General features: G+C 43.8%; 1 long non-coding RNA gene across 1 annotated transcript; it reads right to left on the bottom strand.

Moving 5' to 3' along the window:
• Window positions 1-19967: 19967 nt before the first annotated feature.
• Window positions 19968-56400, bottom strand: LOC112635826. The gene is made up of 3 exons (XR_003122098.1): window positions 56305-56400; window positions 42404-42503; window positions 19968-20097 (listed from the first exon to the last, which is right to left on the bottom strand). It is a non-coding gene; the product is annotated as an uncharacterized LOC112635826 (long non-coding RNA).
• Between the last annotated feature and the right edge of the window lie 15689 nt (window positions 56401-72089).

The following is a 72089-nucleotide window of genomic DNA, read 5'->3' as shown; positions in this document are numbered from 1 at the left end:
GGCTCTGAGCATCAGGAAGAAGGGGGTCATCTTTTCTGATATAGGAGGAACTTCTTGGGGGAGGTCCCCACCTGAATGTAAGACCTGTTTAGTTTGAAGTTTGAGTAGAAATGCAGAGAAAATATTCCTCGAGACCCTTGTCCACACTCAGGGACACGGTTCTGGGTTCTGGCTGGTTTTGCTCAGCCTGCCTTTTGCGCTTCCTTATCTCTCCCCTCCACTCTGACCACCCTCCTTTTGGCTCCAGAGACCAGCATGGCTGCAAGAGAATAAAGGAAGAAAGTTCAGGTGTGTGTAGAGTTAGGAAACATAGAATACTGTCAAAGTGGATAAAGAGAAGTGGGACTGTAGTCCATACTGTTTTATAACCTGCTTTAAAAACAAAAAACACTACATTGTGAGATTTTTTCTCTTCATTATTGGTATTTTAGATCCCACTGGAAATTTTTTATGGCCACTTGGGAAAATCTGGTACATCTTTGTGACTGATATTTCCCCTCTCTCCAACTCTAACCAGCGACTGTGTTTTGTGCTCTCTTGGTGGGCTTCGGAACATAGGTGGTGTTCAGATTGGCCAAGAGAAGAGTACAGGGTGCCTGGGAGCTGGACAGCTATTGTCTACCAGGTGGATGAGCACGGAATGTGAGGAAATTTGACCTAGGAGTTGGCAACAGAGCCCCAGAGCTTGGTAATAGGCTGTGGGAGTATTCTTAGCAAGTGGGGATTGCTCCCAGGCTGTATGGGGTTCCAATGCAGCTGCTCTGATAGGACAGGTCAAGTAACCTCAGATTAGCACCATAGGGCACCTAACTGTGGACAAAGACTGTTATCTGTGTGTACAAATGTGTGTGCACGCATGTGTGTGCATGCACAAGGCCCGCCCCCACACCTGAGCTCATGTCACTTCTGGTTTAGGCCAGGAGGGCTCCTCGTCAGAGTTCAGGGAAATCCCAAGGGCAGCCTGTCCCATTCCCTCAGACTCTCATACACACTCAGGGACATGGTTCTGGGTTCTAGATGGTTTCACTCAGCCTGCTGTTTGCCTTTTGTTATCTCTCCCCTCCACTCCTACCACCCTCTCTTTGGCTCCGGAGACCATCATGGGCTGAAGGGAGGTTGGACTCTAGTCCATGGAAGAGAATAAAAGAAAAAATATATATAGGTTCTTAATTATGGGGAGACTAGTGTGCCTTGGAGTTCCTGTCTTCAGAGCAAAGCAGAGGGTCCACTTGCAGGATGTCAGCCCAAGCAAATTGTGAGCCTGGTGGATAGCTTGATGGCAGATTCTTTGTGCCTCCTAAAATGGGAATTAATCAGGGTAGGGTGGCTGCCTTAACTGGCAGGGCTGGGCCTGGAGTAGGGGCAGGGGACAGGGAGACTGAGACATAATCTTCTCACTCTGACTCTGACTCTGTCCCTGCAAGCTGTGGCTACAACAGGATAGGTCAGCTGGCAGAGAGTATTTAGGAAAATGGAAAGTTGTTTTCAGAAAATGAGCTAGAGAAGAACAGATGCCCGTGTTTTGCTGTTGCCATCACTATGTCTTTTCTGCATAACATATTCCCGAAAGATGTTTAAAAGGCCTCAAGAAATAATGTTGCATCAACATCTCTTGATGGCAGGTGGGAGGTAAGGAGGCGACAAGACAGCTTGTTCTGTAGAGAAGTTTTCTTTCCAAGTGGAGGTTGAAATCTGAACTGCAGGGGTGGCGGGTTGTAGGCACAGGAGTTGTTCAAGTGGGTTTGGCATGTGCAGACACCAAGATGAGGGTCACTGTGATTCATTCATTCTGTCAGTAAGTATTTATTGGGGGCATCTCTCATGCCAGTCCCTCCATTAGGTGCCAGGAGAACAACACTGAGCAAAGTAAACTCAAGTTTAAAAAAACAAAGAACGTCCTTTTGAACATAAAGGTTTGAGATAAAATGAAGGACATTCTGAAGGAAAAAGAAGCAGGTAAAAGAATGAAGGTAAATGGTACTGTGAACATAAATAATAATGGAAACATGAAAGGTACAAATCTGAAAAATGATCTTTGATTATCAAATGGGAGAGCAGATTAAATTTTTTTTTATTTAACTTTTTGGATAGGTAGTATGTTTATGTGGTTTAAACATCTAAATAATACAAAAAGTCATACTCTGAAAAGTCTTGCTCTCTTTCTCCCCTTCTTACCTAAATGACAGCAGATTTCATAAAACAGGTGTATGGGTTTTCTAGGCTGTGTGACAAACGACCACAAATTTAGTGGCTTAAAACAATGCGTGTTTATTATCTCACCATTTCTCTGGGCCAGGAATCTGGGTGTGTCTTGGCTGGGTCCTCTGCACAGGTCTCACGGGGCTGCAGTTAACACATCAACTGGGTCGTGTTTTCATCAGAGACTCGAATGGGGAAGGATGTGTTTGCAATCTCCCTTTAGTTGCTGGCAGACTTTATTTCCTTGCGGCTATAAAACCCATAGTAGTCTGCTTCTTCAAAGCTAGCAGAAGAGAGAGTCTCTAACCTAAAGAGGAGCCTATTTTAGGAGTTCCATCTAATTAGGTTAGGGCCTCCCAAGTTAGACTATCATTTGATTAACTCAAAACCACCTGATTTGGGATCTTAATTATATTTGCAAAATCCCTTCATTTTGGCCATATCTTATTAGCTAAGAAGCAAGTCAGGCTTTATGTGAACTCAAGGGCAGTAGATGATCTAAGGCTTCACTGCACTGGGGATCACCTTAGGGTGTGCCTCCTGCACCAGGGGCTGGCAAACAATAACCCATGGGCCAAATCCAGCCTCTACCTGTTGTTGTAGATACAAGTGTTTTTATTGTTGTTTAGTTTTCTTTTATTATTATTATTTGTAGAGACGGGATCTCACTGTGTCACCCAGGCTAGAGTGCAGTGGCATGATCATAGCTCACTACAGACTTGACCTTACAGGCTCAAATGATCCTTCCTCGCACCTCCGCCTCCTGAGTAGCTGGGACCACAGGTGCATGCCACTATGCTTGGATATTTATTTTTATTTTTTGTAGAGACAGGATCTCCCTATGTTGCTTAGGCGAGTCTTGCAGTCCTGGGCTCAGGTAATTTTTCTGCCTTGGCCTCCCAAAGTGATATTACACTCATGAGCCACTGTGCCTGGCAATAAATATAGTTTTACTGGAACTCAGCTACACTCATGAGTTTATGTATTGCCTATATCTGCTTTCTTGCTAACATGGCAGAGTTGAGCAGTGCAACAGAGAGCACGTGTGGCCAGCAAGCCTAAAATAGTTGCTACCTGACCCTTCACAGGAAAAGTTTGCAGAGCCCTAGACACTCTTCTACACCATGCTTTTCCCCTTACCATTAAAACCAGGTGGTCTCTCCACATCAGTGCACACAGATTTTCACCCTTTTTTATAGCTTCATAGTCATGGTATTCCATTTAAGATACCATAGTTTACTCAACTGTCCATGGCTACTGGACACAAGTGGTTTCCACTCTTTTGCTAAACACCATCTTAGAAGTAAGAAATGTTGGGTCTCAGAAACTGATACCCCAAAATATGACACTTTGACATGCTGAAGTGAAGAAGAGGCCTCGAGGTCTCTCTGACGTCCTCTTAGCCCTTCCCCTGTCTCTCAATCCTATGTCTCTCCCAAAGCGCAGGGGGACTTATTCTCTGAAGTTTCCTTATCTGTCTGAAGTCCAGACCTGCCAAAGAAGGAAACAGTAACCTTTGGTCCCTCCCTGAGTTTTCGTCAACTGAACTCATATTGCAGGAAGAAAGGCTGAAGTCTGTGTAGGCAGCTAGGCACAAATGATCGTTCCAAACCTTTGTCTGCTCTGTGGGCCCAACAGACTTTGTCCCAGGCCAGTGTATTGTCTTCAAGCCCATTGAATTTCCCTAAAAATCATTTACTATCCTCCTAAAATCGTCTGCCCCTTCCCACCTCCCTCTCCCCTAAGAAGAAGGGTATATAAGCATCAGATGTACCATTGCAAGTGGGACAGTCACTCTGTGATTCTTCCCCATGTACGCTAATAAAGCTGTATGTACTTCCTCCTATTAACCTACCTTTGTCATTTGATTCCTCAGCATACCATCCAGGGGAAAAGGGACGTTTTCCCTTCCCTCAAACAGAAATTATAAAATCCTGATCTAATGAAGTCAAATACATTCATTTCTCTTTTTATTATGCTTTAAGCAAAGCTCTTTTTGATGTTAAAAATATTTATTTTAGGCCAGGCGTGATGGCTCACATATGTAATCCCAGCATTTGGGAGGCCAAGGCAGGAGAACTGCTTGAGCCCAGGAGTTCAAGACCAGCCTGAGCAACGTAGTGAAACCCCCATCGCAAGAAAAAATAAAAGATTAGCTGAGCATGGTGGCACATGCCTGTAGTCTCAGTTACTCAGGAGGCTGAGGTGGGAGGATTGCTTGAGACCAGGAGGTCAAGGCTGCAGTGAGCTGTGATCACACCACTGCACTCCAGCCTGGGTGACAGAGTGAGAACCTGTCTTGAAAAAAGAAAAATTATTTTTTGATTAAAAATGTAATACAAAATTATACAAAGTTTAAAACTTCAGAAATAAAAGGTGTCAAAAGTACAAGGCCTGGGCATTTGTGGGAAAATGGTAGGGAAGAAAGATTGCCCATGGTGTCTTTTTTTCACAGTCTCTGAAATGCACCATCAAAGCCTTTGCTGAGCTCAGCCAAAGCTGGGCTACAAGGCATGAGAAAGCCGAAGGGTGTAAGAGGCTGAAGTTTGGTCTTCTCCGGGCTAGGGAGGGCCTGGGTGCCTGAGGCAGAGCCCTGGGTTGAGTCTTGGACTTCACAGTGCCTACAGGGAGCTCGTGGAGACCTAGGGACCAGTTTGGAAGGGTGGAACCAGCCAGTGTGCTCTGTCCTGGAGGACTCACTGGTCTCCCTCAGAGGAGCCTCAGGGAAGTTGATCAGGTGATCCTAGTGGCCCACCTCGGAGAGATGAGAGAGCAACAGCCTTGCAATGGGAAAAGCTCGGACCTGGGTGCTGCTTGCCAGATGTAGGCAGGGAACTGAGCAACCCAAACTACACATCAGGGTCCACGGAAGCAGTGACTGCTGGGCCCCCACCACCTGAGGGCTGCCACACACAAGGTAGCCCAGCCAAGCATGGCTCCAAGGGTGAAGAGAGCTGCAAGGAGGCAAGGCAGGAAAACGAGGCATCTAAGGCATCCCAACAGGCAGGGAGAGGAAGAATACGCAGTCCGCTCGCACAGAAACAGGCCTGCTGCTGGGAGCAGATGTGGCTTGAACCAAAAATCAGTAAGAGTGCTTCAGAATCCAATTACAGCATGGACTGGAACTGAAGAATTATTTTTGAATTAAAAAAATTAAGCATATATCTTCCAAGGGATGACATCCTCTACTTAAACACAAATTAGTGGCCTGGAAGATTAAGTAGAAGACATGAATCTCGAAGCCCAGAGAAACATTTGCAGATGAAAATTGTCTGAGGGAACAAAATAAGAACCATAAAAGCTGATAGGCTGGTCGCGGTGGCTCACGCCTGTAATCCTAGCACTTTGGGAGAGCAAGGTGGACGGATCATGTAAGGTCAGGTGTTTGAGACCAGCCTGGCCAACATGGTGAAACCCCATCTCTACTAAAAATACAAAAATTAGCCAGGTGTGGTGGTGGGCACCTATAATCCCAGCTACTAGGGAGGCTGAGGCAAGAGAATCACTTGAACCCGGGAGGCAGAGGTTGCAGTGAGCCAAGATCGTGCCATTGCACTCTAGCTTGGGTGACAAGAACAAAACTCTGTCTCAAAACAAAACAAAACAAAACGAAAAACTGATAGAAAAATGATAGGGTAACAGTGTAGGAGAGGAATTCACTAAGCAGATGCTTGAAATAACTCTTCAAGTTGTAAATCACTTGAGTATATAGGTAAAACCAGTCACCCAAGTTCCACTGAGGACTCATGAAAGAGATACCCAGTGAACCTAGGCTGGCCATGTCACTGCCCAGCAAGAATCAGTAGAAAATCTTACAAGCTTCCAAAGGGAAAGAAATAATACCTAAAAGAAAATGCAACTGTTCTCAGGTTTTCCACTGGCAGCACTGTAAGATACAAGACAGCAGAGCAATCAATACCTACACTGAAAGGATAGGGCTGTCAATCAAGCCTCTGGACTAGCACCGGGTCCTCTGCCCATCATTTGGAAATATGCTAGCATCGCATTCAGCTGGAGTGGCGGGAAGTGGCCCCGCTACCTCAGAAGAGCAAGTCAATGGGGGTTCAGTCATGTACAAGAAGTCTCTGAATGGGTACCCCAGGCACTTGGGGGCTGATGTGTGACTCCATGGTGGAGTTTGAGAAAATGGTGTATTTGGGATATACTTATAATACTAAAAAATTATTCTCTAGGGGCCAGGCATGGTGGTTCATGCCTGTAATCCCAACCCTTTGGGAGGCTGAGGTGGGCAGATCACTTGAGGCCAGGAGTTTGAGACTAACCTGGCCAACATGGTGAAACCCCATTTCTACTAAAAATACAAAAATTGGCCAGGCACAGCGGTGTACTTGTAGTCCCAGCTACTTAGGAGGCTGAGGCAGAAGAATAGCTGGAACCCAGGAGGTAGAGATTGCAGTGAGCCAAGATCACACCACTGCACTCCAGCCTGGGGAACAGAGCGAGACTCTGTCTTAAAAAAAACAAAAACAAAAAGCAAACAACAAAAAAAAAAACCTCTGTTTATCTCCAGTTTAAAGGTATTTGAATGTCTGGCATTTCTTTCAGTTAATCGTTATTTATTCATTTATTCTTTTGTGCTAAATCTGGCAACTGTCTTCTGTGATACTGTAAGGGAATCTTTCAGGTTTGCCTTAGAAATAGCTGTGGCACCTCCGGGCATCACAGGCAGTTAGGAAGAGAGAAGAGAGGTGTCACTAGCAGATGTCTGCCTATATCTAACTGACCAGAGCAGTATCCTATGGCCAGTCACACCCAGCGTCCAGGGAAGCTGGGACATCAGTGAAGCATATGTAGCTTCTATAGAAAAGGTAAACAAGGGAGAGAGGCTGGAAGTGGGGTTGGCCAGTGGACACACCCACAGCACTTTCCAGGGCCACTGCGTCCGGTGTATGCAGGTTGCACTACAAACCACAGGGGCTCCATTTTTATTATACTTTATGCGAAAGGCGCCCGAGGTTGTTTAGTCAGTTAACTATTTCCGAGTATCAAACTATTCCACTAAGCAGTTTAGAATAGCAACCGTGAATTTCTGCTTATGCGTCTACAGGTCGGCTGTGTGGTTCTGGTCCTGCCTGGGCTCCCTCGCCTGTCTGCAGTGACCTCAGGCCAGTCAAGGGGCTGTGCTTCTGGGCTTGGCCGGCTCTCTGATGGGGTACTTCAGTCCCCTGCCACGTGGCCTCTTGTTCCCCAACAGGATAGCTGGGTTTGTTCACTGAGCAGCCACAACATCAGAGAGGAAGCGTGCAAGGCCTCTGGGGGCACACGTCCAGAGTAAGCACAGCATTGCTTCTGCCGTTTCAGCTGCCCCAAGCAGGTCACAGGACCAGCCAGATTCAAGAGATGGAAAATACATCCTGGTCCCCACAGACAGCCATTGAAAAGAGAATCTCAGTGGAGAAGAAAAACATTTTTGCTTCTCATTCACCAAAGATGTACTGACTCCCCAGTCACCACAGGTCAGTCACTGCTCTGAGATCTGTGAATAACACAAGGCTGAACAAAATGGCTATCCTGTCTGCCCACAAGAGGAAAATGTTTATTTGTTTCCTCAGAAGGAGGGAGATAGAGACTGTACGTAGGCTCTTTAGAACATTGTCCTGCTGGCCGAGAGTGGTGATTCATGCCTGTAATCCCAGCACTTTGGGAGGCAGAGGTGGACGGATCACTTGAGGCCAGGAGTTTGAGACCAGCTGGTCAACATGGTGAAACCCCGTCTCTACTAAAAATTAGCCAGGCATGGTGGTGCATGTCTGTAGTCCCAGCTACTCGAGAGGCTGAGGCAAAAGGATTGCTTGAACCCAGGAGGCGGAGGTTGCAGTGAGCCAAGATCAAGCCACTGCACTCCAGCCTGGGCAACAGAGCAAGACATCATCTAAAAAAAAAAAAAAAAGAAAAAAAAAAAAGAAGAAGAACATTCTCCTGCTCCTCTGCCTCCAGGTAAAGGTGATCCCCACACCTGTCCTCCCTAAAGTTGTTCATTAAAGCAAGCTTTTTCATTGAAATCGAATACACCTACAGAAAAGTGCACACGTCGTAAGAGTCTAGCCTGATCAACTTTTACAAAGTGGCCACACCAGGGCAACCAGCACACAGATCAAGCTAACCAACAATACCCACCCCCAGGTCCCCCACACCGTGTCACCTCTCAGGCCTCTACCTCTCCACACCAGCCACTGCTCCTGCTTCCATTACCACAGATTGGTTCTACCCATGCTAGAATTTTAGATAAGTGGGATCACACAGTGTGTACTTTTTAATGTCTGATTCCTGTCTCTTTTTTCCTTTTCCTTTTCCTTCTCCTTTTCCTTTCTTTCTTTTCTTTCTTTCTTTCCTTCTTTCCTTCTTTCTTTCTGACATCTCACTCTGTCACCCAGGCTGGAGTGCAGTGGCACAAACTCCGCTCACTGCAACCTCTGCCTCTCGGGTTCAAGCGATTCTCCTGCCTCAGCCTCCCAAGTAGCTGGGATTACAGGCACACACCACTATGCCCAGTTAATTTTTCTATTTTTAGCAGAGACAGGGTTTCACCAGGTTGGCCAGAATGGTCTTGATCTCCCGAACTTGTGATCTGCCCACCTCAGCCTCCCAAAGTGTTGGGATTACAGGCGTGAGCCACCACACCCGGCTGACTTCTTTCTTTTGATAGTATATGTGTGAGCTTCATTCATATAGTTGCAGTTCATTTGTATTGGTTATTATAGAGAATTTCTTCCTATGAACAGGCCCATAGTTTATATACCCATTCTCCTATGGCTGGATATTGAGATTGTTTCCGATGTGGGGCTCTAATGAATAATATTGCCGTGAGTAGATTTGTTTATTGTTTGACACATATTGGTATAAAATCTGTTGGTTGTATATCTAAAAGAAGAAATACTGAACCACTGTGTAAGCATCTATTTAACATTCATAGATACTTTAAACTCCTGAAGAGGATGTGCCACTGTGTACTCCCAACAGCAGAACGTGAGAGCTCCAGTTGCTTCACGTTCTTGCTACCAGCTGCTCTTCCCTGGATGCTGGGAGTGGACAGTGGCTTGACCTCTTTGGAGATTTCTTTAGGGCTCTCTATTAAAGTTGAATAGATGCATACACCGTGATCCAGCATTTCTTCCTTTAGGTATACAACCAGCAGATTTTGTACAAATATGCACTGGAAGATATGTACAAATATATTCATAGCAGTATTATTCATAATAGCTCCACATCGGAACCATTTTTGTCATTGTGATGGGGTGTGCTGCTATCGCATTGCTTTCATTTGCATTTTGTCTGACAATTGAGGATATTAAGCATCTTTTTATGTGTTTACTGAACACTTTGTATCTTCTGTGAAGTTAAATTTAGTCTTGCGTCCAGTTTTCTATTAGTTGTCTGCTTTTTCTTTCTTAAAATTGATTTGAAGACTTCCCTATGGATAGTAGGTTTGAATTCTCTATCAGATACATTTATTACATATGTTTTCTCTATTCTGTGGTTTCCTTTACACTCTTTTAATTTTGTCTTTGTGGAACACAAGTTCTTAATTTTAATATAGTCTAATTTATATTATTTTCCTGTTATGTTTAGGATTCATTGTTCCTTAAAAAAGGAACTTTGGCTACCCAAGATCATGAAGACATTCTCTTAAATTCTCTTCTAGAAACTTATTATTTTTTACCTTTCACATTTATGCCTATAATCCAAATGGAATTGATTTTTGTTTAAAATATAAGAAAGGAGTCAAGATTCATTTTTAAAAATAAATATGCCCAGTTGACTTTAGTGAAAAGATCAACTTTTCCCCACTGCTATAATATGTAACCTTTTCCATAAGTAAAGTGACCTTTTGTGGACTGTTGTGATCTTGTTTTGTTTTATTCATCTATTTGTCTCTAGTTGTGTCTTAGTTTCCGCGACTTCATAATAAGTCTTGATATGTAGTCATTTGAAACTTCCAACTTTGTTCTTTGAGATTGTCTTTGCTGCACTTGTACCATTGCATTTCATAAAAATTATAGAATCAGTTTTTCAGTTTTCATAGAAAAAAACTTTCCGAAGTTTTTAATCAGAATTGTACTGAGTAAATTTGGAAAGAATGAACATCTTTCAATTTTGAGTCTTGCAATCTACGAACATTGTATATTCTTTCATTTATTTATATCTTATTTACTTTCTCTCAATGATGTTTTGTGATTTTGTAGGTAGAGGACTTGCAATCTTTTGCTTGATTTATTTTTTGGTTTATAATGCTTTTTGATATTGTCACAAATGGTATTGTTATTATAATAATAATTTATACCTTTTGTAATTATTCCATAGTTCTTGACTATTCTGTTCCATCTTTCTCATTCTTCTTTCTCTCCACATTTCAGTTGTGGAAGCTCCTATTGACATACCTTCAGGCTCATCGATTCTCTCCTTGAACGTGTCCAGTCTGTGATGAGCCCATCAAGAGGATTCTTCATTTCTGTTATAGTGCTTTTGATATCTAGCATTTCCTTTTAACTCTTTTCCCTTTTTGAGTTTCCATCTCTCTGCCTATATGAACCATTGGCTCTATTTCCTGTTGTTCACTTTGTCCATTAAAATTCTTAGTATATTAACTGTAGTCTTTTCTTTTATTCATTTTTTGAGACAGGGTCTTACTCTGTCACCTAGGCTGGAGTGCAGTGATGCAATCTCAGCTCACTGCAACATCTGTTCCCCAGGCTCTAGCTATCCTCCTACCTCAGCCTTCTGAGGTAGGAGGAATTACAGGGGCATACCACTACACCTGGTTAAGTTTTTTGTTTGTTTTTTTTTTTTAAGATGGAGTCTCACTCTGTCGCCCAGGCTGGAGTGTAGTGGCGCAATCTCTGCAACCTCTGCTTCCCGGGTTCAAGCAATTCTCCTGCCTCAACCTCCTGAGTAGCTGGGATTACAGGCATGCGCCACCATGCCTGGCTAATTTTTGTATTTTTAGTAGAGTCAGGGTTTTACCATGTTGGTCAGGCTGGCTTCAAATACACCTGGTTAAATGTAGAGATGGGTTTTCTCCATGTTGCCCAGGCTGATCTTGAACTCCTGGGCTCAAGTGATCCACCCACCCTGGCCTCACAGAGCGCTGGGATTACAGCCATGAGCCACCAAACCTGGCCTACTATAGTTACTTTAATTACCTTTCTGATAATTTCAAAATCTCTGCCATATCTGAGTTTGGTTCTGTAACCATCCCATGAGTTCTTACTCACTGTCCAGATAGAGAAAATTTATCGAGACAGGGAAATTGCAGTAGAGAAAGAATTTAATACATACACAGCTAGCTAAATTAGAGAATAGAATTTTATTATTACTAAAATCAGCCTTCCTGAAAACTCAGAGTCTAGGATTTTTAAAGATTGTTTGGTGGGCAGGGACTAGGGAATGGGGAATGCTGACTGATTGGATCAGGAATGAAATCACAGGGGACAAAGCTGTCCTCTTGCACTAAGTCAGTTCCTGGGTGGGGTTCACAAGACCAGATGAGCCAGTGTATTGGTCTGGGTGGTGCCAGCTGGTCGACCAGAATGCAGGGTCTGAAGAATACCTTTCACAATAGTAGTGTTACCTATAGGAACAATTGTGGACTCTGGATGTTTGACTCCTGTGCCATAATTTCTAACCTTGTGGCTAATTCGTTAGTTTTACAAAGACAGTTTGGTCCCTAGACAAAAAGAGGTATTTCTTTTTTTCAGGGAGGGGCTGTTATTATCTTTGTTTCAAAGTTAATCTATAAACTAAATTTCTCCCTAAGTTACTTTGACCTACGCCCAGGAATGAACAAGGGCAGTTTGGAGATTAAAGGCAAGATGGAGCCAGCTCAGTCAGATCTCTTTCACTGTCATAATTTCCCTGATTCTCATGATTTCTCATGATTTTTGCAAAAGTTGGTTCTGATCTTGCTTTGTCTCTTCAGACTGTGTGTTTCGGCTTTTAGCCACTTTGTAATATTTTTGTCAAAAGCCCAACACGATGTATTGAGTGGAACTGAGGTATGCAGGATGTGAGTGTGAAGTTTATGTTTATCTGATTAGGTGTTGGGCTGTGTTTACTGTTGAGGACTAAGCTCTGCTTTTTTTTGTCTTGCCTAAATTCCTATCTAAGGGGTCTGGGGAGTCATGCCCTACAAACCATAAATTCTCATCAGATGGGTTTGATTTAACCCTGTATGTCATCACTTACCTTCCAATCTGATTCTGGCATAACAGGAAGAAAATAAAAATATTTCACCCCAAAACATATTTCTCTGTCATACCTTGAAATGGTCCTACAAAGTCGTCCCTTGTGGGGGAAAATCCATATTCTATAGAGAATCTCCTTTCCTCTTTTTTTCCCTTCTTTCCTTTCCAGATCCAGGAGATAATCAACTAAGAGCCCAGCACCCTTTTAGGTCTGATAATAAGCATTTTACAACACGCTTGCTCTGAGGTCGGCTATCTGAAAGCTTCCTCTGCACAGTAAAACTTATCTCCACAATCCTTTATCTTAACCTGAACATTTCCTTTCTGTTGATTCCAGGTCTTCAGATAAACTCAATGTTTAAATTTACCTATAGCCTGGAATCTCCCCTCCGCCGGCTTTGAGTTGTCCCACCTTTCTGAACTAGACCAGTATATTTCTTAAATGCATTTGATTGATGTCTCATGCCTCCCTAAAATATATAAAACCAAGCTGCTTCCAACCACCTTGGGCACATATTCTCAGGACCTCCTGAGGGCTGTGTCACAGGCCATGATCACTCATATTTATCTTAGAATAAATCTCTTAAAATATTTTACAGTTTGACTCTTTTTGTCAACACTGTTTACTGTGGCTGCGGTGTCAGAGGCTAACATTTCCTCTAGTGCTCTTGAGTTTGTCTCCCCTGTTGTCTTTGGGTTTTCCTAGAGACTTTAAAAAATTTTAAATAGGGTATAAGGCTTGCAGTTCTTGATCCTCCATTATTACACAGGAGCTCTATTGAGAAGGCAATGAGGTGTGTGGGAGGGAAGCGTACTGTAGCCCTCTGATCAGGGCTCAGTCTTTAGAGCCCGAATTAAGAATTTCCGTTCTCTCAGGCCAATTAGGCCCAGATAAAATCCCAAGTTAGGCTCTAGCAAAATGCTGTCCCTTGAGGGCAGTAGTTAAGGAGAGCAAAATGCCCTGGCCATATCTTAAAATGGTTGCTATCTCCCTCCCCGGGTGAGGAGTATGAGGGACCTTCACAGTGAGTAGTTGGCAGTGTCAGAGGCATGTTTGAACCAGAGTAACTCCATCTTGAATAGGGGCTGGGTAAAATAATGCTGAGGCCTACTGGGCTGCATTCCCAGACAGACATTCTAAGTCACAGAATGAGATAGGAGGTAGGCACAAAATACAGGTCATCACAATCTTGCCGATAAGACAGGTTGCAGTAAAGAAGCCAGCCCAAACCCATCGAAACCAAGATTGCGATGAGAGTGACCTGGTCATCCTCACTGCTACACTCCCACCAGCGCCACGACAGTTTACAAATGCCGTGGCTATGTCAGGAAGTTACCCTATATGGTCTAAAAAGGAAAGGCATGAATAATCCACCACTTGTTTAGCATATAATCAATAAATAACCATAAAAATGGGCAACCAGCAGCCTTTGGGTCTGCTCTGCCTATGGAGTAGCCATTCTTTTGTTTCTTTACTTTTCTAACAAACTTGTTTTCACTTTATGGACTTGCCTGGAATTCTTTGTTGCACAAGATCTAAGAACCCTCTCTGGGGGTCTGCTTGGGACCCCTTTCGTGTAACAGTAGGGCTTCTGGAGGTGAAATTCCCAGCTGTGTGGCGTCTCCAAGACTGGCCCCTCCTGGAGTTTTAAACTTGAACTTGTCCAGCTAAGACCTTCTGCTCCTTTTAAGCTGAAATTCTCTATATCTGTCTGTCTGCTTCTTTCATTTTCAAGGCAGCAGATTGCCCTGGGACCTCAATTCTCTGATGGATGAAAAACCACTGATTTTCAGTTTGTTCAGTTTTTTTTTTTTAATATGAAGATTTCCAAGCTCTTCACATGTTGGACTGGAATCACGAGTTTCTTAACATTTAGTCTCTCTACATATGTATTCATATTTCATTGATTTTTGAATAGCAAACCAATCTTGCATTGTTCAATAAACGTGATTTTGTCATAATGTTTTATCCAATTTACATAAAATGGAATTCAATGTGCTCACATGTTGTTTAGAATTCTTCGTCTACGTTGATAGGAGAAATTGGTTGGTAATTTTTCTTCCTTGTAAAGTTCTTGTCAAGTTTCTTCATCAAAGCTTTTCTTCCTCATCAAATGAAGAGATGTTTATATTCTATGAAAATGAAAATGTTTAAGATTAATGTCATTTCCTCTTAAAATATTTGAATGAATTCAAGTCTGGAGTTTTCCTTATAGGGAGATTTTGACTTAGAGATTCAATTTCTTTAATAGGTATAGAACTATTCGTGTTTTCTATTTCTATCAGTTTTGGTAAGTTATGATTTTCTAAACTTTATACTTTTCTCATATCATCTTAAAATTTATTTAATGACACCTTTTATTTTTGATTTTGATAATTTATGCCTTCTCCAATTTTCTTGATGAGTGATTTAAGTATTTATTAACTTTTTAGATTTTTTCAAAGAAGAATGAACTTTTATGCTGATTCTCCATTGAATATTTGTGTTTTAAGCCATTATTTCTGACCTTATTATTCCCCCTCCTGCTTTCTTGGACTTAATTTGCTTGTGTTGTTCTTACTTCTTCTAAATAGATATTTAGATCACTTATTTTCAAGTTCTCTTCTAATATACACATTTAATGCTATAAGTTTTTCTCTAAGTACACCTTTATTTAGATACTATGAATTTTGACATGTCATTTTTAATTGTAATTTACTTGAAAATATTTTCTAAATTCTATTGGAATATCTTCTTGACATAGAATATTGAAAAGTGAATGGATTAATTTCTAAATATTGGGTATTTCTAAAGTATTTTTATTGGTGTCAAACTTAATTACACTGTGATGAGAGAACACATTCTGAATAATTTCAAAACTGAGATTTGTCATGACTTGCCTTAAGGCCTGGCATATGGCCAATTTTGACAATTGTTTCAGATAAGTAATTTTGAAACCTTTTGGTCTCAGGATTCCTTTATACTCTTAAAAATTACTGGGATACCCAAAGAGCTTCTGTTAACATGGGTTACATATATTAATATTTGCCATATGAAACACTGAGCAAGTTTTACATTTGCTTATTATTTACTGAAAATAATCAATAATTATTTACTCAAAATATTACTCAAATATTATTACTCAAAATATTATTACTCAAATATTACTCAAAGTATTATTACTCATTATTTACTCAGAATAATCAATAATTATAAATAGTAGTCAAAATAATCAATAATCATAAACCTATTCCATGTTAGTCTAAATAATATATTTCACGAAAAATATCTCTGTCTTCAAAAACAAAAAAAATTTAGTCATAAGAGTAACATTGTTTTGCATTTTTTCAAATCTCTCTGATTTCTGGTTTAATGAGAGACAGATTCTCATATCTGCTTCTGTGTTCAATCTGTTTCAATCTGTTGTTCTGATTAAGGCATGTAAGGAAGATCCAGCTCCACACAATATGTAATTGGAAAAGGGTGGAGTATTTCAGTATCCTTTTCAGAGGACTGTGGTTATTCTTTAATACTACAACAAAAGTCCACAAGTGGTCGTTTCTTAAAGATTGGTCGCAACGTGAAATCTGAAACGATATTAAGAAATTTTTCGTACTCTATTACTTGGAAAGCCATTATTCTATCTTGCTCTTTGAATGAAACTTTTATGGATGCATGATTTTATAACATCATTCATTGGTCATTCAAAAAATATTTGTCGTTGACTTATACAAATCTTGTAAGTGTTGACCCATCTTATTATACAAAATCAAAACAGCGTATTCATCAATATCATCATCAGTCCTATCAGGGAAGCCTTTTGCTGCTGGGATGCTACCAAGTTCCTGGTGACAGATTCAATTTTTCCAAAATTCTAATTTTCACTTAAATTCAAATTTTATATGCTATACTTCAGTATTTTTTTCCTTCAAGAGACAGGTTCACTTTGTACATTTTTTAGAATGTCTTTCAAATAAAGCCTAACCATAATTTATCTTTCAGTTGGTAGATAGATCTATCTACCTATGGGTATCATCTATAGGTAGATAAATAGACAGTATATAGATAGATCTATTTATCTATTACTTGTTCCTTCAAGGAATATTGTCATTCCATGAAAAGAGGCTAACGCAGCTAACAACTCAAAAAACAAAACAAAACAAAAAAAAACCCACACGATTCCTTTTCCCAGAGGCGACCATCACATTTCATTTTTCATCAGAGGTACTTCATTTTATCACAGAGCATATTAGAACAATGTTTGCTGAAAGGTCAAGATTTAATAAAATTAATCATTTTTACTGCAACATCAAGGGTATTCTTAGGGGAAACTAACTTTGCTTGTTTGTTCATTTTCTGTGAGTGCCTGGTGGTGGTGAATACAGTGACTCCTATGACTTTGGAGACATTGCCTTAATTTGGGGTGAGGCATCTACTATCACTTTTGCATCATTAGGGCAAATGTCAATTCAGTGAGAAAGGCAAGGGATATTATGGAAATAGTCTGAGCTCTTGAATGTCCTGGAAGAGTGTCTGGAACCCCCAGGGATCCATGGATCTCACTTTGAGAAGCACTGCATTAGGACGAGGTTCTTCAGGGCCCCCATCTAAATGCCTGGCTGTTATCAGGACAGCTCTTCCTTGTCAGACCCTGAATTTCATTTTTAAGAATTTCTCCAGTGCTGTGATGCTGCCAGAAGCCCTGTGTGGCTCCTCAGGCTTTTTATAGCTAATTTTTTTCTGCTTCTCTAGGTTCATGCCTTTTACAAATAGGCTGAGGTACCTGCGGGGAAGGGGCTGAGACTGTTAGACTAGCTCCTTTCTGCTTGACATTTTCTTTCTTTCTTTCTTTCTTTTTTTTTTTTTTTTTTTTTGAGATGGAGTTTCTCTCTGTGACCCAGGCTGGAGTGCTATGGCCTGATCTCAGCTCACTGCAACCTTCACCTCCCGGGTTCAAGCCATTCTCCTGCCTCAGCCTCCCGAGTAGCTGGGACTACAGGTGCCCACCACCATGCCTGGCTAATTGTTTATATTTTTAGTAGAGATGGCCATTTCACTATGTTAGCCAGGATGGTCTCGATCTCCTGACCTCGTGATCCGCCCGCCTTGGCCTCCAAAAGTGCTGGGATTACAGGCATGAGCTACCGCGCCCGGCCTCTGCTTGACTTTTCTCTGGGCTCTTGACCTCTCCAGTCTTGGTTAACTAGATGGCCCTGAACTACAACTTCTGACTCCTTAGATGCATGAAATGGAAAACTGCTCAGACTGATCTAGGAAGATCCTTCTAAGGAGGCGGAGGCAAGGATTATTGGGATGAGCATTCCAGACAGAGGACACTGCCCCAGGAAAGGCCCCATGGCAGGACCAGCTGCCTCTCCTTAAAGCAGGGCAGGGCTTATGTGGCTGAAGAGCTGTGAGAGGTGAAGGAGGCAGCAGGAGAAGAGCTGGAGGCCCAGGCTGTGGTCAGATTCTGTGGGCTCTTAGAGGCCACAGCAAACCTTTGCACTTCATTGGCATGGGCAGCTCTTGGAGAGATTTAAGCAGGGCACCCTGTAGTTTGCATTTGGAAATATTTTCTTAAGTGTCCTTGGATGCCTTGTTTTATAACTGAGACAGAGCCCAGCAGGTAAGAAGGCTGGAGGGCTTCTTTTAGGTCACAAGCTTTTAGGGGCAGGCCTTGACTAAAATAGACATCTCTAAATCCTCCTGTCAGCCAGATGCAGAGACCTGCCTTCCTCCTCTCTGGGATACTGGGAGGGGAAGCTGATGAAATACACAAAGTCCTTTGTGCTTTCCATATACAGAGAAGCAAGACTGTCCTGTCTAAATTTGTTTCCCATTGAAAGCTTTCTGAGTGAAAGGCAATGAATTTTCCAACTCAGACCTTTATTCCCTTTACCACACTAAATTGGCTTTTTGCAGAAAAACGGGTCACACTAGAAAATAAGCTAGCATCAAATAGGAAAGCTGTTCAGATTCATGAGACTGCTAGGGCATGGAGAGAGGCTGCAGACTGGAGGTAGCTGCGTCTAGGATCTGGACTCCTTGTGACACAATGACATTGACAAAGTGCACATTTTACCCTGAATCACTCTTCAGCCTGCTCCACCTGCTTCATGGGATGACGGGAAGACTGGATAGCTTATGGATTTATGTATGGCTTTGGTACCCAGACAAAGATTTATAACTGTGTGCGTCGGTTATTGCTTGCTGCCTCCTGAAAGAACTGGATGATGATCTTTGATAGAAATCTCTTAAGGGCATGGCTGGGAGATACCAAAGCAGGGACTCTGGCAAGTACAAAGAAAAAATGTTGATGTCATCTAACCAGACACACTGAGCACCCTAATCACATGCTGTGTAAAAATGGAAGTTAATTCCATCCTACTTTCCTTTTCATATAGCTAGTGCTTGCTAGATGCACTTGGCTCAATTGGGTAAGGCAGGACCCAAGGCCTTTGTGACCCCCAATTTCTAAAGCAGCCATCCCCAAAGAAATAGAATGCAAGTCACCTAATGTAATAACTGTAATAACTGATGTAATTATAAAAGTTCTAACAGCCACATTAAAGAAGTAAAAATTTTGAATAATATATCTTATTTAATGTGATAGATCCAAAATATTATTTCAATATGTAATTAATATAAACCATTACTCATGAGATTTTTTTTTGGTTTTTGATGGAGTCTCACCGTGTCACCCAGGCTGGAATGTGGTGGCACGATCTTGGCTCACTGCAACCTCTGCCTCCAGGTTTCAAGGGATTATCCTGCCTCTGCCTCCTGAGGAGCTGGGATTACAGGTGCATACCACCATATCCAACTAATTTTTGTGTTTTTTAGTAGAGTCGAGGTTTCACCATGTTGACACTCTTTTTTTCTTTTTTTAGTATGTCTTCAAAATTCAGGGTGTATTTTGCATTACAGCACATCTCACGCACATTTCAAGAGCTCACAGACACATGGCTGGTGGCCACCATGTTGGACAGCACAGGTCAGAAGTAGATCACCTTGGTTCCCTGTGCCTTTTGTGTCTGTGCTCTGGGAAACAAGGCAGAATCAGAACTTTGCTAGCATGGAGTAGTAATGTTTTGTCTTCTCAGAAGATTGCATCCCCTTTTTTAGAGGATTTCTCTTTCTCCCACCTGAAACATGGTTCTGGTGGGGCAGTCAATTAGGGTACCTGTCCACCTGGCCTTGCTGGTTGATCCAGTCACGGACTTGTGACCTCAGCTGCCTGATTAGAGTCCTTCCCTGGATTTTAAAAACTGGGAGAAGCCTGTCTTGTTTGGGCGAGATAGTAAGGCTGTAGAATAACGCGCTCTACGGTATGTGATAGACTTATAGGGACAGGTGGCCAGAAGGATTAGGCCAACCCAGAGAGAGAGTGTGTCTGTGTGTGCATGTGTGTGCTGTGTGTGTGTGTGTGACAGAGAGGGACGTCGTTTGAATGCAGTGTAGCTATTGCTGTCTTCACTCTGTTCTTTAGCTCCATAAGCTAATAATTTTCCTTTTCCACTTAAGTTAGAGTTGGTTTTTGTCCCTTGCAAAATCTTGGCTTATCTCTGGTTTTGAGGAATACAAATCTTGTCACGGTGAGTCTTGCCGTGAATCAGTGTCTCGGGGTCTACAGACTGAGGAACACAATGCTCTTCTCCAGAAACTCCGGCCTTCTTATCAAAGCTGCGGGCCTTGGGGAAACGAAGATTATTTTTACTATAGATTGAAAACACAGTGTGATGGCTGTCTTGTATTCAATTAATGCCTGTACTAAGAGAGAAATCTAGCCTACTTTAAAATGACAAATTTGATTATGGGATTCAATCTGCTCTCCACCGACGTGCTCTGTTTTCAGCAAAATAGTGTTTTTCGTGATTGCAGCCTCAGCCCTCTCCCGAGCAGAGACTATCTTTCAGCCAAATTACCCGAGTGTTTTTGTGAGGCATTTACTGGCTTAATTAATCAAACCCTCTCTAAACCCAGCTGTTTCACACTTAAGAGAATTTTTAGCTTCTATCTTTTATTAAAATGGAAATAAACATGTCACTTTAAGTATAATAGTAGGAGCAATAAGAGCAAATTACATTGTTCATTTCTTTTCTTTTGAAATCTTTTAACTCAATCATGTTAAAAGAGCCTCAAGTCAGCCTCATGTTGATGAGATATTTTTGCTATAGAATTCCTCTTTATGTGAGCCAGCCAATTTTAAGCCAATATTCTTTTTAAACCCAGGTAAGCAACGCTTGACCACATAAAGCACATTTTCCTGTGCTATTGTATCCAAGGATCCAGAAAATTGTCTACGGCACTGCTCTAAGACTGCTCTAAAAGTGTTACCCGGCCTGCTCTTTGGAACTTCCAAATCCTATTTAGCTGGTCAATGCTTCTTGCCTTGGAACGTTGGAGAGCTGGTTTCATCCTGAAGCACAATGCTTGGAGCACTTCACCAGGCTCAGAAGTTATGTAACCCAGCTTTGGGGGCGGGGTTATGGGAAATGCAGGGAATTTGTATTAATCTACATGCTGCAGGGGAGGGGAAAAATAAAGCCAAGGGCATTAGCAACACCAAAAGACCAAAGCAACAGCGTCCAGAGGGTGTCCTCAGAGATATCTGGGAGCCCTTGCTCCCTCCAGAGTCGATTTCTTCTTTAGGCCCAGGCTGCGTCGCTCTGGTGCTACCCATGACCATGAAAACTGCTCTCTGAAATTGGAGACTCAGGGCTTCCTGCTCCTGATCCTGTGCTGACTGCAGTGGTACCAGGTTAGTCAGCAGCACCTGGGAGGTCACTGTGAGCAATGGGGGCTGCCTTGAGCCTCTGAACACGGCGGCCGATGCCGATCCTCTCATTGTAATCGCCGTCAACACAGCCACTGATTTAGATGCCACTTCCCTGGGCCCTTGCTGCACAGGAAGGGAGAAGACCTTTCCCAAGACAGTCACGATATATCCCGTCCCTTTGCATCTCTCTAGTGGTGCACTCAGGCTTTTTGCTCCCACACCCTTCCAGCCAATCCTATGGGCTCTCAGCACAAATGCCCCTTAGGCAGGGCTGAGAGCTCAGAGAGCCATTCTAAATAGGGGAGTACCCCATGTTTCCTCCATTCTGTGACATGAAGTCAGTGACTCTGGAAAGCAGATGCTCTGGCCACCTTTTCCCTTGGAAAGAGCCCACCTGACAGTCAGTAAGGGCCTTGTCTGACTGTCCCCGAGTTTGCTCAAGAGTGTCTGTTCTTACCCCAGAAATGCTCCCCAAAGCGGTGAGGAGCTGCGTTCTGTCTGTGAGGAACTCTGCTTCCCACTTCCCACTTCCCACTTCTTCCCACTTCCCACAGAGGCACTTGGGGCTGCTGTTCATGCTGGGACCCTTGACGAATTCTATCAAGAGATCCCATGGAAGCACCTCCTCTTGCCCCAGAGATTCCCCACGCCCCTCCTCAAACCCTGGAGCCGGGCTCTTGCCTCCTCTGCCCTGTGGACCCACCTTACCCAGTGAGAGAGGAACTGACGTGCACGGAAAGGCACCCTCATTCTGTCTTCTCGAATTGCCAGAAATATTTTTCTTGTATTGAGGCAAGTTATTTCTTCCTGCTATTTCCACTTTTTTTTTTTTTTTTTTTTTTTTGAGATGGAGTCTTTCTCTGCCCCCCAGGCTGGAATGGAGTAGTGCAATCTTGTCTCACTGCAACCTCTACCTCCCAGGTTCAAGTGATTCTCCTGCCTCAGCCTCCCAAGTAGCTGGGATTACAGGTGTCCACCACCGTGTCCAGCTAATTTTAAATTTTGTACTTTTTAGTAGAGCCAGGGTTTCATCATGTTGGCTAGGCTGGTCTCAAACTTCAAGTTGATCTGCCCGCCTCGGCCTCCCAAAGTGCTGGGATTACAGGTTTGAACCACTGCGCCTGGCCTCCCACCTGTACCTTTTAACCCCGATGTGCCCTCCAGAATCATAACAATAATAAGTACACTCCATCCACGTTTTGAAGATGACCATTTTGTTCCCCCATGGACTTCTCTTTTTAGCCCAAATGCCCCAAATTCTTTCCATCAGCCTTCATCTGGTGTATTTGTACTCTCACTTGTCTCCTGATAACTTACAGAGAAGCTCTAGGTTGTAAACATCTCAGGCTGTAGCTCTCCAAGGGTGATTTGTCCTGCAAGGAATAGCAAGACCGTCCCCTTCTGTGTGGCTAACAGGGACTTGCCGGTAGGGTGGCCTTGGCTCAGACGAGCTGTCTTGGCCCTTCCTTGCAAGTTTCACCAAGTAATCCACCTGCCCTCTCAGCCCTCCCTACCTCCCGCCAATCTCCCTGTGATTGTTGCAAGCCGAGTTTGACTCCTGGCAGGACTCAAAGCCTCGCTGAACTCTTCCCTCTCACAGCCAATTCCTAGTCTTTGTACCAATCTACATGTGGAACTTGGCTCCTTTTCCTCAATTCATATAACTATCTGTTTATGAACCCGACTTAACTGAGCACTGGGACTTCTTCTTCTGACAATCCCTTGACAATTCTCACCAGCATGGATTCCAGGGTCCTGCTGCCATTTTGTTTGTTCTCTGACTTCCTGTTCTGCTCATGGCATCTCCTTCCTCAAAGCAAATCCTTTCCATATGCAGAAGGATTATGTGCTCTCTGTTTTTTGCCCCCAGTACTGGGTTCTAGACCTCTTCTTGCAGACTGAAAACTCATCAATGTCTTCTGCTAAACCGTGGGGTATCCATTTCAAGGGTAGCTCCTTCTCCTTTCCTTCCCAGTGTCAAGAAGAAGGAGTGGAATGGAAACTGAGTTTCACCTCTATGTGGATTATGCTCTCTGATTTCCACCTCTAAGAAGGCCAACGGGCCGCAGCTGTCAGGTTAGGTTTGGTTTCAAACAACAAGCATTTCCTTCTATGATATTGTCAATGTAATCAATGTTGGAAGTTCTGGAGGAATTACTGCTCTCCCAGAAGTCTCTGGAACATTTCAAGGAGCCTCTCTGACCCCCAGGACTGCTGGGAAAAGTCAGAGGAGCCTCCTGGCTATTGCTGCTTCACAAGATGATAATTTTCTCGGAAGCATCCTTTTCACTTTTACTATGCCTCAATGTGTTGGGATGTACACTCTTTGCTGAAGCTCCAGGAATATTCTGTTGGCAGAATTAAATTCCTGATTGCCCGAGAATCACTATGTTTTGAAACCATTCATTTGATTCAGGGCAGAATCCTGGATTTTTCTGGAGGTCACTTGAAGACAACTTAGTTTTGTGATCATCTCCATCTTCACTCATTAATCCTACTAATGTGTATTGAACACCTCCTATGTCCCAAGACTTGGCTATGTACTTGGATATGTACCCAGCAAAGAATGGAACCTAGTCTTTGCCATCATTAAGTTTACAGCGTAGTGGGGAATACAGACATCAGAGGAAATTAATACAAAGGTAATGAAAATTACAACAGGGAAAATGAAAACCACAATCTCAATTGTTCCCTTTAATGAACATGATGTCTTCTCTCTGCAAGTACATTTTGAAGTGTTCATCTAGGACATTGACATACCTCATGAAGATTGTCCTGTGTATTTCATATTTATCATGGTGGCGTATGGAATTTTCCTCCCCTTATATTTTGTGTCAGGTTTTTATTGGTGTAAAACAAAGCTATTGATTTTTATAGATTTATTTTGTAGCTAGGCACCTTATTAAATTCTTTTATTGTGTTTTAAAATTTGGTAATAGCTTTTCTACCGAAAGCAATTTTCGCTGACCTCAGGATGATGTTCTTTCTCTAGAACTGCCTTGTCTCTCTCATCACGTTGAAAATAAAAACTGTGTATGAAGAAAAATGTTTTGGAAATAATTCTCTCCCGCTCCTTGGAGCAAGTCCACTTCTTAGGGGACATCGGTTCTAATTCACCATAATCGTGCCCTTCTCTTGAACTCCTTCATCTTTTTATACATCCTTCATCTTTTTATACATCTTTTATACTTCATCCTCACCCTCCACCCGCCCCCACCCACCCATCATTCTTAGCCAGGGAGGGTGCTGTTTGCTCAGAATGGGAACTTGAGGACATTTCTTTCAGAGATGATACGGGCAAATCTTTAGTCTCAGGTGAAATAGAAGTCGGGAAGCTTGGGTTTGGAAGGATAGGGAGGTTAGTCCCATAAATTCACTGTTGCATCCATTTGCTTATTTTTTCAGAGGGTTGGCCTTGCTCTTCCCTCTTTCTGCAATGCTGTTTCCTCAGGTGTCTGTGGGACTCAATCCATTGTTTTATTCATTTCTCTGCTGCCCCAGCAACTTCTGTGAGCCTCATTCCCACCATTTGACTTCAGCGGCAGCCACGCTCCCCTCTCCCCCAAGTCCTGCCTCCCTTATATGCTTTCCTGTCCTTTCTGGGCTCATCTCCTCCTGACCTGGGCTATATTGATCTCTTTATGGCCTCTATTAGAATGTAAACCTCCTTGGAGACTCTGACATTGGTTTATTCCCATACGCCCGGTGATTCAACCACTGTTTGTTCCTTTTTGGGCTCTCAAATATGTGTAAAATGAATGAATCCAGCCAACCCCTGAGTACTTGCTGTGTGCCAGTTCATTGATGAGTGCATCAGACAGAGTCAGTGTGTCAGGTCCTAGACCACAAAGGGTAGAACTGGGCTCCCCAGAGAAGTTTCTTTTCCCTGTGTGGGGTGCAGGCTGCACTCACTGGAGCATCACCACTTCTGCCTCAGGGATCCTGGAAGCCAACACCAGCCTGCTTGGTGTGAGGACCCTGGAGCCCTTGCTGTGGTCAGTAGGTCGTTCCTGTTGATCAGTCACCATCTTACCCTCGTGCTCAGCTCCTGCCGCTCTGTCTTTGCAGATTTGAGTATACCCTGTCCAATACTGTCCAGAAGGGCTGCACTCTTATATGTGTGGAATCAGAGCGGCTGGGATACCTCCAACCCACTTCTGTCCATATAGACAGTCCCCAACTTAATGAGGGTTTGGCTGAATGATTTTTCAGCTTTACTGTGGTGTTACACGTTTGGTAGAAACCCATACGAGTATTCTACTTTTCACTTTCAGTACAGTATTCAATAAATTACATAAAATATTCAATACTTTATGGTAAAATAGGCTTCGTGTGAGATGATTTTGCCCTACTGTCAGTCAGCTAATATAAGCATCCTGAGCACGTTTAAGGGAGGCTGGGTGAAGCCATAGTGTTCATTGTTAGGTTAGGTGTGTTAAGTGAGTTTTTGACTTAGGATATTTTTAGCTTATGATGGGTTTATCAGGATGAATCCCCTCATAACTAGGATCATCTGTACTGTCTTTCACATCAATCCTCAAAGTCGAGAGGTCTCTAGGTTCACAGATATGTACTGTTCCTGTTTTTCAGCCCATGTATTTTTCATATGCCTAAGGCTTTTCATTGTTAATCATTTACTGGGAATTTTGAAAGGGAAATTCAGAAATTGACTGAAGTCACCTTAAAAATTGTTTATTGTGATCATGAATGGTGATTAAGAGACATGTTTTTCTTTACATTTTTATTAAAATAACTTCAATCAACTGCTACTTCTGGGTCTTCTCGCCTTTCCTTCTTTTTAAGGTCAAAAAGTCTATCTCATATACCATATTTTTAATTATTCAAAAGACACATTTTTTCACATTCCAATATCTTTGAAATTGGGACGTATACTACATTTGACAGCTTCCTACAGTCTCTGTTGGTCCAACAACAATTAGGATATTATTGACATTGAGGACTTATTTGTGAGGTGCAATTGTAATCACTCCCAGGGTTAAAAAAATGCTGTGTCAGCAACATGAACATCAATGACACTGATGTTCACTTGAAATTTGAAAAGAAATCCCTAAGTGTCAGATTTTAAATGTAAAAAAGCTTTAGGAATACCTTAAATTATGTCACTTATATGACAGATTTATCTATATCTTAATCTAAAATAATTCTTTCAACAAAATAAAAGTTCTAAAGTATTAGAAGTCATCGCATTATAGTTTAATCAGCAGGCTTTCCTTTCTTTTGTAGTGGTGCACAAAATAATAGTGCATCTTATAATGTTTGGTATCTTAGGTTTGATGAAATACCTGGCACGTCACCATGAAATATATTCACAGAGATGTTAATAATTTCTTCCCTGCATTTTTCTTTACACAGTCCTCTACTTCGTTCCAATCTATTTATCTAAGAAATAACAGGCCTGGCGTGGTGGCTCATGCCTGTAATCCCAGCACTTTGGGAGGCTGAGGTGGGTGGATCATGAGGTCAGGAGATGGAGACCCCGTCTCTACTAAAAATACAAAAAATTAGCTGGGCGTGGCAGCTGGCGCCCGTAGTCTCAGCTGCTTGGGAGGTTGAGGCAGGAGAATGGTGTGAACCTGCGAGGCGGAGCTTACAGTGAGCCGAGATCGCGCCACTGCACTCCAGCCTGGGCGACAGAGCGAGACTCCATCTCAAAAAAAAAAAAAAAAAAAGTTCATGTTGAGAGATCCATTTTATAACTTTTACTTGTATAACTTTACTTATTTGCTCGTTCGTTCTGTTAGGTTTCTAGATCAGTGACAGATTTTTAATTGCTCACAGCCATCATTGTGCCATTCCCATGCATCCATCTCCCTCAGGGTGACAAACCAAGATCCAGATGTAGGAATGTGGGCCACTGGAGAGGAGCTCCGAGATTATAAATTCTGGAGCTTACCTAAAAGCTGCTGACATAGCTGCTCTTCCTCTTCTCACCCCAGGTCGAGAAAGAGAAAGAGCTTTTGCTCTGAAATGTAAACAAAGGCTCTCTGGGGAGAGAATGAGAAGGTCTCTAGGTCCATCAACTATTGGAATATAAACACCCATCGCTAGGGGAGACACTGCTGCCAATCCCTCCAGGAGTTACTGTCTTTAACTTCCAAGGTTTGTTGCCATTTAAACGTCCTTTAACCTAGGTTGACAGCACCTTTTGCTTAGAAAGCAGTGACCCTGTAAACATGGAAATACGATTTTTTCCCCAAAAATCATGCTGATTTATGCTAATATCTAAAGAAGAGTCCTGTGGATTGGGAGGTTGGGGGAGGCAAACACTAAATTCTAACAACTACTTGATGAAGTGGGAGAGAGAACGTCAAAATCACCAGAAGTCCTTAATGAGAGAGCCCTGTATTTGTTCAGAGGGATTTCATTGATACAGTGAGTGGAAGAAGAAGCTAATTTCTTAAAGGAACTGGGTACGGACTAAACTACAGGGCCTGAATCAAGTGGGGAATATTTCGGCTGTACTAGAAGGAAAGGAGTCAGAAAATAGAAGGAAGCAGCGTCAACGCAGGCAAACTGGTGCAAGTATATTTGTGCAGTGAGTGATATGACTATTTCTTTGACAAGCAAAATCTTCAGTGCGAGTTTAACAAAAATCACAAAATGTTTGATGTGAATGGATTTCCTGTGAATCCTACTGAAGGGGAGAGTTCTGTGACTCAGCATCCACTAGTGACAGCCCACGAGGTGGCAGGAGCACAGAAGGGAGAGGAGTGAAGCTATGGAGACCCAGGCATCATGGCGAGGGCTTCCACCTGCCACAGGCTGTGGAACTGGGGTTTCGGTCAAGCTCAACCAAGTCTCCCAGGGTTACACTGAATGAGTCTATTTTTATAGAATTGGGACAATAGTTGATTTTCTGTTTCGTGCTTTGTGGCACTACTTTTCTGGGTCCTATCTGTCAACAGTCAAGGGGCAGTGAGTCCAGGGTTATGGATCTAAGCTCTTTACAAGCCACTGGTCCTTCTCAGCTTCATAGACATAGGTTATACCTCTGCCTCCAGCCATCCTACATCCCAATCCTGCTGTTCTTTTTTTTTTTTTTTTTTTTGAGGTAGAATCTCACTCTGTTACCCAGGCTGGAGTGCAATGGTGCAATCATGGCTCACTGCAACCTCCACCTCCCAGGTTCAAACAATTCTCCTGCCTCAGCCTCCCAAGTAGCTGGGATTACAGACACCTGCCACCACATCCAGCTAATTTTTGTATTTTTAGTAGAGATGGGGTTTCACCGTTGTTGGCCAGGCTGATCTCAAGCTCCTGACCTCATGTGATCCTTCCACCTCGGCCTCCCAAAGTGCCGGGACTACAGGTGTGAGCTACTGCACTCAGCCCTGCTGTTGTTAAGGCTGGAAAAACAACTCAAAGCTCATATTCTGTTAATAATGGCTGGGGAAATTTTTCTTTGTGGCTAAAATCTGTATGTATCAGCTTTGCATTCACTTATTCATTCATTTATTAAACCCATAAGTCCTACATGTCCCAGTCCCCAAGTAGCTCACGTCTGGAGAAGGAGCTATTAATAGATTAATACGTGTAGCATTATAGTCTAGAGGTCCTGGCATAGTAACACCGTCACAGGGGCATGCACAATGCACAACAAAGGAGAGCATGGCTGTTTCTGCTTGGAGCCTTGGGCAAGACCCTCCATTAAAAGTGTTATAGGCAGTCGAGGCATGGAAGGATTGGCTGTATGATGTATGCCAATAGAAGAGGCGCAGATGGGCATTTTAGATCAATGAGACAGGACAGTACAAGGGCAAGTTGAAAGCTCACTGTCAGGGCAATGTAGAGATGTGAGTTGGAACGTTAGAGAAGAGATGGGCTCCCACTCCCATCTCTGCGGGGCTTTACTACAAAGATTAATAGCAATGGTCTTTATGCTCATGGCCAAGGCGGGCCATAACTCTGCTGTTGATGAAGTGCCCCAGTGTACATGGTGGGAAGCTTAATGCCTGGGGCAGAACCAGACTGGTCTTTCTCTACTGCATTCCCTGGTTCTGGCACAGGGTCTCACAGAGACTCAGTGTTCAATGAATATTTATTGATTGAAACAAATGAATCTTTTGGTAGTCTGACTCCATGTATTTAGCGATTGTAACATTTATGCTAGCCAAATCAGTGTCCTGGTACCACTTGATATTCTTGAATATGATATAAAAAATTTCTGCTGGGTCCCTGGTGCATACAATAAGGTAAGTTTCCAAATTTAGAATCGCATAAGCATTTTTACACATCTTAAGGAAGAGGCAGATGTGAGAAGAATCCACGTAATGTGCTGAACATAGTGCAGCTGCGCAATTGCTTTGGACTTTCTGTTTCATAGAGACAACGGCTTTCCCTGAATTTCTGAAAGAATGCACATTTTCTTGCCTAAAAGCTAGCAGTGAGTGGCTGCTGTGACATTTTCAGCAACTGAATGCATCCTCGGCTGAATCCCAAGGTTTGGTGGATAATAGACTGGTGGTCTGCTGTGCACTGTTGCAAAGCTGAGCATTCACCCATACAGCCCCTCATGGCTCCTTTCGGAATCACTTGATGGCTGGCATTGCTGGGAGCTGTCTCGCCTAACGGCAGCTTCACAGAATATATTCCCATCACTCTTAAGAGAAATGTCTGGGGGAAGAGGGAGGAGCTGCGGGCTAAAGCTGCGGGGCTGTTTCTAACAAAAATATGTCTGAGATACATATATCATATATATCATATATATATCATATATATCATACATATTATATATATCATATATATCATATATATGCACCTAGATGGATAAGTGTAGCAGACAGCCACCCACCTGCTGTGGTTCCAGGATGAGTGTCCCCAGCCCACAGAGGACAATTGCACTTGCTTTGCTTTTGGAAATTCTCTATCATGCTCATGCCTTTTATTCTACAAGCAGAGTTAGGGCTTAAAATGTAAATGCCATCTGACCCAGTAATTTCACTCCAAGGCAAATAACAAAGGTTGATATCAAAAGACATTCCCTGCAAGATCATTTGAAATGGAAAAATATGCAAGGTACTCAAATGCCCAGTAAGGAGAAGCAAATCATATATGTGCAGCAATGTAAGAGGTTTCCTAAAATTTAACATGTAAAGATATTCATAATATATTCTTAAGTGACAAGAAGCAAAAGTAACATAAAATTGTGCTGATGGCAAGTTTACAATTATGTAATGTGTACAAACATACAGGCACATGCATGCACACACATAAACATACACACACACGTTCACATGCACAGCCTGGTTTAAAACTACAAGATTGGCTGTCCAGTCCCACTGCTGGGTATGTATCCAAAGACGGTGAAATCAATATGTTGAAGAGATACCTGCACTCTTATGTTCATTGCAGCATCATTCACAATCGCTGAGATATGAAAACAAACTAAATGTATGTTGATGTACCACTAAATGTGGTATGTATACATCATGGAATACTATTCACAAATGCTGTCATCTGTGACAACATGGATGAACCTGGAGGACAGTATGTTGAGCGATATAAGCCAGGCACTGAAAGACTGCATGGTCTCACTTAATATATGGAATCTGAAAAAGCCAAACTTGTAGAGGTAGAGAGTAGAATGGTGGTCACCAGGGGCTGGGCATGGGTGGGTATGGAGATGCTGGTCAAAGGGCACAAAGTTTCAGCAAGGGATAAGCTTTTGAGATCCATTGCACAGCATGGTGACTATAGTTAATAATGTAATGTGCATTTCAAAAATTGTTAAAAGATTTTTTTTTTTTTTTTTGAAGACAGGGTCTCACTCTGTTACCCAGGCTGGAATGCAGTGGTGTGATCTCAGCTCACTGCACCTTCAACCTCCTGGGCTCAAGCGATCCTCCCACCTCAGCCTCCTGAGTACTTGGGACTACAAGTACACACCACCACACCCAGCTAATTTTTGTATTCTTTTGTAGAGAATTTATGAGGCTAATTTTCACTGTGTTGCCCAGGCTGGTCTTGAACTCCTGGGTTTAAGTGATCCTCCCGCCTTGGCCTCCCAAAGTGCTGGAATTACAGGCATGAGCCACTGTGCCCAGCCATGAACAGATTTTAAATGTTTCACAACAATAAAATAAGTATGTGAAGTGATAGACATGTTAATTAGCTTGATTAATTCATTCCATAATGTATATATAATCAAAACATTACATTGTACCCTATAAATATGTACAATTATTATTTGTCAATTAAGAATATATTTAAAAAGAAGAAGAAAAGAGATTGACTGTGGAGCTGGTGGAGTCCCTGCCCCCACCCCCCTCAACCTCCCAAGTATGTGTCTCCTTGCCTAGGTAATTGGCAAGGCCTGTGAAGGGGGAACTGGGGAGGGAGGAGTGCAAGGTAAAATTTATGAGGCTATTTTTCCAAAGACAGATGACAACGTTCAAAATAAATTGGGACAAGGGACGCTTTTTCCCTTTCCTCAAGAAGTGTAGACTTGGGCCATGATTGAGTAGGGCCTGAAGAAAGCACAGTTCTGCTTGGCCCTTGTAGATTTGGGGCTGTTATAGGGGCTCTTTGGTGAAGGGGGTGATGTCCTCTTGGATGGCAGTGGCCGTGGTGCTGAGGAGTGTTGCTTGTGCCCTAGAAATCACAAGATGACTGGCGTGAAAGTCACTTCTTCCCCTGTGTGAGAGCCCCTTGTGGATGTCCAAAATCAACTGGGGAGAATAGGAGAGTGAGAGTAAATGAGCCAGGATAATTGGGGAACAAATAGTGCTGGTACCTTCTGAGTACCCATGTACAAGGAGGACCCAGGGATGTTTGAGAGGCCTGTTTAGACCAAAGGCTGCAAGAAAGTGCATCAACATGTAAGGAAAGATCTTCTTACTTTGGGAGTATCCATCCTTTTAATTTTTTTCTTATACTTTTTATATATTTAAGTTTTTGAAAGTACGCATGTGAATTAGTCCATGGTTGCATTACTATAAAGAAATATCTGAGACTGATCCCAGCTAACACGGTGAAACCTTGTCTCTACTAAAAATACAAAAATTAGGCTAGGCGCGGTGGCTCACGCTTGTAATCCCAGCACTTTGGGAGGCCGAGGCGGGTGGATCATGAGGTCAGGAGATCCAGACCATCCTGGCCAACACGGTGAAACCCTGTCTCTACTAAAAATACAAAAAATTAGCCGGGCGTGGTGGCGGGCGCCTGTAGTTCCAGCTACTCAGGAGGCTGAGGCAGGAGAATGGCATGAACCCAGGAGGCGGAGCTTGCAGTGAGCCCAGGTCACGCCACTCACTCCACACTAGGCCACAGAGTGAGATTCCATCTCAAAAAAAAAAAAAAGAAGAGAGAGAGATATCTGAGACTGGGTAATTTATAAAGAAAAGAGGTTTAATTGGCTTATGGTTCTGCAGGCTGTACAGAAAGAAGCATAGTGGCTTTTACTTCTGGGGAGGCCTCGGGAAACTTACAATCATGGCAGAAGGCAAAGGGGAAGCAGGCACCTCTCACATAGCTAGAGCAGGAGGAAGAGAAGAGGGGAGAGGTGCCACACACGTTTCAGTGACCAGATCTCTCACTTGCATTAATTACCACTTTTGGATACGTAACTTCCTAGAAGAGAAGGCAAGAGGGAAGGCAGAGGCAAAAAATGGTGGAAATAATGCTAATTTACCAGGGATGATGTCATCTGTGGTTCTGGCTAGGGCCAAGTGAATATGACAGCATAGATGAGTAGGTGTGTGGCTGAAGCTTTGTACCAGGCTCACCTCTGTCTTGTTCGCAGGTCCCCAGTGTTGTTGAGACCCCAGGGTGGAAGCTGTAGAGTGATCAGCATTTGGATGCCACATACTGCAATCACCCCCGGTTGTACATGGGAAAATGAGGCATGGGATGTGTGCTGTCTCGGGGCTGCTCAGCTCCTAGTGGCTCCACATTCCCTTCCTCCTATCTCACCCTGAACAGGCTGCCCCTATTTTTCACACTGAAATCCAATCACTGCCAAAGCAGTTTAGGACTAAGCAGAAAGCCTTCCCCTTACCCCCTCTGCAGAAGCTGGATTCTTAGGGGCATGTTCTCTCAATAAGAAGCTCAGTTTTCCTTGGTTATGAATAAAAGTGATATGATTTACTTATGAAGCCTGTGCCTACAGCTTCTAGCAAAGTAGTAACGACACTTTGGAAGGGGAAAGGAAAGTGTAACATTCTAAGCATTAGTCCATATTTCAGAGAATTCATAGCTTTTGGATTTCATGGTATTTGAACAAGAAAAGAAAAACAACTTGAGTTATTTAAAAGTATATAGATACACTTATGAATAATTAGTGTAAGCATGCACACACCCTTATTCAGTTTCTACCCTCATTTTGATGTTCCATGTTATTAAGCCAAACCTCCGGGTACCCCTGCTACCTTGCCATCTACCTTAACGATCATTACCTTTGTAAAAAGAAAATTCAGTTACTGGGTTAAAATACTTCTGAACTCTGGCTGGGTGTGATGGCTCAGGCCTGTAATCCCAGCACTTTGAGGCCGAGGCAAGCAGATCACAAGGTCAGGAGTTTGAGACCAGCCTGACCAACATGGTGAAACCTTGTCTCTGTTAAAGATGCAAACTGTAGCCGGGCATGGTGGTGCGTGCCTGTAATCCCAGCTACTCAGGAGGCTGAGGCAAGAGAATTGCTTGAACCTAGGAGGCGGAGGTTGCAGTGGCTGAGATCGTGCCATTGCATTCTAGCCTGGGTAACAGAGCAAGACTCCATCTCAAAAAAAAAAAAAAAAAAAAACCTTCTGAACTCTAAACATTCGGTCTGCCTTGTTAATGACATTCATCTGTGCATTCCTTTCTAGAAACTTGTTTCAGCAGAAGTGTGTGGGTATCTAAGCAACCTTGGAGGCTTTGGGTGGAGTGGCATTAGCTTCCGCACCAAACACCGTGGTTCTTGGCTCTGAATGCCCATTTACCTGGAGGCTTTTTAAAAGTACAGCTCTCCCAGCCCAGATAAACTGATCCTGAATCTCCAGGGCTGAAGCCCTGGGCACCTGCAGGGATTGAAGCTCCCCACTGTGCTGGGCACGCACTGGGAGGACTGAGGACTACCCAAGCAGAAGCAATTTTTGAGCTAGATGCTGACAGTCTGGAGTCCCTTGCTCCGTGTAAAGGCAAAACAGACTACTACTAGAGCATCTTGGATAAAAAGAACGAAGCGCCAGAAAAATAATAAGAAAGTTAAAGGATAATTCACATTCTGCTGCCTGTGTTCCTTTTGAATTAAGTTTATTTTAGGAACAGGCTTATCAAATTTGCCTGGAAGACGCTACTGTCAGTTTCCATGATATTTTATGAGCTGCCATTATTCTTCCTCTACTGAGAATGCCCTCCCTGAATGTGTCTGCCTTTATGGAGTGATTCAAACACGATTGTTTATGCGTCGTGGTCCCAGCATGAAATTCAGCTCCTCCTTTATCTCTCCCACTGTCCATCCCCCTCCCACCACCCAAGCTGAAATCAGTTAGGACGTCCATTCATGAGTGGAGAAGACTTTTCTGGAAGGGTCTTGCATGGCAGTGGTGCAGAGGCTGAGTGGAGAGCTTGGTGCTGTCAGGCGCCTGGAGAGCTCGTTCCCTACAGTCCTCTTCCCTGGCTGGTCCCAGCCCCTTGCCTGCTGCCCCTCCCTCTCCCCACTTCCCCTCCTCTTCCCTGCTCTTCCTCCTTTCTCTCCCTCACTCTCAGGTGGGGCAGCTTTCCCTCCTCTGAAGCAAGGTGCCTGCCCACGTGCAGCCCTCAGGGGACACAGCTGCGCCCACCCACCCACATAGAGAGGATCCTGAACAAACACCAGCCTCTGCCTCAAAGGACTTTCCACCCCAAGTCTCAGGATAATAAACATTCCACCGCCTCTTTGCACATACCACCCACTCTACAAGTTCATGTCTGACCTCCCTTCTCTTCTGCCTCGGGGCTTTGGCTTCCTCCCAGACACGCCTGGCTTCATCCATTCATTCCTCCATCATCTGTTTACTAAGCACCATGTGCTCGGAACTGGGCCTGTCCTTGTGCAAAGGGGCAAGTCGGAAACCCCTGCGGTAACCTCACGAACAGAGAGGACATTGCCACATGCCCCAGGTCCAGTCTTCAATGAAAGCTTCCTCCAGGAGAGCCCTGGAGCACTGGGCCCTTTCCCAGAGCTGGGCTGTGCCGAGGGCCACTCTGACCCCCGGGGTAGGTGGGCGACTGTGGTGTGAGTGTGAGTGAGGGGATGTGCTGAATGTGCGAGGGGTGTGAACATGTGTGAGTGTGAGTGTGCCAGGGGGCCAGGGGCTGTGAGTGCACGTGAGTGTGAAGGTGGGAGGGTGTGTGTGTATGAGGATGTGTGGCTCCACGGGGCTTGATCTTTGGAATCATCTGCACCTGGATTCCATCCTGATTTGGCCACTGCTGGGGCTGTGAGCTTGATGTGTCAGGCTTCAGTTTCTCTTCCAAGAGGCGAGGTGGCTGAGCATCTGTATTAGTCTGTTTTCATGCTGCTGATAAAGACATACCCGAGACTGGATAATTTATAGAGAAAACATGGTTTAATGGACTCACAGTTCCACATGGCTGGGGAGGCCTCAATCACGGTGGAAGGTGAAAGACACGTCTTACATGGCAGCAGACAAGAGAGAATGAGAGCCAAGCAAAAGAGGAAACCCCTTATAAGACCATCAGGTCTCATGAGACTTATTCACTACCGTGAGAACAGTATGGGGGAACCGCCCCCATGATTCAATCCCACAGGTCCCTCCCACAACACGTGGGAATTATGGGAGCTATGATTCAAGATGAGATTTGGGTAGGGACACAGCCAAACCATATCAGTATCCCTCCTGTGGGAGTGGCAGCGAGGAAACCTCTGTAGGACCCTTGCCAGCACACCCAGGACCCCAAGCCAGTGCTCCCAGGGCCTGTTCGAGCTCCCTTGAGGGCGAAGCACCTTCTCCCTGTCAATGCCAGCTTTGCTCCAACTGCTACAACAGGCTTCCTGCTCCTCCAGCCAGACCCACCCCGGCCATGTCTCTGACCCCCATCCCCCCACCCCATGGCTCTGATTCTCACCTCCTTCATCCTATCCCCCAGAATGGCAAATCTCCCATAGAGCTGTCTGTCCATGGTTCTGGCTCTTTTATTCCCCAGGCCCACTCGCCCCAGGCTCCTGGGCAGGTTTGGCCAATGGTGGGCACCAGAGGAAGATTAGGGATGAGCAGGAGGGGGTGCTGGTCCGCATCACCTCTCTGCTCACTGCTGGGTCTCTGGCAGCCGCTCCCAAAGGCAGCCCACCACACACTCCTTCTCCAGCCCCAGCTTCCTGGCCCCAAACATTACCACGGCCCAGCCTCCCTCCAGCAAGGTAGCTGTGACCGTCAGGCATGCCAGCCCCAGGTTACTCAGTTTGCCCTGCTGGCTCCTCACCTCCTCTGCCACCTGTGCAGTAAGAGCCCCGCATTGCATTCTCTCTGTTTGAAATCCCTGCAGAGGTTTTGCTTTTGTTAGTGTGGCTTTAACAGATACACCTAGTTTGGGTTTCGTTTTGTTTGTTTGTGTTTTTTGTTGTTGTTGTTTCTTTTTTTTTGAGATGGAGTCCCACTCTGTCACCCAGGCTGGAGTGCAGTGGTGTGATCTCAACTCACTGCAACCTCTGCCTCCTGGGTTCAAACGATTCTTGTGCCTCAGTCTCCCCAGTAGCTAGGATTACAGGCAGGCACCACCACACCTGGCTAATTTTTGTATTTTTAGTAGACAGGGGGTTTCACCATGTTGGCCAGGATGGTCTCAAACTCCTGACCTCAGGTGATCACCCGCCTCAGCGTCCCAAAGTGCTGGGATTACAGGCATGAGCCACCGCACCTGGCTGGCATATCTAATCTTTAAGAGGAACCCGCAAATCTTTCCTTTGGCACTGCCTCACCCTCTGTCTGCACTCTGTCTCTCCCTTTCCCTCACAATACCTCTTGAGAGCATCACCACCACTCCCTTGTCCATCACGGTTCTCTTCCAAAGTGGAGAGGACAAGGTGCTCAGCTCTGCTCTTCCTCTCTTCTTCCGCAGTCCACCTCACTGGCTCTCAGAATGGCTGAGGCATTTTACGCATGACCTCCAGGAGGAGAGAAGCAGCACTATCAGACATGACAGACTTTCCAGAATTTTATGAAATTCTTCTAGTCACTGGTGCAGTTTGACTTTTTTAAGCGTTGAAACCTAACTCCCAGGGTGATGGTATCAGGAGGTGGGGCCTCTGGGAGGTGATTAGGTCATGGGACTGGAGCCCTCACAAATGGTATTAGTGCACTTCTCAAAGAGGCCCCTGGGAGATCCCTCAGCACTTCCACCCCATGAGGACACAGTGAGAAAGTGCTGTCTCGGAACCAGAAAATGGGCCCTTGCTGGCCATGAAACCTGCTGGTGCCTTGATCTTGGTCTTCCCAGCCTCCAGAGCTATCCAAATACATTTCTGTTGTTTATCAGCTACCCAGTTTATGATATTTTTCTATAGCAGTCCAAAAGAACTAAGACACCATGTATGGTAATGATAATAAAAATCACTGTCATCATGTAACACATTTTCTGCACATAGTGTATATTAAACATCACTACATGCGTGACAGTTAACATTTAACCCACATATGTACCCTACGATACAGGAACCGGTCTTTTATCCTCATCTCTTTAAATGAGGAAACCAGGGCCAAAAGGATTCAAAAGTCGGAGAACCTACTATATGCCTATCCTGACTCCAGTTTTCCTCCTCAGCTTAACCCCTCAACAAAGTCACGCTTACCTGGTGTCCCATGACATCTTTGCTAACCTACAGGTGGGAACTGAGGCATAGTGAGTGGGTGGGTGCCGGAGAATGCCTTGACTAGCCAATTAGCATAGGGTTTGGGGCCTGGGAGTGCACCAGGTGGGGCATTTCTTACCCAGGCTTATGGCATGTGGAGTTGGTGGGAATTACTTTTAATTACCTAAAAGAATACAAGGTGTGTGCCAAGGTAAACACTGCAACCAGGTCATCAAGCCAAGGGGGAATCTTCTGGGGTAGATGGCATAGCTGGACACTGAAGGAGCAGACAGCTTTGGAAGCAGCCGGGGACTGGGTGGGTCCAGAAGGCCTGCGGTCATTCTCAATTGCTGTATGGGTGTCCTCTGTGCTCTCTCCCATGGCGGCCTGCCCAGACATTCCATGTGTCATGCACTCTGCTACCCAGGCCCGAGCAGGCAGGGCCAGTGCCACAAATGATGGGAATGGGCTTCAAGTTTCAAAGTCCTGGGGAGCTGGTCAGGAGTGTGGTGCTGGGCCTGGCATGTGGGTGCCGGGGCTCCCAGACAGTTGCCTGCCTTAGCTGTGCCTGGGCCTTCTGGAATGCACCATACCCTTCCATGAACCTCATGATCCAGGCCACAGCCATGCCTCTGACCTGCTGTCCTGCCACCTCCTCTCACTCACTTTGCTGCAGCCTCACTGGCCTGTAACTTGCTCCTGTTTCAGGTGTGTTTCTCTTTGCATTTACTGTTCCTATTCCTCGAGCCTCACTTCCTCCAGGTTTCTGCTGAACTGCCCTATTATCTGAGAGGCCTTATCTGAACAGGATAGAACACCCACCCCTATCCCATCACTCCTAACCCCTTTACCCAGCTTTACTTTTCCTCAGAGCCCCTGCCACATTCCAACAGATTCTCTGTAATGTCTTTCTTCCCCTAGCCCCAACAGAATGACAACTCCTTAAGGGCAGGTGTCTTAGTCCATCTGGGCTGCTACGACGAAATACCACAGTCTGGGTGTTTATAAACAACAGAAAATTAGTTCTCACAGTTCTGGAGGATGGAGGTTCCAGCAGATTCTGTATCTGGTGAGAACCTGCTTCCTGGTTCACACATGATGCCTTCTGGCTGTGTTCTCATATGGCAGACAGGGTGAGGTGGCTTCCTGGGGTCTCTTTTATAAGGACGCTAATCTCTCATGGTGGCCTGCCCAGACATTCCATGTGTCATGCACTCTGCTACCCAGGCCTGAGCAGGCAGAGCCAGCGCCACAGATGATGGGAATGGGCTTCAAGTTTCAAAGTCCTGGGGAGCTGGTCAGGAGTGTGGGATCCACCTTTATGACCTCCTCACCTCCCAAAGGCCCCAGTTTCAAATACCATCATTTTATCATGTTGTGAGTTAGGATTTCAACATATACATTTAGGAGTGGGGGTAGACAAACATTTTATTCATAGCAGCAGGGATTTATGTTTTCCCCACTAGTATATTATTAAGGCCTGGAATGTAGTAAGTGCCCTAAAAATGAGTGGTGCTAGCAGAAATACAAAAAGACAAATGATCAAGGCTATTTATTGCAACGCTATTTGTAATAATGGAAGATTACAAATGACAAATTTTCATGGATGGATGACTGGTTGAATACCAGTGGTGCTTCCATGTAATGGAGCATTAGCATGTAAAAGGAAGGAAGATGACCAGAGGCCACAATGCAGTCATATTAGGTGATAAGAATGAAAAGGACAATATGTTTACATATAATATGCTTCCATATATCTCAGAAAGGTAATAGGAATGATATGACTTGGCTGTGTCCCCACCCAAATCTCATCGTGAACTGTAGTTCCCATAACCTCCATGTGTCATAGGAGGAACCTAGTAGGAGTTAATTGAATCACGGGGGCAGTTACCTCCATACTGTTCTTGTGATAGTGAGTTCTCACAGGATCTGATGCTTTTATAAGGGGCTATTCCTCTGCTTCATGCTATACTTCTCTCTTTCCTGCCTCCATGTAAAACATGCCTTTGCTCCTCCTTTGCCTTCTGCCATGATTGTGATGCCTCCCAGCCATGTGGAACTGTGAGTCCATTAAACCTCTTTTCCTTTACACATTATAAATTATCCAGTCTTGGGTATTTCTTCATAGCAGTATGAAAATGGACTAATGCAGTAAATTGGTACTGGTAGAGTGAAGCACTGCTATTAAGATTTCTGAAAATGTGGAAGCGACTTTGGAACTGGGTAATAAGCAGAGGCTGCAACAGTTTGGAGGGCTCAAAGAAGAAAGGAAGATGTGGGAGAGGTTGGAATTTCCTGGAGACTTGTTGAATGGCTTTGACCAAAATACTGATAGTGATATGGACAATAAAACCCAGGCTGAGGTGGTCTCAGATGGAGGTGAGGAATTTGTTGGGAACTAGAGCAAAGATCACTCTTGATATGCAAGGAGACTGATGGCATTTAGCCCCGCCCTAGAGATCTTTGGAACTTTGAACTTAAGGAGATAATTTAGGGTATCTGGTGGAAGAAATTTCTAAGCGGCAAAGCATTCAAGAGGAAGCAGAGCATAAGAGTTTGAAAAAGTTGTAGCTTGATGATGCACTAGGAAAGAAAAACTCATTTTCTGAGGAGAAATTCAAGCTGGCAGCAGAAGTTTGCATAAGTAGGGAGGAACCAAATGTTAATCACCAAGACAATGGGGAAAATGTCTCCAGGGCATGTCAGATACCTTTGCAGCAGCCCCTTCCATCATAGGCCTGGAGGACTAGGATGAAAAAATGGTTTCCTGGGCTATGTCCAGGGCCACCCTGCTGTGTGAAGCCTCAGGACCTGATGTCCTGCATCCTAGCCAGTCCAGCTGTGGCTTCAGAGGGTATAAGCCCCAAACCTTGGCAGCTTTGATGTGGTGTTGAGCCTGCAGAGTCACAGAGGTCAAGAATTGAGGTTTAGGAACCTCCACTTAGATTTCAGAGGGTGTATGGAAACACCAAGATGTCCAGGCAAAAGTTTCCTATAGAGGCAAGGCCCTCATGGAGAACCTCTACTGGGGCAGTGCAGAAGGGAAATGTGGGGTTGAAGCCCCCACAAAGAGACCTCCAAAGGGTACTGCCTAATGGAGCTGTGAGAAGAGGGCCACTGCCCTCCAGGCCCCAGAATGGCAGATCCACTGACAACTTGCACCATGTGCCAGGAAAAGCCACAGACATTCAATGCTAGCCTGTGAAAGCAGCCAGGAGAGGGTCTGTACCCTGTAAAGACACAGGGGCAGAGCTGCCAAAGGCTGTGGGAGCCCACCTGTTGCATCAGTGTGCTCAGGATGTGAGACATGGAGTCAAAGGAGATCATTTTGGAACTCTAAGGTTTAATGACTGCACTGTTGTATTTTGGACTTGCATGGGGCTTGCAGACTCTTTGTTTTGGCCAATTTATCCCATTTGGAATGGGTGTATTTACCCAAGGCCTGTACCCCCATTGTATCTAGGAAGTAACTAAATTGCTTTTGATTTTACAGGTTCATAGGTTGAAGGGACTTGCTTTGTCTCAGATGAGACTTTGGACTTGGACTTTTGAGTTAATGCTGGAGTGAGTTAAGACTTTGGGGGACTATTGGAAGGGCATGATTATGTTTTGAATTGTAAAAACATAAGATTTGGGAGGGGCCAGAGGCAGAACAATATTGTTTGGCTGTGTTTCCACTCAAATCTTATCCTGTTGTGAAAGGGACCTGGTGGGAGGTAATTGAATCATGGGAGTTGTTAGCTCCAAACTGTTCTTGTGATAGTGAGTGAGTTCTCACAAGATCTGATGGTTTTATAAGGGACTTACCCCCATTTCGTGTTGCGCTTCTCTCTTGACTGCCGTCATGTAACATGTGTCTGCTTCTCCTTCACCTTCTGCCATGATTGTGAAGCTTCCCCAGCCATGTGGAACTGAGTCCATTAAACCTCTTCCTTTATAAATGACCCAGTCTTTGGTATTTCTTTATAGCAGTATGAAAATGAACTAATACAAAGAATGTATGTATGTGTGTGTGCACATGCACATGTGTAAAAAGAGTGCTGGTATAAATCTTAAAATTAAAAAAGCACTATCTCAGAGGAAAGGGATAGCAGGTAGAGAAGCTAAAATTCTTTGAATATGTCTTGTTTTGGAATTTGACTTTGGGACATGTAAATATTTTTACATAGTTGCAAAACAAAATCACCTTTAAAACCATTCATAAAAATAGAAGGCAAAATAGAACAAATTTCATGATGTATGTGTTTCATGTCATACCACACAAAGATAAACTATTTCAAGTGATTTCCAAATATGGTAATTACAGTTTACATTCCAAGTGGGATGTAATGTCAGGACCAAAAAAACAACCAAACAAACAAACAAACAAAAAAAAAGCCAAACCAACCTCCCAAACCCCCAAGCCCTTTCCACAAAAAACCTGCTAAAGATCTTAAACAGTTTTCAGCAATTACCTTTTTGGTGATAGTGTTGGCATTCTTATTCAGAGGCTATTTGTGTGTTAGTAGAAAGCAAATCAGTAATGATGCTGGTGTCATTGAGAAGAAGAATTTTCTATATGGAAGAAAAAATAATAGAAGTAAGATTAATCAATTTTAGTAAAAAGCCTATATCCAGAATCTGGATTGGAAACTGACAGTATGAATTAAGAAGTGTTTTATCTTAATTTTTAGAAATTGCCTAGCCTTTTTTTTTTTCTTTTAAGACAGTCTCTCTCTGTTGCCCAGGTTGAAGGGCAGTAGTGTGATATCAGCTCACTGCAACCTCTGCCTCCCGGGTTCAAGTGATTATCCTGCCTCAGCCTTCCAAGTAGCTGGGATTACAGGTGTGCACCACCATGTCTGGCTAATTTTTGTATTTTTAGCAGAGACAGGGTTTCACCATGTTGGTGAGGCAGGTCTCAAACTCCTGACCTCAGGTGATCTGCCTGCCTCAGCTTCCCAAAGTGCTGGGGTTACAGGCTTGAGCCAACACGCCCAGTTGGAAATTTCCTAGCTTTATAAAAGGCCTAGTAACAAGGAATCACTATTAATTAGCACCCTTTGAACCCGGATTGTGGTCTTTAAATATCATTTCCCACAAAAAGGAACCAGGGCTCTTGAGAAGAGTTAATACAGATTCTGCTGTCAAGGAAAATGCCGGATGTGTCTATAATTTGTCATAATATCAAAGAAACCTGTTGGAGATTACTATAGGCACATCCAAAGAACCGAGGAGGAGAACAGGCAAAGCTAAGCAATCACAACAGAAAGTAAACCCGTGATTGCTTGGGGTCCAGATTTAGAGAAGGGTAAGTGATTGCAAAAGGATATAAGACAAAAGCCTACTGTTTTTCTTCTTGGGTGAACCTGAACCTGAAATTAAGGTTGATGTGTTTTGGAGAGCTTTGTGATAAGGTAGGCAGGTGACCACCAGAGACTTCCTTGAAAGGTCAGCTGGGGCAGATTCCAGGCACAGGAAGCAGTGATGGAAACTACCCTTTCTAGCTTGTGCCTCTACTCTGCCCTCCTCCCAGATGATCTGTGGTTGTTTTCATTTTTCTGAGCTTCTGACTCATATTGTGAATGGCCCACTTGACCTCTGCATTGGATGTCTCATAGGCATTTAATGTTTGCAAATCTCAAGCTGATTTCTTGACCTCTCACCTGCAGCCTACGCATTAACATGACTCTAGGCTTTTCCATCTCTGGGAAACATTACCACCTTCTGCTCAGTGGCTCAAGTCAGAACATGGAATCTCCTTGCCTTTTCCCTCTTCTACTGCTCCCAACCCCCACCCCATCGGCAAGAGCTGTCTGCTGTAGCTTTGAAGAAGGTCTTCAATGGCCCTCTTGCCTCCTGGTTCACCAGGACTGCTCTGTGCAAACCGCCACATATCTCCTTCACATTGTCAATGAAAGCAGCCAAACTCTGTAAAATATTTGAAGAGATTTATTCCGAGCCGAATATGAGTGACCATGGCCCCTGCCACAGCCCTCGGGAGGTCCTGAGAACATGTGCCCAAGGTGGTCAGGGCGCAGCTTGGTTTTAAACATTTTAGGGAGGCATGAGACATCAATCAAATACATTAAAGAAATACATTGGTTTGATCCAGAAAGGCGGAACAACTCAAAGCAGGGGCTTCCAAGCTACAGGTGAATTTAAACATTTTCTGGTTGACAATTGGTTGAGTTTATCTAAAGACCTGGGATCACAGAAAGGAAATGTTCGGGTTAAGATAAAAGATTGTGAAGACCAAGGCTCTTTTGAAGTCTTACCACGTCTGCTCTTTAGAGATAACAGATGACAAATGTTTCCTATTCAGATCTTTAGAAGGTGCTAGACTTTTAGTTAATCTCTTTAGGATTGGGAGGGTCTTGAAGAAAAAGAACTAGCTATGTTAATAGAGATTCTTTATAGATGCAAATTTTCCCCTACAAAGGACAGCTTTGCAGGGCCATTTCAAGATATGGCAAAGGAACATGTTTTGGGGTGAAATATTTTGATTTTCTTCCTTGTCTCGTAATGTTATGCCAGAGTCAGTTTGGAAAGTAAATCATCCTGTATAGGGTTAAATTAAACCCATCTGATGAGAATTTATGATTTGTAGAGCATGACTCCCCAGACCCTTGAGATAGAAAATCGGGCAAGATAAAAAAATCAGAGGATAGTCCTCAGGATCACCACAATGTCTTTCAAACTCACTCCTCTCAGATCCACCTTCCACATAGCAGCCGGAGGGACGTCATTCAACCAACCAGATCTTATCACTCCAGACACTGGCTTCCCCTTGCACTTCCTGATTAAAATCCTGAATGTGGCCGGGTGCAGTGGCTCATGCCTGTAATCCCAGCACTTTGGGAGGCCAAGGTGTGTGGATCATAAGGTCAGGAGTTCAAGACAAGCCTGGCCAAGATGGTGAAACCCCTGATCTACTAAAAATACAAAAACTGGGCCAGGCACGGTGACTCACATCTGTAATCCTAGCACTTTGGGAGGCCGAGGCGGGCAGATCACAAGTTCAGGAGACTGAGACCATCCTGGTTAACATGGTGAAACCCCATCTCTACTAAAAATACAAAAAATTAGCCAGGTGTGGTGGTACATGCCTGTAGTCCCAGCTACTCAGGAGGCTGAGGCAGGAGAATAACTTGAACCTGGGAGGTGGAGGTTGCAGTGAGCCAAGATCACACCACTGCACTCCAGGCTGGGTGACAGAGTGAGACTCCATCTCAAAATAAATAAATAAATAAATAAATAAATAAATAAATAAAATAAAATAAAATAAAATCCTGAATGTGCCTTGCCAGGCCTTGCAGATGTCCCATCCTCCTGGAGTTATCTTATGCCACTCTCTTCTCTTTTGTTTTCTTGAAAATGCCTATCTCTTCATTTACCAAAAGGCCTTTGTTCCTAGTCCTGCACTTGTAATGCCCCCAACCTCTGCTACAGCCCTGGTCCCAGCATACCCCTGCTTTCCAACTCCATTGACCCCCCAGGACCCAGTGTGGATGCCATGTCCTCAGTGATGCCTTCTCTCCTCTCTGCAACCCCCAGTATTAGTCAGGGCTCCCTGCTATCCTTGGACACCACCCTAAACACCCTTCTTACCTAGTTCTCTCTTCTGCCTGTAATTATTTTAGGTTGACGCAAAAGTAATTGCATTAAAAGTAATGGCAAAAACTACAATTACTTTTGCATCAACCTACTACATTTACTTAACAGGTTTATTTGCTAATGCTCATCACCCCATGAAACTGTGATTCCACGGCGGCAGGAGCCTATCGGTTTTGTTAACTACCACTTCATCCCTCACTGAGGAGCTCGGTAAATATTTGTTAAGTGAATGAATGGATTCATTCACACTGCTGATGTCATATCAGTCCTTTTGTTAGAAGCCTTTAAAAACCTCCAGTCTCCCATAAGGCTCTATCTTCTTTATTCCAAATTGCTTCATACATTGCTTTATTTTCTTTGGTGATGGAGTCTTACTCTGTCACCCAGGCCAGAGTGCAGCGGTATGATCTAGGCTCACTGCAACCTCTGCCTCCTGCGTTTAAGCGATCCTCCTGTCTCGGCCTCCCAAGTACCTGGGACTACAGGTGTGTGCCACCACTGCTGGCTAATTTTTGTGCTTTTAGTAGAGACAGGGCTTTGCCTTGTGAGCCAGGCTGGTCTCGAACTCCTGGCCTCAAGTGACCCTCCCACATCGGTCTCCCAACATGCTGGGATTACAGGTGTGAGCCACTGTGCCTGGCCTATACTTGCTTTCGACTTATTTTTTGCATCATATACTTTCACTCCACACCCTATTGCCAGTTTCACCTCAGTGTAGCCACATTTCTCTTGGCCTCTGGAGCTCTATTTTCCATACTAAAACCTTTATCAACCTTTAAAGTTCAGCTCCAACTTCACCTTTTTGGTATGGTCTTCCCTTCTAGAAGCCTGTAACATTTGCTTGTAACACTCTTGAGCTCATGTTTCTTTCTGCCTCATAGTAAATCAGGTGCTTTCATATCTCCCTTTACCACTAAATTGAAAGAAGAAAAATCTCTTAGTTGTTATGATATTCCTCTAAGTTTGTAGCTCATAGGAGTTGCCAGAGAAAGATATGTTTGTCAAGTGAATAAAAGCTTTCTTTAGTTAAAATACTGTCCTCTGCAGTTACAAGATTCCGTCTCCTGGATCTTTTAAAGCATTTGTATTTCTCAGTATAAAGCGTTCACAAAAGGATTCACTTTAAACCTTGCAGTGGACTGACTCGCTGGGGATTTTCTATTAATCATTTAGTATTGGGTATCTGGTGACGACAGTTTCAGGGAAAAGCGATGGGAGCAGAGAAGCAAAACCCCACCCCAGGCACATGATAGTCTCTGCACAGCCTGGTCTTTGAGTTATCGTCTTTGTAAATGGATATGGTGGCACAGTTTCAGTGCCAAGAAGATAGACTGTTTTCATTTATTTTACATTATACTTTAGGACCTAAATATAAATATTTCAGCTATTCATCTCAGCATGATTTGGTTGTGGAAACATAATCGGAATTGTCTGAGAGACGCAGGCGGTGTCTATTTTGGTCCTGGCACAGGAAACTCAGCCTTTGTCCATTTTTACAGTTTGATTTATGGGAGGTTAAAAATTCATAATGCAGCAGCTAACCTCCAGCAAATAATTGTTTTTTGCATGAGCCAATTCAAACGCTCCCTCATCTCAGGTTTCCTGTTCAAACGGTCAAAGAAATGCGGAGTTTAGCTGCTGCAAACCAGCTTAAACTACTGAAAATCAGCTAGTCTTTTGCCCTGTGGCGATCAGGAGGGACTCAGCCCACAAGACAAAGAGAGGGGCCAGGGAGCCATCCATCCACCTCTTAGGCACACTTTCTATGTCAGCTGCTGATGCTTGTTATTTTACTTAATCTTCCAGTAATCTCATGACATAGACCCCATTAGCTTTACTTTTCAGAAGCAGGAACTGAGACAGGTTAAGGAACCTGCCTGAGCTTGCAGCGCTGGTGAATGGCCAAATGGCTTGGCCTGACTGTCAGGCTGTATGTGGGGCCTCCTGCTGCAGACAGGATGGTGGCACGTCTGCAGCTTGCTGCTGACTGTCCTGCTGCCTAGATGCAGCGATGCAGAGATTTCATATTTGCATTTCAAATCAACTCACAGACCCCTAGTGGAAGTGGGGGGTTTTCATTTTCTTCTGGGCAACAACACAGAGCTGCCCTGGCTTTATGACGTGTGGACACATAAGAGCATCCTATAGTCAAAGCGTGGGCTACACATCTTGCTGTGCCAGGAGACAGGTCAGCTCCCCTTTCCCTGCAGACACTGCTGTGGATGCCTCACTGTCCCTTCTACCTCCCCAGGCTCTCAAAGGCCCTATGGACAGCTCTGGCCCACAGAAGCTTCTGATTGTTTGAAAGGAGCATCGGGGCCTGAAGGCTGCTCCGTGGGTGCTGCTGCAGGGTGCGGCTGTTCCAGGACTCAGGGCTTGTCAGGATCTCGCATGTGTGAGTGCAGGCCCCGGAGACTCCACACTAATTGCACCTGCTCAAAACTCTCTCCTAACTAACTGGACCACAGAGGCCGTGAGATAAAGAGACGCTGGGCTGGGACAAGAAAGTCACCAAGGTAAACAGACAGGGAGAACAGGATGGAGGAACCACGAAGGTGGCAGGACACCCCAGAGGTCTGCTTGGCAGTGCCGGGCAAGGACACCCGTGAGGTCTGCTTGGCAGTGCTGGGCTAAGTCAGGAGATGCAAGTGTTACACTGGCAATGCCAAGGCCTGGGGATTTGAGGAAGCCTCTCCAGGCTCCTTATCAGGACACAGATTTCATGGCTGACCTAGAGCTACCTGAGCAGGCTGGATTCATACTCTATTACTTTCTATTAAAATATCCTGAAAACAGGCTGGGTGTGGTGGCTCACGCCTGTAATCCCAGCACTTTGAGAGGCTGAGGTGGGAGGATCACCTGAGGTCAGGAGTTCGAGACCAGCCTGGCTAATGTGGTGAAACCCATCTCTTCCGAAAAATACAAAAATTAGTTGGGGATGGTGGTGGCCACCTGTAATCCCAGCTACTTGGGAGGCTGAGGCAGGAGAATCGCTTGAACCCAGGAGGCAGAGGTTGCAGTGAGCAGGAGCTGAAATCATGCCATTGCACTCCAGCCTGGGCAGCAAGAGCGAAACTCCGTTTTAAAAAAAATAATAAATAAATAAAATAAAATAAAATAAAAAAATAAAAAATCCTGAAAATAGAAACATCCAACAGCTTTGAAAATTAGGGCCAATGTTGGACCTAGAGTTTAGGATGACTATTTGTATATTTTAGCAGAGCTTGGGTTTGATTGAGGAACACAGGGAACTACCCCTAGTCCACTGCAGGAGATCAGTGTAGCAGGTCCCAGAGAAGTGGGGAAAAGACTTTGACCCCCTGGGTGATCCTTGTTTGAGTCCACATTAATCAGAAAACAGAGCAGACACCCTCTTGCTGCACAAGGACTATCTTTGAAGCCATCAGTGGTGTTCCTACATTCATCTACCTTTATTCCTCCTCCCTACATTCATCTACCTTTAATCCTCCTCTATATCTTTCCTAGTTCTCAACATGGTGGTGGGTGGGGGAAGGTCACTTGGCCACCGGCCTGTGGACAGGGCAGTTCAAGGGAGGTTGTAATTGATGAAAACTTCTCTGGATACAGCAAAGATTTAATCTGCAAGGGGAAGAACACTCACCATATACCAGGCAAGACCAACACACTACATAGTATTTTTTAAAGGAAAAAGATAAAAATTCACGTATATTTAGACAAAAGAGAAAGGAAGGCAGATTATTTAAAAACAAACAAAAATTAATCTGACATCAGACATTTCTTCTACAAAAGCCAGGGGATGATGCTCCCAAATTCATACACTTCTAAGAGGTAAAAATTGAGTCAAAACTGGGTACAGAGACGATCATACCCAGCCGCATTCTTACAACACAAGGTCATCCTCGGTTATATTGGGGATTAGAAAACGACCATTCACATTCTCTGTTATAATTAGTTAAGAGATATTCTAGCCAACATAAAAGCAGTCAATATAAGGAATTAATTACCAAAAAAAAGCGCTTACTTATTCACCCCTTTAGTTAATAAACATTTATTGAATGGTTGCAAGGTGCCAATGCATTGTGCTAGTAAGCAAAATTTTGAACAAAACCAGAAAGGTCCATGCCCTTGTGAAGCCCACAGTCCAAGGGACAAGAGGGAAATAAACAGGCAAACACCTACCAGGGGGCAGGTAACAGTGGCATGGTGCATGGCAGTATGGTGACAGGGTGAGATGGTGGTGTGGTGACTTCATAACATAGTCGAGTATGACAGGGTGCATCATGACACAGTGGCACAGTAAGTAACATGCATCATATGGTGAGATGGTGGCATGGTGATATGGTGATGCGACATGATGGCATTGTGGCATGATGTGCTATGGTGGCATGGTGATGTGTCATGGTGACATGGTGACATGGTGGTATCATGGCGTGGTGGCATAATGATGTGATATGGTGGCATGGTGATGTGGCATGCTGACATGGTGACATGGTGGTATCGTGGCATTATGGTGTGATGACATGGTGATATGGTGGCATGGTGATGTGGCATGCTGACATGGTGACATGGTGGTATCGTGGCATTATGGTGTGATGACATGGTGATATGGTGGCATGGTGATGTGGCATGGTGATATGGTGATGTGACATGATGGCATTGTGGCATGATGATGTGGTGCTATGGTGGCATGGTCATGTGGCACAGTGACATGGTGATATGGCAGTATCATGGCATGGTGGCCTAATGATGTGGTGATATGGTGGCATGGTGATGTTGTGGCATGCTGACATGGTGACATGGCGGTATCGTGGCATTGTGGCATGATGACGTGGTGATATGGTGGCATGGTGATATGGTGATGTGACATGTCATTGTGGCATGATGATGTGATATGGTGGCATGGTGATGTTGTGGCATGGTGACATGGTGGTATTGTGGTATGGCGGCATAATGACATGGTGATATGGTAGCATGATGTGTGTGACATGGTGACATGGCATGATGATGTGGCATGGTGGTGTGGTGAGGTGACATGGGGACATTGCAACATGGTGGCATGATGTCATGGCGGTATGGTGGCATGGTGGTGAGCTGATGTGGTGGCATAGTGACATGGTGGAATGATGGCATGATGGTGTGGTAGCATGGTGACATGATGGCATGGGTGGCATGGTGACATGGTGATGTGGTATGGTAATGGGGTAGCATGGTGGTGTAGGGACATAGTGGCATGGTGGCTTCAGGACATGGTGGCTTGGTGACATGGTGGGTAACGGTGATTCTGAAGAACCAAGCCCAGTTCAAGGTGGCCTGAACACAGGGTGGGTGAGAACTGAAATGGATCGAACACAGAGACCACACAGCACCATGGCCCATGAGGCCTAGGCAGACGCTGTGTGGTCCTGATCACTAAGCTTCCGCCACTTCTTAGCTCAGTGTCTGGCTCATAGTATAGATTTTCAATAAATATTTATTGGATGAATAAATGAGTTACATAAAAATGGCCTAAAAAGAGAAAAAAAAACTCAAATAATTTTTACTTTATTAAAAATAGCAATGATAATATATGTCGATCTGGGTCTATAATGTGAAAGTAAATTAACAAAGACTAGGAAATAATCGAGTGCATAGGAAGAGATAGTGTAATAAGTCTTCTGTAAAAAGGAGCCAAAATAATTGCTTTATTCTTGACTTAGATAATTAGAGAACACATTTAAATAGATATTTTAAAAAAATTATTCATTGGTACAATTTTAAAAATACCATCGTACAAATAACATGGAATATAAAAGAAAGCTACAATAAAGTGTAAAATGGAAAGCCTAACAAAACAAGATGAGAGGCATAAGGGTCAAGCATTTTGGTTATGTTAATAAAAGTTGGAGTTTAAATTCTACTATATCAAAGCAAAGTCTTACAATAGGAAGAAAAATTGGACCATATGATACAAGAAATAAATATTAAGGAGAGCTCTTTTACAATTTAAAATAAAAGGCTGGGAAAAGAGAGAGAGGAAAGTTCACATGACAGAGAAAATGATGATTTCAATATCAAGAAAATGTAGGCATCAACTCAAGGAGCCTTAAGGTGGCAATAAAAGTCTTGTCGTGTTGAAAGGCATTACTGAAAATGGTCCTTAGCCTTCATATGCTGAGAAACCCAGTACTGGCATTGTAAATTCATATTTTAAAAGTCAAGAAGAAATGATCAAAATACAACTATTAGGAAGAATTTATCAATACCACTACTCGATGGTAGATCAGGAAACCATGAAACGAGAATTGGTTGCATATGGCCGCCATAACAAGTTGCCACAAATGTGACGGTTTAAAACAACACATATTGACTGTTTCACAGTTGTGCAGGTCAGAAGGCTGTAATCAGTTTCACTGGCTGAAATGGAGATGTCAGGAGGGCCTCACTGCCTCCAGAGGCTCTGGGGAGGACCCATTTTCTTGCCCTTTCTTGCCTTTTCTAGCTTGGAGCTGCATTCCTTACACTCCCTGGCTCCTGGCCCCTCCCTCCACCTTCAAAGCCAGCGGCACAGCATCCAGCTTCCATGGTCACAAGGCCTTCTTCTTCTATATCAAATCTCTCTCTGCCTCCCTCTTGTAAAGATACTTGTGATTTGCATTTAGGGCATACCTGGATAATCCAGGTGAGAAAAGAAAAATATCTGAGAGCAGTCTGAACGAAGTGGGCAGAACTTACCAGACTCAGCGAGACTTGAGCAGAGGGCTTCAGTCTCACCCCGCCCTTCCACACCTATGCTGGGGCAATTGTTTAAAAGCATTTCAGACCAGCTGTCTCACCTATATATCCTGTTCCTGGAATTAGTGATACAAAGGACAATGTGTAGACATTCAATAGACTATGTTATTTTAATGTAAATTCTTGGTAAACAACTTAGGAACTGCCTCTCCTTTTTTTCTTTAAAATCCCACTTGTAACTGCTGTTAATTAGAATGTAGATTCAGGGCAATTTGGATCTATGCTCCTGGGTTGCAGTCCTCAAATTTGGCTCAAATAAACTCTCTACTTTTATTAATTTTGGCTCAGTTTTTTTTTTCCTTTAAGTAGATTCAGGATAATCTCCCCATCTCAGAACTGTTAATCACATCTGCAAAGTCTTGTCCTATAAAGTAATATCCAAAGGTTTGAGGGATTAGGACCTGTATATCTTGAGGGGTCACTGTTCAGACTATCACAATGATAATATAAGACTTAGAAAAGATAAAGCTCATACTAATAGGACTACTAATTTTCGAATGTCCATGGAACATTTACAAAAGTTGCATATATTTGGCTCTATAAAATCCTCAAAGCAAAACTTGTTATTCACGAACATAGTTTTCTAAAATTCAAGATTTATAATAAACATTTAGAAAGGCTAACCCAATTAGTTAAGATATAACAAATAAAATAAAAGACCTCCCAGATAACTAATAGGATATCAAATATTATTTCAGATTATTTAGAAAATTATTAAAAAGGAAGACACTACATAACTAAGGCTTTCCAAGGTATCTGGAGAGGCCAGTTATTAACCCTAAGTTCTTGCATTTCCAGATTAAGAAGAAAATAAATATATAAGTTGTTCAAAGTAGGGAATTAGAACATAATATAGATGAAATCAGAAATTAATGAATTATAAGGTGATAGGATTAATAAGTGAAACAAAAAATGATTTATTTGCAAAGACAAATACCTCTGCCCAGTGTAGTCAAGGAATAGAGAAATTGTAGAAAAATTAACTGAGTGAAGGTCTTCATTTCTCATTCCTATCAACACATTACAATGTTACTTTGGAGGCTCTGAACAGAAGACAAAAACAAGTAATATACATTTGATATGAAGAAGATAGAAGTATTACTGTTTGCAGCCAGTATGATTGTATATAAACACCCCAGATTGTCAATCAAAATAATGTATGGATTGTTGATAGAATTCAGTGGCTGATTCTGAAAGTAATATATAAAAAATCAGGTCTTTATAATGTCTATAACCACTTGGAAAAGCATAGAAATAATAATTATAGATACTATTATTATTACACATCTAAAAATAAGTAATACCAATATTTATATAACATGTCTTGGATGCTAAGACTATTTTGTATGATTAAATTTCCCAACTTACAAAATTAAACTAATTCCAAACAAAGTCTCTATACTATTTTTGGGAAAACTTGTTAAAATAAATCCAAAGTTCATGTGGAAGAAAAATGTTAAGAATAAATTTTAGATGTTTTGAAAGAAAGTATTATGAGGGGAAGTGACTTTTCCAAATATTAAAAATGCTGTAAAGCTGTGTTGATTTTTAGTTCTTATAGCCCTATTATTAGAGAAGGAGTTTGAATATATGATGAAGTTGGCAAAGGCAAATAGTATGAGAAGTCATGGATTATTTAATGGAAAATGCTGACACTGCTAGTTAGAGGGAAATATGTCGGCTAATGGAATATGTGGGGAAGCAACTTCCTGCAATATGTTAACTGGGTATGCAGGGGGGTTATTAAAGTCCTGATAAGTCACAAGTTCACAAAGAATATATACTCCTTGATCCACAGCAGAGGTAGCCTGTAGATGTTCCAAGAGAAACCACCGTAGCCTATTTTCTAAAATAATTGAACACATCCTACCATACCATAGAGACCCAGCCACAGAGAGAACCAACACAAGATACCCATCCTGTTTTCTCAATCCCAAACAGAAGACCAAGAGTCACCAGGCAGAGGAGGAGACCTAAACTCCGTGCAAGAAAAATAAAATCTCAAGACCCCAAAGTCACTATGCCAAAGGCAAAAAGTTCAGCCTGGGAACTGATTCACACAAAATAAAACAAAACACACACAACAGAAACAACCAAACAAACAAAACCTGCCTTTCTTTGTTCCCAAACAGAAAGCTGTATTTTCACATGCTAACTTTATCTTATGTAGAATGTAGATTTACCGAGCTTGAGAGGAATGCATTATTGACTTTCCCCCTACTCCTCTCCTTTTATGTAAAATGTCGATGCAGTGAGCACTAATCAGAGCCTTACAAGAATGTAACTGCTTGCCTCATTGCCTGCCCTCCAGTTTTTTTCTTTCCTCCTTTCACTCCTGCCTGCTCTTTTGCCTTTAAATATTGATGATCATGAAACTCTCTTTGGATAAAGCACAGGCCACAGATCCTACTGTAACTTGTGTTTCTTTTCCCTGGGTGCATCCTCAACTTTGGCAAAATAAACCTCTAAATTGATTGATATTTGTCTCAGATACCTTTTGATTTCTAGCTCAAACAAGGAAGACCTGGATAAAGAAACAGAAAAAAATATAAACAGAAAAAATATGGTCATTTGCGATACAGAAAAAAATCTAAGACTAATATTCCAATTAATAGAGAGATGTAAAATTTTTAGTACATAAACCAAGAACAAAATATTCTGAAAAAGAAAGAAATGGAAAACAACAACTATTTGAGATTACAAAGTAAAGGTGGGGTCAGGAAAATTTTTCCCAAATGTAAAAAGATGAAAAAAATGAGACATATGATGAGACATAAGGGTCACAGAAAAAGAAAACAGAGAAAACAGTGGAATCATCAGATAAAAAACAGAAGTGACTGAAATTGATGAAGATAAAACTTCACACAAAAAGAATCTGCTCCACAATGAATTATAAATGACCCATCCCTGAGTGAATCTTACAGCCTCTGTGATCATGTTTCCCCTTGAATTGAATTTCAGAAAGTATAAAAGTTGTTTCAAGCTTATGTCTAGAAAGGTGCTCAGGGACTGAACATTTTCATACTGTGCTTAATTATCTATTGCCAGCTTGTTACCACCACCACTATCACATCACTGCTACCAGCACCATCACCACCGCCACCATCACCACCACCATCACCACTACCACCACCACCACCATCACCACCACCACCACCACCACCGTCACCACCACCACCACCGTCACCACCACCACCACCACCATCACATCACTACCATTATCACCACCATCACCACCATCACCTTCACCACCAACATAATCACCACTACTACCATCACCACCACCACCACCATCACCACCACCGTCACCACCACCACCATCATTACCACCACCACCATCACCACCATCACCACCACCACCATTACCACCACCACCATCAGCACCATCACATCACTACCATTATCACCACCATCACCTTCACCACCAACATAATCACCACTACCACCATCACCACCACCACCACCACTACCACCATCATCACCATCATCACCATCACCACCACCACTGCACCTCCACCACCATCACATCACTGCTACCAGCACCATCATCACCACCATCACCATCACCACCACCACCATCATTACCACCACCACCATCAGCACCATCACACCACTACCATTATCACCACCATCACCTTCACCACCAACATAATCACCACTACCACCATCACCACCAAAACCACCATTATCACTACCACCATCAGCACCACCATCACCACCCACCACTGTCACCACCAAAACCACCATTATCACCCACCACCACCACCATCACCACCAATAGCATCACCACCATCACCACCATAACCACCACTGTCACTACCACTGTCACCATCATCACCATCACTACCACCACTGTTACCACCATAACCACTATCATCATTACTACCCATCACCATCACACCATCACCCTCACCTGTACCACCGTCACTATAGACATCTAAGTCTGGTAACTACATTTCCCAGAATCCCATTCCTTGTGCAGATTTGCTTTAGAGTTTCAACTTACATAAGACGAGGAAAGTGGAACTGATAGTTGCCAGGTCTGAGGCCTTAGGAAGCATCATGCATTTCCATTTGCCAGCCTATGCTCAGCTTTCACTATGAAAAGAACACTCCCCAACTGGCTTCTCTGGTCCCAGGAAGGTGAGAGACTTGTGGAGCAGAACCAGCAGGGTCTGCAGTGAGAGAGGCCCCCAGCTGACTCACAGGCTTATGAGTGCAAAGGGAATGCTGCGATTGTCAGCGACAGAGATTTTGTCATTGTCCATTATGCAGCACTTCTGCAGTACTAGTTGAATAATACAGGTGCGCTGACCTCATCTTACTTTTCCTATCCTCGTTTTCCATTGTTCCCACAGTTTTCTTCGCTTACTTTAAAAAATTCTATTTTAATACATATATAGTAGTGAGAAGCCTCAAACACTTTTCAGAATAGGTGAAGCACAAATAAGAATGCCCTTAAAATATTTTGGAGAATGCTACTTTATCCCTTTTGAATTCCATGCATGCTTCCGATGATTTGTAAATCGTATCATGTGACAGTTCTTAATATTAGTTTGGAATGTAGCTGTTAAAACAGGAGAAATCTAGGATAAAGAAGTCATATGAGAATAATGTCCAATCACTTCTGCCATGGAGGGAGGAAGAATTTTGAAGCCAAGTGGAATATTATGAGCAGGTGATATATATTAAAGTAATGCAAATGAGCTAATGGCTGAGTTGAGAGTAATCATTGGCACATAGATTTGTCTCATTCTTCTTTTTTCTTTGAAGAATTCTGTGCTTATATCTTTTACATCAAGGATTTTCTTCTGCTTTTTTTCTCCAACTCCTTTATTGTTTTAAGATTCATTGCAGTTATAAATTCTGAAAGAAGAAATCTCAAAGTCACAACATAATTCAATCTTAAGCAGAATTATGTGATAAATTATTACAATTATCTTCATTTTATAGGCCAAAGTGCTAGCATGCTTCAGAATGCTTTTTATGTATTGTCCCTCATTCTCCAAATATAACTTTTTATAGCTTTCTGCAAATGAGATTGTAACATCTCTAATGTTCAGTGATCTGAGAACACAGCATCAATTGATAAAAGAAGAAAATCAATCACCACCAATACAAAACCCTAGGGGAATCAACCAAAGTAGAAAACTATATATTTTGTGCAGAGGCTTCAAAGAAGGGAGAATTGTGGCTTTGTTAGCTCTTCTCTCCATTCTGCAAGCATATAGCAGGTCTGCGTAATTTATTTTTGAGGCTACTCTGTAAGCCTATGCTGAGACGCAGCGAGTGCTTGCTGTGAAATGGTTCATTAATTCTCCTCCTATTTTGCTGCATTGAAGCAGATGATGATGATTAACCTAGCAACATGGGGAAATAGCCAAGTCACTCTGAGTCCCTGGGATGGGGAAACATTGCTAATTGTGTGTGGACAATCAGATTTTTCTCCCAATGTCATAAACGTAATGTTGTTCTTTCTCTTCATTTATCTAAGTCCTGTGCTGCAGTGGTGCAGTTCAACATAAGAATGTTTGTGTCCCACTCAGAGCTCCTTTGTGATAGTATTTTTTAACACAGAGGGTCCCAACTTACCATGGTTTGACTTGTGATTTTTCAACTTTGCAATGCTACCCACACAACCATTCTGTTTTTGACTTTTAGTACAGAAGTCAATAAATTACATGAGACATTCAACACTTTATTATAAGATAGGCTTTGTGTGAAACAATTTTGCCCAACTGTTGGCTAAGGCATGTTTAAAGTAGGCTAGGCTAAGCTATAATGTTGAGTAGATGAAGTGTATTGAGTGCATTTTCAACTTATGATATTCTCAACTTACAATAGCTTTATCAGGACATAACCCCATTGTAAAAGGAGGAGGATCTGTATATACAGCTGGGAGGGTTTCTTTCCCCCCTCTTGAGGGCAGGCTAGTTTTGAGGACTGATTGAGGAAGGGGCAGATTCCACACTTGGAAGGTGAGGGGTGCACTAATGTGGAGGGTTATATGATGGTCTCTGAGACAATGTTGAGTGGAGAGTAGAAGGTGCTAGCAACCTGCCCACTAAATCTTCTGTGCAAGCCTTGGGAGAAGCGATAGCTTTATGCACAGCTGTCAACCTACTCAGCTCAGTTACTGGAGACAGTGCTAAGCCTGGGCTGTACGGTGCAGGGTCTGGGATCTCTCAGCTTCAGTTCTGCTGACCAATGTGGGACATATCTGGCGGTCTGATATTCAGGGTTGTGCCCAAAGGGTGAGGGTGCCTACATTGAGGGACGGATATGAGAGGGGACAGTCCCTGCTTCAGTCACATAGAGGTATTCATCCAATTTTCTGTAATGGTATAGAAGAGAGCAAAGGAAAGGAGCTGGTGGCTAGTGACCCTGGGGTTGAGAAATCGTGCAGCAGGGCAACAACCACAGCAATGCACCCAAGACCTGGGCTGGCCAGAGGACAGAGCGACTTTCCTGGTTTTCTCTTGATCCTGTGAACTTGGCTGGGGCATGGGTGAGTCATGGTGAGTGAGCTCTGAAATTCTTTGATCCGTCAGGAAAAGGAAGTGGGATTCTTATAAAAGCAAGAAAAATGATCTTGCTGGATAAGAAAAAGGCTTAAACCATGTGATGATTTAAACCAAAGAATAAAGGAGATCTGACCTCATGTTTAAGCCAGGCTGAGGGAAGGAGTTGTGTCTGCTACAGAGACCATATCTTTATGAAGGGCAGCAAAGCCTTTCACCTCCTTGTGTTTTTCTAATACACAGGAGTTCTAGGAATGTACCATAAAACACTCAAATAACAGAAAGGTTGTGTCAGAAGAACAGTGTTTGTTTAACGTCCTCATACGTACAGAACAGGAGTCACGTTCAAGGGAAGGCTGAAGGCAAAGAAAGTCGGAGTATGAAACAGCATGTTCACCGGAAACAGAATTTTATTTCCGAGAGGGAGCCTGGCTGGGGTTTGCCGGCAGGCAGAGTGATAGCAGTGAGAGACTGAGTTAGTTGGCAATGGCTGCCTAACAAGTGATCACAAACTCAGCAGCTGAAAACAACAAAACAGCCTATCCTCATCATTTGCAGATTCTGTATTTGTGAATTCTCCCACTGCTGAAATTGATTTGTAACCCCAAAATCGATACCCGAGGTGCTTTCGTGCTCACTGGTGGATGTGCACAGAACTTTGAAACTTTTGACTCACCCAAAGTGCACATCCCACTGAGTTGAACAAAGCAACGCTCTGCCTTCTTGCTCCAGCTCACACGCTGTAAACAATAGTCCTTTTCACAGTCTATTTAGTGCCAAGGTTCATCACCAGTTTGTGTTTTTGATGGTGATTTCACTGTTTAAAATGGTCCCAAGCACAGCACTGAAGAGCTGTCTGGCGTTCCCAAGCACGAGAAGGCTGTGATGTGCTTCCTGGAGGAAATCCGTGTGTTAGAGAAGCTTCACTCAGGCATGAGTTGTGGCATTGTTGGCCATGAGTTGTTCAATATTACGAATCGACAATATATATTAGATCAGGTGTCTGTCAACAGAAACACACATAAAACAAGGTTACATATTGATTGGTAACCAAAAAATGTCGTGACCAGAGACTCACCCTGTATTCCCCATAGCAGCAATGGTATTTGCTAATTCGGCATTCATGGTGACTTCACAGAACATAACTATGGTGTATAATGAGAATCGACTGTGCATTTATCCTCTCGCGACTTCTGTGGGTCAGGAGACGGCATGGCTTAGTTGGGACCTCAGGTTCTTACAAGGTTGTGGTCAGATATCAGCCAAGCTGCGTTCCTCTTCCAAGCTCGTGTGGTTGTTGGCAGAATTCAGTCCCTTGTGGCTTTACACTGAGTCCTGTTTTCTAGCTGGCTGTAGCTGCAGCTGTTCTCAGCACCTAAAGACTGTCTGCAGTTCTTTGCCATGTGGTGTTCTTACAGGATAGCAGCTTATGTCTTCAAGTAATCTCACTCCAGTCAACTGTGAGAGCGTCTCCTACAGCAGCAACCCCCAACCTTTTTGGTACCAGGGACTGTTTCATGGAACACAATTTTTCCATGGACCAGGGGTGGGGTGGGGGGCAGTCTCAGGATGATTCAAGCACATTACATTTATTGTGCATGTTCTATTATTATTACATTGTAATATATAATGAAATAATTCTGCAACTCACCATAATGTAGACTCAGTGGGAGCCTTAAGCTTGTTTTCCTGCAACTAGATGGTCCCATCTGGGGGTGATGGAAGACAGTAACAGATCATCAGGCATTAGATTCTCATAAGGAATAGACAGCCTAGAACCCTCACATGTACAGTTGCCAATGGGGTTTGTGCTCCTATGAGAATCTGATGCCGCTGCTAATCTGACAGGAGGTGGAGCTCAGGTGGTAATGTGAGCAATGAGGAGCAGCTGTAAACACAGATGAAGCTTTGCTGGCTCACCCACCACTCACCTCCTGCTGTGCAACCTGGTTCCTAACTGGTACCAGTCCATGGCCCCATGGTTAGGGACTCCTGTCCTACAGCATAACACAATCAGGCAGGTCACTTTCTACCACTTGGCATGTAACATGACCTTTAGTGAGGGGCATCCCATCACCTCTGACATACTCTGTTGGCTAGAATCAAGTCTCTGGTTCCACGCAAGGGGAAGCGTCACACAAGGCTTGACTCACGGGGGGATCACACTAAGATGCAGTTGCTGTAGAGACTGACCCCAAATCTTCCAGAAGACTCCATGCAAATCCAGGAGAGATGAGATGTCACTGATTACTCAGGAAAGAGCTAATAATTTGGAAATTCATGTCTGCAGAGAAGAGGTCATCAAGGCTGTGTCTTGGTGTAGAAAGGATGCTGTGTGGGAGGTCTCCCAGGTCCTTGTCGCAGCTCTGTCAGTACCTGCGAGGATATCACAGGGCCTCAATTTTGTCAGCTCTGCTTAATGGCCGTGTGGTTAGAAACCTATGGATACGTGCACTGCAGACATTTCTAAATGAATAAAGTGATGAGCTCAACACGTCACAGTTGGTCCACAAATCAGTCAAACTGTAGGGCAAGTTCCCAGGGAGGCCCTGCTTCTTCCTATTTCCTTTTTGTTGAGAGTTTTTCAGAGGGCCCCCATTTCATGATGCAAGTTTTAATGGAATGAAAATTGAAACACCCAGAATTTTAGAAATAATTGTGTTCGCTATTACCCAGGTCTAAAATTTGCCAGGAATCCCCGCTATCCACACTAAGCACATCCACAATGTGCACATCCCTGCCTGACAGGCCCATGGCCAGGGTTCTCAGCATCTGTTCTGCTCTGGGCCCTGTGGTTCAGTAAGAATTGGGGTGAAGGGTGTGCACAGGGTACCCAGAAGTGGTTCCGTTATGGGCATACATGTTATCAGAGGTAACTCCATAATTATTTACATAATATCTCTGACAATCCATATAGTGCTACTGAGGCAGTTGTAAGCTACCCACGCTCCTCCTGGATCTAGGAATAAAGAAGGATTGGATTTTCCGGTGTCTGCAAAGTGCGTGAACATGTGTGGCCTAATTAAGTTCCACTTGGGAGGAATACACATCAACGGGGCCTTTCTCTTTAAGAATTGTTTCAAGACTACAGTCCTTTTGTTTAAGAATGACTTTGTTTCCCTTTTATTTGGAGTTCAAAAGCTATTAGCCATCTGAGTTCCTGCCTCTTCCCTGGGCACTCAGACGCAGACTGCAGATGGCCGAACAAAGACCGGTTCTTGTGCCCCTGTGCCCCAGGCCGGATTTTCCCGGGCCCTTCCTCTAATATAGCATCTTACACTAACATTTGCTTTTTCAAAGCCATCTTTTCCGAACAAAGGCTTCTTTCTATAGATGACTCCTAATAAGCCTCTCCTGCTCCCAAGGTTATTTGCTTCTAGCCCTTTACAGAAACATATCGCACAGTTCTCAATTCAGCAAGAGGCAGGCAGCCTGGACCAGAGATTTTCCGCCAGTCTCAGCCCTGACCGGTCAAATCACGTTCTTTCTTTCAGATTCAATGTTATTGCTGTGTAAAACAAAGAGACTGAGTAAGATGATCTCCAAGTTCCTTTTTTCTACTCTAAAATGCTAACGTGAGGTATGGGAATGCAGAATAGCTGCTGTGCCCAGCTCCCAGCACTCCCAGGGAGGAGCAGAAGTGCCTACTCGACATTCAGATTCCTGGGCCCCCGCCCAGACCAACTGGATTAGAATCTTGGGAGGTACAGTCTGGGAATTTTTATTTATGGCAAGCCCCCCTAGGTGTTTCAGACATACAGATTTAGAAGCAACTGGATGGCATTTGTTTAGAGCAGCATATTTCTACTTGCAAGAATAAGCAGTCCATTTAGGACAGCGAGAGAACACCTGCTTATGCTGCTGGTTAAACAGGCTCTGTATTTTCTTTAGGAGACAGGTGTGTGGTGTTTGGCTCAGGAAGAAAACACAGCAAACAGCTATAGAAACAATGATCTCTTAAGCAAATGTTTGCCTTCCCTTCCCCCCCACTTTTATCCCTACTTCAACCTCAGTGGTGAGCAAATACGAGTTTAGAAGGTGCGGAGGCACTAATATGATGGCAATGGAAGAAGCAGTGGTCCCTCTTCAATTTGACAACCCCATCCTTTCTGTCAATCTCCCTGAAGGAGATTGAACCTCACTGTTATTTAGTCTTATTTTATTTGAGGACTGAAAGGTGGTCTTCCTAGTCATTTACCTAGCTTTTTACCCGTGAGTACACACATCCAAACTTTATCAGGGAAGTAATAGGTGTCATTTGTCCCTGTTTTGAGGACTGATAGAGGCTCAGTGATCATCCTACCATAAGACATTGAAGGAAGGCAATCTCTGCTTCATTTTCCTGAAACCATTTCCAGCTGCAGGCCTGCTGGCTTTCACCTGCTTAGATTAATGAACGGAATCTCGGGTTGCTGGCACTCTTTATTGTAGAGGAAATATAAATAATGAGAGGGTTCGCCTGCAACCTGGCCCTGTGATGAAACAATAAATGGTCAGTGCTGGGAGTCTGTGGAAAGAAAGGATTGTGCTGCTTGCTTCTCTGAAATTGTCCCGACTTCCACTAACTCATCCAGGAGGACTCCGATGTTCTAGCAGATCACCCTGAGACTTCAGTGTGGGTCATAGTCTATCCTAATAACTCAGGTGTTATTCTGAGGTCATTGTTTTGAGACAGGAATAATACAGGGTGGTCACAAGAGAATAAAACATTTCAGGTAGGAGTTTCACATGACTGGAGCCTACGGGCTGAGAAGACCCTGAAAAACCAGGGTGTGGACCAAGCTGGATAAGAATGACTGGAACCCACATGGTGCTGGATTTGACCTAGGTTTCTCCTAGGACCTCATTATGTGCTCATTAGCATACTAGCCACACACCCACCAGCACCATGACAGTTCCAAGAACACCCATATTTGGTGTAAAAATGGATGGCACCACAGTTCCAAGATATCTTCACCTTTTTCCAAGCACTTTCATGAATATTCCAATCCTTGATTAAAGAAATCCATAGAGGTAGCAGCCCCAGACTCCATTATTTAACTCTGAAGTACGCCCACACCTCCCTTTTTAGAGTGTGTACTTTTCCCTTTGTGGTAAATCTCCATACTTGCTTTATTTTCTGACTCATCCTTGAATTCCTTCTCGTGAGGATGTCAAGAGCCTGGGCACCGTCTGGGGTCAAGGTCTCTCTGGTGTTCAGGGATCTCCCCCAGTCCATTGGTATCTGTATCTCCCAGAGAACAACTGAGCAATGATTCTCATTGCTTCCTGATATGTGGGGGCATGAATGCCGCCTCGTGTGGTGTGACATGTTTAATTTGCTTCCTACAGTGTTTAGCTGTGGTTTTGCTTTGTTTTGTTTTATTTTATATGGATCCTCATGAGGAATGCTAAGAATGATGATGAGTGAACAGAAAGCAATTTAGTATCTGGATTAGATGAGCTCAATGTCGTGAAAAGCTCCTGTAAAGCTTCTTGAAAGGAGTCTTCTGGTTTTGGAATTTGAGCTTGGAATATATTTTGGCTTCATCTTAATGAAATCCTCTCTTCCATATTGCTTGTTGTGACAAAATCTTAGAGATTCCAAAAGGCTGTGCCTGGCACAGCTTTAGAGCAGAGCCTTCGCAGGACAGCTCTCCTCTCCACCTGCTTAGAAAGTTGACAGCGAGGTGGGCTCAGCATTTTTCTGCTCTGGGCTGGGACAGAACATTGTCCTCTGAGATAAGGGATCTAGGTTGGTATTTGTGGGGGGAGATGAGATTATGAGATAATATTGGGCCAGTGCACCCAGAAAGATCCTAATTTCAACCTTACTTTGTCTTTCCTCCCCATCAGGTCTCTGAGAGAGGTACATGCCCGGAGGGCAATTTCAGGGGAACATCATATCACTGTTGAAGCTCCAGCCCCATACACTAAGTTCCAGGATAGTCTCTGCAGCTCAGAAGGGTTGAAGCATATGATTAACCTACCTTGATCCTAAAGATGAAGTCATAGAGGCCATTTCACCCTGAGGCCAACACAAAGTTGGTCCTGGGTGTCTATCTCAGGACACCCAAAGGCCAGGAAATTTCTCATATGAACCTCTAACCTCAGCCACATGAGGGGAAGACAAAGGGAGCTTAGAACAGCCCAGTAGAGAGTGTCTGGGGATCCAGCCAAGGTACTCAAAGGAAAGCCTCTTAAGGAGAGACTCCACACTCTCTGCTTGACCTTTAACTTGCTGACCTTGGGACTGTGATCTGGGAGGTGAGTTTGTTCATTTCACCTACCTCTCCACGTGCCAACTGTGTGTGGGGCGGGTAGGGTGCTAACAGAGAGAAGAGGGGAGAGAGGCTCGAGCCAACCATCCCTTCCTCCTGGTTCTTTCTCTCTGAGAGGCCAGTGGACTTCACACCCAGGGGTTGGATCAAGCAGGAATGTTGCTTTCCCTGCGGTGCTTGGATGCAGAGCTGAATAATGTTTCAGGAAAGATCTATCCACTCCTTCATGGGGCAGCCTCTCCTGTCCTTACCAACACACCTCATATCCATAAGGGATCAGTGAATGCCTCTTGATGGTTCTGAAGAAAGCTTTCAAGTTGGCCATGCCTGCCAGTATGACTGCCTGATGGACATCTATGCAGGAGGAGGAAAAGAGTCCCTTCTGTTCCAGAACCCTCAGTATCTCACACACCTTCCAGGAAGAGTCACACAGGGTAACCCCCAGCACATGGTAGCACAAGTTATGTGGCGCAATTCTGCTCAGTAAAAAGGATGCAGACTTGCTACTATCCTATAAAACCTATCCCGTTATCCCCTGTAAAAAGTCATCAAATAAATGTAAATGCATTTCACCCTGTAACCTCCATGTTTCTTATTACATCACGGGAACTGGCATATTTCCTTGAGGGCCTTGAAAGCTAAGTTATTCCAATATCAAATCTTTCCCGCATCTCACTTCCCCGAAGATTCCAAAATCCAGAATACACAAGAAAATCACAGCACTGGCTCCACATCCACAAAATTCAACCCCAAGTCACAACATTTTATTACTTAATAGAATGCATCTAAACAGCATGAATCCTGAGACAGGAGGATGGCTGTTTCCTTATGAGCTGGTTCCAGACCTGGGGACCACTGTTGCGCTCTCTCCTAAAATGTCTTACCCTTTAGCACAGGGTCAGCAAACTTTTCCTCTGAAGGGTCAGATACTAAATGTTTAGGCTTTGCTGGCCATAGGGTTTCTGTCATGGCTACTCAGCTCTGCCATTGTAGGAAGGCAGCTGGGTGTGGCTGTGTGCCAATAAAACTTTATTTACAAAAACAGGCAGTCAACCAGATTCAGCTGTAGTTTGCCAGTCTCTGGTTTAGCACAAAAAGGTCAGGCCTAGGGGCTTAAACCCTCTTGTGTGGCCTGCCCAGATCCCACCCTCTTCCCTAGGGTTGATTCTCTCCTTGTGAATAAGGCCTCCGTGCTTGGCCTTGATTGTCTGGGCCAGGGATGGCCTGTCCCAAGCCTGGCCAAGTGGGATTTTTTTCTCCAGGAATGTTTTGAAATGCACATGGAAAAGAGCCCATTGCTCTTTGGTGGTGGAAGCCAGGATGTATCTCATATAAGACAACTCAATTTCCTTTTCACGAGTGTCCCCTTTTGCTCCAACTAGCATGACCTGAATTTTTGTTTGTTGTAACCAAAGGGATCTTCATGGATCCTCCAGGTCATATCCTATAGGACCCAAATATAGTATTTCCAATGATTAAAACCAGGGATTCTTCGAGGCTTCTGGTTACATGTCTGGTGATCAGTCTTGCTTCTTTATAAATACCTAGTTCCTAAAAAAATCAGTTGGGTGCCCACTGCACTGCTGACAAGAACACAATTCTCATTTCAGAGATGGTAGAGCATCCGTCGACACCAATTTCAGATGGCGAATGCAGCAGCCATCGTTTATTTTTGCTCCAAACCAAAACCCTACCTAGTGACAATCTCTCAGGCTCAAGGGTTTCGGAGCTCAAAGGCCCAGCTGGGGTTGGGAGAGCCCATTTCCCACTTCACTTTCCTTGCTGCAGTCCTGACTGCTGACTTACAGGGCACTGGGCCGTGCACATCAGATGGGCAGGCTGGGCTTGGGCAGGGCAGGAGTGAAAGGCTGTACAGTTTCCCAAAGTCTTCAGCCCTCAAGTTTTGATAAGAATGATGTCACCAGCCTTCCACAGAGCTTCACTGTTTGTGCTGGGAGGCAGGGGCGGAGCCCGATAGGCAGTGAGCCCACACTGGGCACCAGGTGTCTGCATCTTTCTCATGTGGATTTGGTTATCAGTGCTCTGCAAGAGACAGGGAGCAAACTGATGCTTCAGGATTTGCCCTTAACCTTCAAGATACCATCAGAAGCACCAGACTCTGCCAAGTTTTCACCTGAGGCTTCTCAGGTCCCCAGACAAGGGACATAGAGGGAAGGCCATGCAACCTGAAAGGCCAAACTGATGTGAACACGTGGAGTTAGGGCAGAGAAAACGCAGGACTGTGTGTGGATTCTGAATGCAGGCTTCATCATGTCAAACTCTTGCTTTCAACATCTTAGTGGTGGAACCTCCTTTTAAAGAGAATCTTGTAAGAAAATTCAGTATGTGTAGCAGCTTGTGGCAGAGAGGCTGGAGCTGAGCTAGGGGTGACTGGGCCTTGTCTGCTGGGGGCTCCTCTCCCAGCAGCAGGTCTCTTGGGGGCTTGGCAGGGTCAAGTCTGAAATCCTCTGATGCCTATAAAATATATGATGTTAATAAACAACAAATACTTGTTACCCACTTTGCATAATGTACACTAGAAGCAAAACTTGCTTAACCTTCAGGAAGTGGCTGAAGGTGACCTGAAGGAGACCTTAACTTGAAAGGCTCCTAATTGGAAAGCATATTGAATTAGATGGGATTTCTGCTGCCTCCCCCAATCCCTGCACCCCCCCACATCTGCTTGCCATTCCTCAGAGCTAGGATCCCATGGCAACCTTCCCCCCTCACCTTTGCAAAACTAGTTCTAATCCATCTGCTCACTACCTGGGAGGTCCTGCTGCCTATCCTGCCTTCATCTCAGAGATGAGTGCCGGCTTTGCAGCTAGCGACAAAGAGCGAGGGAATCAGTTCCCTGCAAAGACCAAACACAAGATGTCAAAAAGGCAGACCCCAGGGGGATGGAGCTGAGCCCAGCCTGGCAGCAGCCTACTCCGTGTAGCAAAGAGGTGGCCACGCCATTGCAGTGATACCTACTGAAGCCTTCCTGTGACTGAGCACTGTGGATTAGGAAGGCTTTCGTATAGATTCATGTATTTATTCTTCTGAGAGATTCCCCTCTGGGCTTCTGGTTTGCTAAGCCCAGGGGTAGCCGTGCGTCTCATTTTCATGAAGCAGCGTCATGTAACGCCTAGGTCTGGCAATGGTGAAACAAGGTCACGTTTCTGTTCACCTTTCTGTGTTGAGGATTACATAGTGCAGTGAATTGTCTTAATGGCAGAGCAAGGTACATTGAGATCTTGACAGTCTACCCCAAGTGAGGACTCATGTTTTGTATAAGAAATATGTAGAATTTTGTGTTTTCCATAATGTATTTCTATCTGCTTAATAATAAAAATGTAAAGCATGAGCAAGAAATCAATGCTCCAAGGAAGGGCAGCACCTGCTGTGTGAGTGTGGAGCCTGGACTTAAAAAGCAAGTCCTGACTTAAAAAGCCCTGAGTTAAAAAGCAAGGCAATATTTTACCTGGAATCCTTCTGGGCCCTAAGGTGCTGGAGTCTGAGCTGAGGGTGTTTTGCTGCCTGTTGGAACCACAATTTCAGCAACTGAGGGAAAGTCCCTGGATTCCACTTAAGGCCATCGTGTGCATTCAATACATAGTGGGGATGGTGATTAAGAAAAAGATGAGTAAGACAAAAACAATTTCCTTCAAGGACTTTATCATCTTACAAGGGAGTTAAGACATAGTCCAACTCATGGCAAAGAAGAGGTACTTTTTACTTTGCAAAACAGCACAGATTCAAAGGAAAGTGTCATGGTGAAGTTCCAACGTGGGTACTGGGGACTTCTCAGAAGGGCCTGACATGAGGCTTACCCTTAGGTCCCCATAGGAAAGGGCAGCTTGACTACAGCTTCCAGAAAGAGGTGGGGTCCTCTATGGAATGCACAGGATGCCCAGTGGTGCCCATAGAGACACACACATTCATCTTCTTGGAAGCATCTACACCCGAGAGGTTGAGGGTCCTGCTGTCTCCCAGAATCAAGCCAGCACCTCCCACAGTCAATTTGGAGTCACTGTCCCCTGTTGGTTGCTCTGCCTGGCAGATTCCTGACGTTAGCTCCTGTTTTCCTGGCTTGCCTCTTGGTGGCTTCCATTGGGATACTGCCTCTGCACCTCTTGGATTGGGTCCAAGGTGTGCTCCCGAGTTTTCTGGTATACCATGTACCCTAGTTTGGGTCTTGCTAGTCCATGCCCAGCAGTATCCCTGGAATGGCTATAATTTTTATGTAGGGAGAGGGTGGAAACTGTGGTTGCTCTTTCTGGGTATGAATTGGTGCCCCACTTTTAGGGACAGAGGAAGCTCAGGGGAGGTCCATCAGTAGTGACACGGCACTGGCTGTTAAGGTTCATGGAAGATAATGGAAGCTGTGTGGGAATGGATGAGGGAGGAAGACAGTGAATGGATTAATTAATAGCCTTCCTATGTTTTTCTTGCTGCAGAGCTGGTTAACCTTTGTACAATCTCATGGGCCAACTTTGACTTAAGTATCGAAGCAAGGCAGCCCCTGTTCTCACAGCGTCAGCTTACAGAAGCAGAGAAGGAAAAATAAAATCTAAAAGGAAAAATAACATTGATCTGGTAGTAATTTGAATTGCAATTTACCATCATCGCATTTTCCCTTACTTTGACGTGATTTTCCATGAATTTTTGTGTGTAGATGGAATTCTGTGTTCATTGCATTCAATTTCCTTCCTTATTCAAAGTCTGTGACTACTTGTGGAAAACTCAGGAAGAGCAATTTTGGTTTGAAGTTCTCTCTTTTTGCAAACATTTTCTAAAATGATGTGTTTGGCATACATATGATCTGGATGATTTTGGTAGCTTCTCTGCCCCTCCAAAAACCATTTCAGCTTTACTCATACTCCAGATTGCACGGTCTGAAGTTCACTTCCTGCCCAATGATACCTGTAAATTCTTAATCTTGCTTTCCCTTTCCTCCCATCGTCCTGGACCAAATACTAGATTTTTCTACCAGGCAGAAGCCCATTTCCCAGCAGCATGTTTGGAACTTGAATTTCTTTGGTGGAGGAACCTTGCATCAGGAACTTCTTCATTTCCTTGCTTGACATGAAAGGTGTTTTCTTGTTTTGTTTTGTTTTTTTGTTTTTTTTTTTTTTACCAAGTCCCACTCTGTTACCCAGGCTGGAGAACAATGGCGTGATCTCGGCTTGCTGCAACCTCTGCCTCCTGAGTTCAAGCAATTCTCCTGCCTCAGCCTCCTGAGTAGCTGGGATTACAGGCATGTGCCACCATGACTGACTAATTTTTGCATTTTTAGTAGAGACAAGGTTTCACCTTGTTGGTCAGGCTGGTCTCGAACTCCTGACCTCGTGATCCACCTGCCTCAGCCTCCCAAAGTGCTGGGATTATAGGCGTGAGCCACCGTGCCCAGCCAAAAGGCTCTTGGTAGCTGTGTATTTTGCTAAGGGGAAAGTTTCAACTTGTAACCCCATGTGAAGATGGCGAATCCTTTTCTTTTTCAGAAGGCACTCCAATACCTGGTAGTGCCTTCTGCCATTTTTTTTTCTGCCAGTGTTCAAGTATAAATGCTGGATAACGGAGAGATATTTAAAGATCTTCTAAAGACAAAACTAGCATTTGAGACCTAGAAAGGAATTTGGAGTAGGCATTTCTATTGGTTCTTACAATACAGGTTTGAATTGAATCATCTAAGGAAGTTTCCAAATTACACGCTTTAGGCCTCAACTCAAAAGCTGGTTTGGGGTAGGGCCTTGATGGCTCAATTTTTCAAAACCCTTGTAGGTGATTTTTTTGCATACTCTTAGTTCTGAATCACTGAAAGGTTAAAACATTCCTCACTCTGCAGATGAAGAAATTGGATACCTAAGAAATTAAATGACTTTGCTGATGTTGTCCTAATGGATATGGTGAACTGCTGCTCGCTGGAGGCCCTATCAGTTGGTAAATACCATGAAGTAGGAACAGCCTATCCAGCTTCCAATCCTACTTCCAGCAATGTGTAGCTCACTGAAGGTGCACAGAACAGGAACAGCCTGTCCAGTTTCCAATCCTACTTCCAGCAATGTGTAGCTCACTGCAGGTGTGCGGTAACCCAGAGTAGAGTGGAGGTCACAGTGCCGTGGCTGAATCTAGCTCAGAATCTTGGGAAGGGTGGGATCAAGTGGAAAAGCATCTGTGTTCAGGGTTCCTTGCTTCAGGACCCAGGTGTGCCATTTCCCAGTGTAAACTTGAACAAGAAGATTAAGTGTTTAGCCTCATATTCCTTGTTTGCAGCAACAGAGTTCTTGAGAGGATGAAATCACACAATCACCTTAAAATGGGTAGGGAAGTGCTAGATGCATTATATAGACTTCACGAAAGCTGTTTTCCTTTTTGTTATAATCCAGTGCTTTTTTGGCTAATATGCTTTGCCTATAAAATTTTTACATTCCCTTGCAATAAACATTTGAAGACTCTATTGAGATGTCAGCAGGGCAATGTGAATGCGAACCGATGTCTGGAATTTCTTATTACTTAGGATACAGATGATGCCTTTCAATTCATGAGCCAATTTCTCATCCTATCTAATTCTAGTTCCCTTCATTACTTCAAAAAATTTCCCCCTGAATTGCCAAAATGAGAACCTGACCCATTTATTTTTCCATTTGCTGTCTGAAGAGCGCATTGCACTTCAATTTTCTACACCGTTATGGTTATGACATTTTTTTCTACCATCTTAATCACTATCAGCCTCTGCCGACATACAGTGAAACACTGGACAATTATAAATACCTGTGTATACAGATTGGAAAATGCTGATTTCGGCAACATCGGGGCTCATTTGCAAGATTTCTGATGACTTTTACCTCTCTCAGGAATTAAAATACAGCACTGCAAAATGGTACTATTGGACTCTGTCTAAGGTTTGTTGATCAAGGGACAACAATGAAAATGGTTTTGCTCCCTGGTGAAGCGGAGTATTCCCCTTTGGCCAAGACTTCTTTAGAATCCTGAGCTAAAGTAAAGAGGTGAGACCTGCTCAGCCT

This window comes from Theropithecus gelada, chromosome 12, assembly GCF_003255815.1.
Source record: "Theropithecus gelada isolate Dixy chromosome 12, Tgel_1.0, whole genome shotgun sequence".
In the NCBI taxonomy this organism is placed as follows: domain Eukaryota; kingdom Metazoa; phylum Chordata; class Mammalia; order Primates; family Cercopithecidae; genus Theropithecus; species Theropithecus gelada.
This window is presented reverse-complemented; position numbering and strand designations above follow the sequence as displayed.